Here is a 72089-nt window from a genome sequence, read left to right on the forward strand (position 1 = left end):
AGGAGGGAGCTTGACAACAGAATTCACAACACACCAGACTATCAGAGTACGAAGTGGACACTGGGAAGGCTGGACTGGATGAGGAGCCATGGAAGCCTGGGAAAGGCAGAGAAGCTGAACTGGCTGGACAGAGTGGAGACTCAGAACAGGCAGAGCAAAGACAAAGGTGGACTTGAGTCACAGAAGCACAAATGACAGACAGGCAAGGAGCAGAGGAAGGAATCGCCTTAAATACATGGAGTGCTGAAGGACTTCCAGGTAACGATCCTCCAGGATCACAGAGAGGAGATACAGAGCGCCTGTAAATCAGAAAGAGGAAGTGCTGGAGTGGGCGGTGCGCACGCGCACCCGACGAGAACCAGGGAGCAGAGAAAAATGAAGGAGAGGATGCGTGCCTGCAGGAGGAGCGCACCGCAACGGGTAAGTATGAGCGGAGGGAGCGGCGGTGGTCCCGGCACGGCAGCAGGCACGGCTGCAGAAGGAGTGGCTGTGACAGTACCTCTCCCCTTACTCCACTGCTTTCTAAGACCAGACAGAAACATGGATAAAATCTGAGGAGCTTGTATGTTCTCATGGGGCTCCCAAGACCTCGCTTCTGGACCAAAACCCTTACAACCGTCGGCGGCAGCAGGCGAGCATTGCTCCCGGTGGGTGCGGCCCCCAGAGCGACTTTCCCCCGATGTGCCTCTGCCTCAGCGGCGGCGATGGAGCCCCTCCAGGGACCCTCCGGACCGAGCGCCCACCAGCAAGCGTCCAAACAGGGCCCGGTCCGGGAGGAATCCACTTGCCGCGCTGGGGCATGCGGCAGTGAATAGGCCTTCTCCTCCCTCGCTCCGGGGGGTGGGGCCTTCACGTGCCGAATCCTCCGTCACTTCCTCTGATGTCACAGCAGGGCGCCGCAGTAATGGCGCCACCCGGCGGCCTGCTTCACCTGCTCATCCCAGACAATGTGGGAGAGCTTCTGCGGCCGCAGCAGCAGGCAGCGCCGCCGGACTTGCGGAGCTGCCGTGCCCGACCAGGAACGCCGGGCCTTCCCCCACATTGTCGGCTGGATCCAGAAGGAGTCTCAGCAGAGGACCGGTCGGCGACGTCTCCAGCGGTGGGCCCGGGGTGCCTCCATGCAGGGCCGCATCAGTATCATCGGCAGCAGGCCGGGACAGGGCCGGAACGGACGGGTCCACATCGCATGGCGAGCCTCTGATCCAGGTGGTGCCACAGAGCGGATCGGGAGCAGATGTCGACTGGACGAGCGGGACGACTGCGGCTGGGGGGACTTCAGCTCCCCTGCAGCTTGGTGAGTACAATTCTATGTCTGTTTTGTCTGTTTTCCCTGGTAGTTGGGGTTAGTCAGGGGGGTGGGGCCGTGGCTATGGGCGAGCTTCCGTGGGTTAGGTCGGAGTTGGGGAACGCAGGGGTAGGGGAGTTGTTGTTTAGTGTCCGCGAGTTGCTTTCACGGTTGGGAGGCGTTAGGTCGGTGCCACCACCGTGGGCGGCGTGGGTGGGTGCCACGGAGTTAGGTCTAGGAGGGTCTGGAGGGGGTTCGGCGGCACCAAGTAGGCCGTCAGAGCCCGTTTCGGTGTCAGTGCAGACTGAGAAGGAGAAGGAAGGCGGAATTCGTTTAGACGATAAAGCGCGGGGCGAGGTTTACATTTGTTTTGAGGGGCCGCTGGGGGCTCATTTAAAAAAAGAAGTCAGGAAGAAGATTTGGAAGAACGAGTACGTGGAGATCTTCTCGCTCCTTCCGTTGGAGAAATTTAATTTAGATAAGAGCAAGAAAGAGGACAGTAAGAAGGAGGACGAGGAGAAGCGGAGATGGCGTCTCATTCCTCAGACGTTCGTGAATTAGTTGCAAACATTTGCGATTTTTGGCAAGCGTGGTCGGCGAGAAGGCTCCTGAAAACTGTTCAGCATTATTTTGTTATATGGATTCGATAGGGGAGGCACACAGGGCATACGGGGGCCAGGCTTGGCTCCGGTATGACGAGCAGTTTAGACAGAGGAAGGCGGTTCGTCCGTCGATTAGATGGGATCAGAAGGACATCGGTTTATGGTTGTGGGTTATGGCGCCGACGAAATTCGGCCATTCCTTTCAAGGCGGGGCCGGAACTGTCGCAAGGAAGTTCCTCAGGTTCAGGGGGTCAGTCCGGACAATCGGGAGGTCAGAAGCACGGGTTGTGCTGGCAGTTTAATGGCGGCCAGTGCAAATTCGGAGCTACCTGTAAGTTTAAACATGCGTGCTCGCACTGCAGCGGTTCTTCCCATGGCGCCGCCAAGTGCTTCAAGAAAAAAGGAAAACCAGAGGGCAATTCAAAAGGGGGTGACGCCAGTGAAGCTGGACGCAATGGTCCCCTATCTAAATAGGTTCCTGGATAGGGAAAAGGTGGAGTTGTTGTTGTTGGGTTTTAGGGATGGTATTCGTATACCTGCTCCGCCTTTTGGTATCCCTCAGGTTTTGAAGAATTTGAGATCAGCTGAGTTACACGCGGCGGTGGTCTCGGATAAATTGCATAAGGAGGTTTCGTTGGGGAGAATGTCTGGGCCTTTTCCCGTTCCACCACTAGAGGATTTGGTAGTTTCGCCATTGGGTGTGGTTCCGAAGAAGGAACCAAACAAATTCAGGCTGATTCAGCATTTGTCTTACCCTAAGGGGAGGTCCAGAAATGACGGGATAGAACCAGAGCTTTGCTCTGTGGTTTATACGTCTTTTGACGAGGCTGCACTCTGGATGCGTAGTTGTGGGAGGGGCGCGCTGTTGGCTAATACCGATATTGAGTCGGCCTTTTGTTTATTGCCCGTTGATCCGGACACCGTGAGGCTGTTGGACTGTTATTGGAACGGCGGTTTTACGTGGATAGATGTTTGCTGATGGGTTGCTCGCTGTCTTGCGCATACTTTGAGGCTTTTATTTCCTTTCTTGAGTGGGTTGTTCGGGAGGTGTCGGGTTTGAATTCGGTCATTCACTATTTGGATTACTTTTTGTGCATCGGGCCGGGTCAGTCCGGATGTTGTGACATGGTCTTGAGGACAGTGATATGGGTAGCGGAACGCTTTGGTGTTCCGTTGGCGTCGGAGAAAACCGAGGGGCCATGCACAAGTCTTTCGTTCCTGGGCATTGTTATTGACTCGGTTAACTGGGAGTTTCGGTTACCTGAAGAAAAAGTGGTCGGATTGAGAAGCGAAGTGGCTCGGGCGCGTCGCTTGAAAAAGTTACCGTTGCGGGAGGTTCAGTCCCTCCTCGGTAAATTGAATTTTGCCTGCAGGATCATCCCGATGGGGAGGTTTTTTCGAGGAGGCTAGCCGGCGCCACGCCAGGGGTTAAAGCCCCACATCATTTTGTTCGCCTGTCTAGCGAGCATAAGGCTGATTTGGAGGTGTGGGACAGTTTTTTGGCACAATATAATGGCCGTTCGTTGTTGATGGAGGACGTGGTGGGCAACGCTGATCTGGATTTGTTTACCGATGCTTTGGGCGGTGTTGGTTTTGGTGCCTTTTTTGGTGGCCGGTGGTGTGCCACTAGGTGGCCTGACGAGTGGTTTGCGTCAGGCTTGGTGAAGAATGTCACTTTGTTGGAAATCTTTCCTATCCTGGTTGCAGTTTACTTGTGGAAGGAGGATTTGCGCAATCGGAGGGTTCGTTTTAATTGTGACAATATGGCAGTTGTGTGTGTCATAAACAGTTTGATGGCTTCTTCTCCTCCGGTTATCAGGGTTCTCCGTCAGTTGGTGTTGTTTTGCATGTCTATCAATGTGTACATTACGGCGGCTCATATCCCCGGAGTGGAGAATTCTGTGGCTGACTCTTTGTCTCGGTTTCAGTGGGAACGGTTTCGGTCTCTGGCCCGGGATGCGGAGGAGACGGGTCTGGACTGCCCGCCGGAGCTTTGGGGCAGGCATGTACTACGGAGGACAGAGAATGAACTTCAATCCAATATTGCAGCCAGCATGCAGCCAGCGGGTAAGGAAAGGGTGAATCAAACACCCAAACCCCCCCCCCCAATGGCTGAAGATTGTTCCCTCCAAATTCAGGTGACAGTGTCCCTTTAATGTCTGAAGACAATGGAAACTGTAATGCCCGGATTACAGTTGCTGTGATTATCAGAGTTTGTATCATGCCAGAGCAGAGCTATGCGGACGGAGGGAAGTGACTGTACTTGCTCCATCAGTGGCGTATCGTCCGCCATATAGAAAAACAGAAAGGAGCACAGGCAGTATACACATTGTTACATTGCAGCTGTACTTCGCTGCTGACAAAATAAAAAAAAATACTATAATGTAATTTGTAGAAAAAAACATTCTCTGTACAAGCTCCCCAGAATATATTAGCGCTCCATAATCCATAAGGAAAAGATTTTTAAAAAAGTAGAAACACGTGACCCCCAAATATTTAGCTGGAGTGGTGAAAAGGGCATTACTACGGGGCACTGAATATTTCTGGGGGGCTTTGAAACATTCCAATGATTTTGTTCTAGTATTTACTTGGATGCAAAAGCCTTTGTAAGAGATACAGGACTGAACATATATGAGGCTCTTGTATCCCTATTCTTTAACCCTTTCTAGGCTTCTCTGAGCATTTCTGGGCTGAGCAAGGCCTTTTCAATCCATAACACAGCATATTTTATTTATATTTTTCATTTATTTTCCATTATTTCTTTTACACTTTTATGTCTTTTTAGTCCTATTTTACTCTTTATTATTTATTTTTATTTTCTGTTTTATGCATATTATTATTTCTTCTTTTTTCTGTTTTACCATTATCTATTATTTCAATTTTCTAGTTTATTATTACTGTATGTTTTAGGATTTCTATTGTTTCCTCCATGGTTTTCTATTTATTTTCTTTTTCACATTTCTATTTTATTATTTCTACCTAATTATTATTTGTATTTTATGATGTTTTAGGATTTTTTTTCTGTTCTCTTTCCTTTTTTTTAATATTCTACGTTTATTTCCAGTTATTTCTCCAGTATTTTCACCTTCTGCTGTTGTATATGGTGTTTTAGCATTTTGCTAGCTATTGATTACATTTTTTTTAGAATTTCAAGGAAAATTTGCTAAGCATTTGTGTCTTCTTTTGTCTTAAGGCCAGTCTCACATGTCCAGATAATTCCGGTACCGGAGAAAACGGTACCAGAGTTATCCGTGTCCGTGTGTCCGTGTGCTCACATAGGCCATCCGTGTGATGTCCGTGAGTACGTTTTTAGGGTCCATGTGCTGTCCGTATGCTGTACGTGTGCTGTACATGTGTCCGTGTATTGCAACAATTTTTACAATTTTAACCCTATGACAGGAAAAACGCACACGGACAGCTCACGGATGGCACACGGACAGCATCCGTCTGCGGTACGTGTTTACACTGACCCATTGACCCAATGGGTCCGTGTGATCCGTGCGCTCCCACGAACACTGACATGTCTCTGTGTTTTGCAAACGGACACACGGTCCGTGAAAACATGCTGACATGTGCAGAGACACATTTATTTTAATGTGTCTACGTGCGTCAGTGTCTCCGGTACGTGAGGAAACTGTCACCACACGTACCGGAGCCACTGATGTGTGAAACCGGCCTAAGGCTGCGCCGAATCTCTCTGTTCGGAGATGAAGCTCTCTCTCCACATTGCTGGCATGCTCTCCCATCCAATTTTTTACATTTTTTTGCCGTTATTTTTGCAATTTTTCCCAAATGTAACTGTTCATTTCAGAGAAAGACCCCTAGCAGGTGAGCGGAGGAAACAAGGCAGCAAGACACAGCCACTGCCAGTAGTCAAGCCCCCCTATTGCCATCCAGCCCCCTCTATCTGTGAGCCAATAACCGCAGGTTCGTCCCAGCTCGCTGTGAAGTCAGAGCACAGCCCCATGTGTGTCCTGATTAGGAGATCTCCATGGACACAGTGTGAATGGGACTTACTGTCAGAGTTCACTGCAGCAGAGGGACATGCACACTCACAGGAGGCTCTAGAGGAGGGAAGGGGCTGTCTCTTACCCAAAGGCGAAATCTGTGTCACTTTTCAAACTTCTTCCAAGCTATTCACTCGCCTTGGTGTGCAAGTTGCGGTAGCATTGTCCTCTATAGGAGAAAGTCAGCATTTCTATAGAAGTGACTAAACCCGATCGATCACACAGGAGGCAGATTGTGCGTAAGTAGCCACCTATATATTCTCATCTATCGTCTAATACTGTTTCATGCACAAAAAAGCTATTTTATTGTATTTGCAAATGTGAAAAATTTCAAAAATGCCTTTATAATGTTCAGTTCGAAATTTTTTGAATTTTTTTATCATCGCGCTGCAGAATATATCTTTCATTTTTTATTTAAAAAATGTCTGCCTTTCCTTTTTTGTGTGTAATGTTTTTGTTGTTTTTTTGTCATGTTAATTTTTCTCTTTTTTTTTTGTTCTTGTAGGCAAAGCCAATTTTTCTTTTCTCCCCTCGCATATAAAGGTTTGTTGTAGAAGACACACATGGACATTAGTGCTGTGAGTGCATGACTAATCTCTCTCCCTCCCTGGAAGGAGGATCTGAAGGCACGCTTGGTCTTCCTGTTTTCTTGGAGGGATATCTGGACTCTGGACACAGCGTGGGGCAGCGTGCAATCTGGATCAGAGGAGATATATACAGATATATATTTTCCTAAAGCAGAGAGGCGGCCTCTCCGCACCCATTTTCTCTTCCATTTGCTATTGCGCTGGGTAAACTTTGCCCACTTTTCCTGGCCACCCTCCTAGCTTGGGCTGTTGCTGCTGATTGTGGAGCTGTGGATCTCAGCTTTTGATACAGTATTATGGCCATGGTGGTTAATCCTTGGCAGGAAGACATCCCAGGGGTGGTAGCCTCTCAGGTGAGCAATCCACCTGGGTTGTGCAATCAAGACCCTGGGGGCACACCTCAAACGCCAAGCACACCTAAAGGAGTGGTCCCAGGTCAGGACCCCGTCCATTCAGGGGACAAAGGAGTTCCCAACGTGGACTGTATGGTGTGTGGGGACAAATCAAGTGGCAAGCACTATGGTCAGTTCACCTGCGAAGGGTGCAAGAGCTTCTTTAAGAGATCAGTCCGAAGGAACCTCACCTACACTTGTAGGGGCAACAGAGACTGTCCGATAGACCAACATCATAGGAACCAGTGCCAATACTGCCGACTAAAGAAGTGCCTAAAAGTTGGCATGAGGAGAGAAGGTGAGTCCTGGCATGGTCTGGGTAGGGTCATACTGGTCACGATTTAGAACCCTGTGGTGGGTTCTGATGTTCTCCTTTTTCCAGACAACCTAAATTGTCTCCAATTTTTTTTCAATTTTTATTGTCTTTTTTGTACTTTACTAGTTGTTCATAGAAAACTAAAAACAAAAAAAGATACAATTCCCTAGAATTTTTTTTTAAAATGTAAAAATAAATACATAAAATAGAAATAAATCAAATGTCAAAGTATTTGAAACATAGCAAAAGATAAAAATCTACGACTTTCACGACAATTTACTGTATCTATTAATTAATAGCATTAAAAAGGGCAATCAGAGCGGCATAAATGAGTGCGCCGACCTCCTTAACAAGTAAAAAATAAATGACTTCACAGTCACTTGGAAAATTAGATGACAGAGAAAAAATATATTAGTTTTTGGTAAATAATACAGACTTAATAACTGAACATTTTAACAAACTTGTAGAATTTGGATATTGAAATTGGATGTAAGGTGAGACTGCAAAGAATGGAAATATAATGCAATGTTACTATAAGACTTAAATAAATAATAATAAAAATATATATTTTTTATTTATTTAATATATACGGCATGTACAAATAAATATTTAATATTTTTTATTTATTTATGGGTGTATGAATATATGTGTGTGTAGTTATATATCAATATATACATATATATATACACACTAATTTCTATGTAGGCATGTATATATATATGTATTAGGTTGTTACTGCGATTAAAAAAATGTCTACATCCTATTAATATGTTCTGGCTAAGATGTCTTTCCCATCTGTCCAGATTCATTCCCAGTGTTGTGGTTCCACTAATTGAGGAAAGCTACAAATCTAGCTGTTCCTAAGTGATGCATAAAGAATGGGGATAATCTTAGTTATGATGACGCCTTTTAATGGCTAACAAAAATAAATTATGTTACTTAATGTTAATCGTGAGAAGGGGCAAGTGAATATTAGCATTAGTCCCACACATTCTTAAAAATAAAATAAACTTTATTAAGTTATGTCATAAGACCTAGTCTGTTGTGAATGTGAACTGTTAGGATTTAAAATGATAGTTTATGTAAAAAAAAAAAAAGTTCCATAAGTGGAATAATCTGGTCTAGCAGCATTCCTGTTCAGTTTATCAGAATTGTTATGTGTATACAGAGATAAGAATGAACACACACACACATGCACACACACTACATGTACACACAGACATATATATAAATATATATACACACGCATACACACTACATATACACACACATACATACATACACACACTACATGTACACACAGACATATATATATATATATATATATATATATATATATATATATACAAAAACATACACACTACATATACACACACAAACATACATACACACACTGCATGTACACACAGACATATATATATCTATATATACACACACATGCACACTACATATACACACACATACACACTACATATACACACACATACATACATACACACACTACATGTACACACAGACATATATAGATATCTATATATACACACGCATACACACTACATATACACACACATACATACATACATACACACACTACATGTACACACAGACATATATATATCTATATATACACACGCATACACACTACATATACACACACATACATTCACACACTGCATGTACACACAGACATATATATATCTATATATACACACACATACACACTACATATACACACACATACATACATACATACACACACACACTACATGTACACACAGACATATATATGTATCTATATATACACACACATACACACTACATATACACACACATACATACATACACACACTGCATGTACACACAGACATATATATATCTACATATACACACACATACATACATACACACACAGTGCATGTACACAGACATATAGATCTATATCTACACACACATACACACTACATATACACACATACATACACACACACTACATGTACACAGACATATATATATATATATATATATATACACACATACACACTACATATACACACACATACATACATACACACACTACATGTACACAGACATATATATATATATATATATATACACACATACACACTACATATACACACACATACATACATACACACACTACATGTACATACAGACATATATGTATATCTATATATATATACACACACATACACACTACATATACACACACATACATACACACTAGATGTACACACAGACATATATCTATATATACACACACATACACACTACATATACACGCACATACATACACACACACTGCATGTACACACAGACATATATATATCTATATATACACACACATACACACTACATATACACACACAAACATACATACACACACACACTACATGTACACACAGACATATATATCTAAATATTCACACATACAAAATATACACACATACACAAACTTATACGTACACTAAACATACAAATAGACTTTACACATTCATGGTTACACACACACATATATACACACACACACATATATCTATATATACACACACTTACTACATATACACACATATGCAAACATACTTACACTAAACAGATACCATGCACACTACACACAGAGACACATATATGTACACACACTACATATACACACTGTACAAACACATGTATACAAACATAAACACATGCTACATATACACATCAGCACACTGAACACACATATACACATACAGTGCACATAGTAGACACTACACAACATGCATACACTGTGCACACTCTGTGCTACATGCACACAGAACAGTAGCACACTACACACTGTCTTGTGTTGCAGATGTTTAGTGTCATCTCTGTAGCTGCACCACAACCTTGAGAAATAAATTGTGATTGTTATGTCATAGAAAGCGTGTACCTGCCCCATGGGAAATCTCAGCTCCCTCTGCCCATCTATTCCCTTCATTATATCTCAGCAAAGATATTTATCTTGCTATTGTCCCTAAGTAAATCTTATCATAGATGTAACGTTGTAATAGGATTCTGTATTGTGAATATTTGTACTCTTTGTTGCTGTGGTTATTTGTAATTTGGCTTTTGAGTACATGCTTAATTAATAGATAAATGAATATATGTGGATAGAAAATAGGAATGGAGAGGACCAAGGGAAATAAATATATGATAGATATATAGATAATATATAGATAATAGATAGATGATAGATAAATAGATAATAGCTAGATAGATAATAGATCGATATATAGATACTAGGTATATAATAAATGAATAGATATATAATAGATAGAAACAGAGATAGATAATAGATAGATATAGATAGATAGATAATAGATAGATAATAGATGATAGCTAATAGATAGAGAGATAATAAATGATAGATACATAGAGATAGATAGATAGATAGATAGATAGATAATAGATGGATAATATATAGATCATACATAAATAGATAATAAAAAGATAATATTTAGAAGATAGATAAATAGATGATAGATAAATAATAGATAGATAATTTATAGATAGTAGATAGATAATAGCTAGTAGATAGGTAGATAATAGATAGAAAATAGATAGATGATAGATAGATAGATAGATAGATAATAGATAGATGGATAATAGATATATGATAGATAGATAGATGATAGATAATAGATGGATGATAGATAGAGTATAGATAATAGATAGATAACAGACATATGAGAGATAGATGCTAGATAACAGAGCGATAATAGATGATTAATAGATAATAGATGATAGATAGATAGATAGATTTATGATAGATAATAGATAATAGATATATGAGAGATAGATGATAGATAATAGATAGATAGATAGATAATAGATATATAGATAGATCATTGATAGATAATAAATAGATAGATAAAAGATAGATAGATAGATGATTGATAGATAAAAGATAGATAGATGATAGATAGATAGATAGATAGATAGATAGATAGATGATTAATACATTGAAAGATAGATAGATATATAGATAGATAATAGATGGATAATATATAGATAATAGATAAATAGATAATAGATAGATAATAGAAGATAGATAGATAGATAGATAAATAGATGATAGATAGATAATATATAGAAGATAGATAAATAGATGATAGATAGATAGATAATAGATAAATAGATAGATAATTTATAGATAGTAGATAGATAGATAATAGCTAGTAGATAGGTAGATTCTAGATAGAAAATAGATAGATGATAGATAGATAGATAGATGGATAATAGATATATGACAGATAGGTGATAGATAATAGATGATAAATAGATAATAGATAGATGATAGACATATGAGAGATAGATGATAGATAATAGATCGATAATAGATGATTAATAGATAATAGATGATAAATAGATAGATAATAGATAATAGAAATATAGATAGATAATAGATAGATAATTCATAGATGATAGATAGATAGATAGATAGATAGATAGATAGATAGGTAGATAGATAGATAGATTCAAAAAAAGGAAAGCAGCACAGCAAAATTGAAAAAATGCTTGAGAAAGGATATCACATCCGAAACGTTGCCACGCCGTTCAGGCATTAAAGTCCACTTTTTTCAATTTAGCTGTGCTGCTTTCCTTTTTTTTGAATCTACCATTGGTGACCATTGGATTGCTGGTGAGGAGAGCTTTGCATGCTTTGTAAGGTAGTATCTGATGCTGTTCCAATTTTTTTCATATAGATAGATAGATAGATATGGGATCAATAGATGACAGATAGATAATAAATAGATAGACAAGTAATATTAGGTAGTCAGTAATTGTGGAGCATCTGTGCTCTCATAGTACCTAGACCCGACATCTTCAGCCAAGATTTCCTCACTTGTTCTACAAATAGTCCTGAATATATATATATATATATATATATATATATATATATATATCCGTGTTCACACTGACAGCTGTTGCAGCTACTGAGTTTCCATCCACGTGAAGTATTCCAGCATTGTGCTCACGTTATGAATAAGTCATGGACACACTAATGTAACATGTGTCCCATGTGATTGTACATGAGACTCCTGATTGTTATCTAGGAACCTCTCTCCGTGCTGCTGCTCCTCTCCGGATCTTACATCTCCTCTTATCCTTCCTTGAAATTTAGTCAAAAATCATTTCTACATTTTGTCACAAAAACAACTCAATTCATCCCATTTTGCAAATAACGTCTGTCATACAGTAGTAACGAGACACTAAAATAATATCAATTTTTGGAAAGTCAAATCTAATCCAATTATGGTTTTATTATTATTAAAATTCTCTTTAAAAATGATTGCAACAGTGGGAAGAACAATACAAATTCCACAATATTCAGAGTTCTGATTTATGACTATTTTGGTATTATGTTCTTATAAGACACCTTTTTTCTTTTTCAATTACTTTTTTATTATTTTAATTTTTTTATTTCTTTAGAATTATTTTTTATTTTGGTCAGCAATCTTTTAAACAAATTGACATGGATGTCATGTAGAGTTAAAATATTCAGAGGAGTAAAGATTTTGCCTTTTTTATATTAAAGTTGTAACAGGCAAATTTCATTTGCCTATATATATGCTTTTTTTTAATCAATTTTGTTTTATAATCTTTTTCATGTTTTTACCATTCTGCATGATGTCATAACGATTTCCAAATAGTTGTGACTGATTTCTAGGGGGAATTAGCTAGTATTTTTTTTTAACAACTAAAACTTTTTTCGAACTGTGAATATTTCATGATTATATCTTTAATTGGAAAAAAAAAGAAATCATAGATAATCTAAGCTGTTTTTTTTTGTTGTTATTTTTGACTCTTGCTAAAATAACCACCTACATCATATCCAGTAGGCAAGTTATTGATGTAAGGAAAAATTCCCTGGGAAATTTGTCTTTTTTGTAAGATCCCCCATTGCTCCTGCCAAGTATCAGTATCTTAAAATCTGCCCAAAATAACAGCCATTCAAAGGCAAGGACAAAAGTAGGGGTGAGTTACGATTGAGAACTCTCTCCTGTGATCCAACACTACGCATTGGTGATCTGTTTACAAAATTGGGATTAGGCATCTGGTAGCATCTCCAAACATCCACTAAAATTTCAAGTAATTGACTTATCTTGTGTCACGTTTGGTCTTTTTGATACAGGAACAAAAATGTCTTACCAAACCAAAGCAAAAATAGTAGCTAAAACACAGTAAAAACAGAAACAACAACTAATAACTAAACAATAATAATAAAAAAGTAATAATTAAAAGAAAGAAATGAAAAAGTAACATTTTCTGATTTTGTTTTAATTAACTGATGGGCTACAACTTCCAGTAAAATAACATAAAAGTAGAAGTAAATTAAAATTTAGACTCTAAACCAGTGGAAATACAATAAAAAAAAAAAGTAAATAGTTTGAGCATTGGCTTAAATTTTCTAAAAGATAGAGTTAGCAATCTCTGTAATCTGATCCTCGGTGGGAAAAAAAAAAGAAAGAAACTGCCTCCAGTCCACAAAGGGTTAATGAGCCATGTCACCCGATCCTTACTCTAAACACCTTGCACAATGTTAGAAAGGTCAGCCCTTCACAGGACACTGGCATGTTGAGAAAGTATGTTGATTGACATGAAAAATAGTTTGACAGTTTTGAAACTTTTTGCAATCAATTTTTGTCGGTCCTGAAAGCCCGTGGTGAATTCTTTTCATCTTACCATGTCATAAAAAAAAGCAAATGTGACCAGAGGAGATAAACTCTACTAGCTGAAAGTCTTGATTTTCTGGAGATGAACAATGTTTAATTTCGAAACAAAGACAATGACTGAACGGTGAAAGATCAGTCAACGTGAATATACTCTACATGACCGATTAAAATGACTCATCTTGAGCTGTCAAGGAGCAAAAAAATGAGTTCTCTAAAACTTTTTAGATTTAGATTTATTTTGTTTTACAATTTTTTTTTATTTATTTTCATTTTTTTTTTGTTTTATAATGTTTCACAAATTTAAGAATGTAATACAAATTAATTGATTAGAAATTATAACTAGGGGTTGAGATTAGAGATATTTTAAAGTTTTTAGTGCACTTTTTTGAAGCCAAAGCCAGATTCCTTTTGAATTCATTTCTGGCTTTGGTTATAAAAAATTGCATAAAAAAAAAATTGTTTCTGCAAAAAATGCTGTGTGTGAAGCTGTCCATAGAGGGATAAAAGAGAGTCTTTGCAAATAAATATGTATGTTGTAGTATGCAAAGAAAGTAAAGTAGATAATTCTCCGAAACGTTACTAGTAAGTTCAACCGGAGTAGAGACCAATGGAAAAGGCATACTTAAAACGCCAGATACTATAGATCGTTTTGAGTGATTAAAAGTCAACTGAAAAATACTAAAATAAAGGATAGAACAGAAGATAGCGTTATACTGATATATCTCATTTAAAGCCCCCTCCGGCCCACCCACTCATAGCGAGCAGAAGCTTTCCGAATATGTCAGCAGAAGAATGTAGCAGTAGATTTTCAGTGTAGAATCCAACAATTGTACCAAGCTTAGCCCGGCTTCTTTCTAAAGAGCTTGTCAAAGTGGCACAATAGAATCTACAGTACGTATCAAAATTCCTGAGCAGCGAGAGATGAGGAAATTGCTCTGGTACGAAAACAACAGCCAGGGTATGACTTTTTTTTTTTCTTTCGAAGATGATGTCTCAATTTAGTAGATAACGGGCTTAATGGTGACAATAATAATGTCATTATTCGTTATCTAGGGGCTAGATTTAGAATCTGACAGCTCAAAACGATTTAACATCATGGCCAATTTCTATTTTGACCATAGAAAAAAATAAAAAAAAATTGACGAAAGTTGTAAATGTATATGGAAGATCAAGATGAGAGTGTCTGATTGGACATAAGAGGTCCCTGACTTGTTAGGTTGGATTCAAACCTATTATGCTAGACAACACAGTTATAGAAGATATTGGAAAATTGAACCAGTATTGCAGCAAAAAAACCAAAACTGAATGGAACAATTTTTGTACATCTCAAGTTGACTATCCAAGGTGACATGATCCACCAATATCTCCATGGTTGGTAATTCTCATTGTGGCATATTAAGATCTCCTATTGGTTAGAAGCGTTCCTTAGTTCTCCAGTACCCCAAAACAATACCATCCAAGAGTACATGGTAAGAAGATGACTTTAGGAGGCTCAAGCTAGACAAAGCTTTGTTTTGAGATTTGATTTAAGGTAGTCAAAAATTATAAAATTTACTGAAAACTTTTCAAAACATTTTTATGGTTCTTTCCAGACAAGTGTCTCAATATCCAACAATATCAAACATTCATTGAAATTGGTGAAAACCTTTATGAGTACCTATTCTCGGTATAGCCAGTCAATTTCTCCCCTCTCAAAATGTGTCAGTAAGATGCATGGATATATCAGGCAAAGTGCTGCCCACTACATTTTTTATGTTAGCATGCAATACATGATCGTCGTTTGGTCACTGGTTATTCAAGATGAACGAAACTACCGGCATCCCCAACTCCTCTTTTTATTAACCAGCCTGGCGCAGCATCATCTTGCGATGTGACACACACACAATGTTGTAACTGGTCAGCTAAATTAACAGAGGATCTGAGAATACCGGCAAGTATGGCTCCCGTCCGGAAATACTCAATTGGCCAGTCAATCAAAGTCCTGCTAATCGATTGCTCCGGGCAGTGATCAGGAACGATTGTTGACATGAATGATCATATGGGCAATTATATCTATGGCCAGCTCTATCTTTTGGCTCAAATGCTCTACTAACACTTGCCTCAAATGACCATCTGTTAAAATAATTTTGCAACACGTTGGAAAGTCGTTTCCACAGACATCTGCCAATTTCATCTGTCAAAAACGTCTGTTTTCATTCTTAAACCATGACAATTATTTTTACTCTTCCTAGACTTGCTAGTTTTGTGAAAGAACATTTATTTTTTATTATGCGACTATATACCCACAACATAGTAGCCTGGTCCTGCAGGCAGGTCCATATAACTTTGTATAACTTTGTAATAATGTGTAAATCCATTCAATGAAATACCGATAAGGGCCTTTGTAGAAATACAGATAAGCTGCCCGTACTCAGAAATGATCCCAAAAGTTGATCGGTGCTCGTTAATGACCAATTTTATATAGCAATAATTGGGTTGGGCGTTCCTACGTTCCTCATTTCATTATTTTTGGCTGCACTTCCCTAATGACCCAGTGATAACAGATGTGATAAGCTGACAAATTAGCATTTGATCATTTGTCGGCTGATCTCTGAATATCCTTACATGTGGCAGAGATCGAACATGGTACAATTTTGCAACTTACATCCATATAAGCTTAGAACATTAAAAAAAACACCAACACTCTTTTGGTTCTTGTCGCACAAGAAACATGTCTTTTTTTAATTGTTCTATGCCGATATGGATGTAATTTGGAATTTTTAACATGTATCAATAAAGGAGATCTTCTCCTCATGCACCAGACAAGACTTGAATTAGGCATTACCGGCTAACTGGATTTTGTTTCTTAAGAGATCGGACCACTGTAGCATGAATAGTAAATATCTATAAGGGAATATTTGACATGTAAATATATGACCCTTAAAAACAATTTATGCATTGAGGTGTCAGGAGAGAGCTATCAGACGAAACGATCGGCCGAACGATCGGCTGACATCTTATCTATTGTGTTTGGGGCCACTTAGGCCAGGTTTCAGGTTTAGGTGACTATATTTAACAGTACATATATAAACCATTATGTCTAAACTTACAGCATCATAAGCGTATATGAGGCTATGAGTTTAGGTCTGTCGACCCAAGGTTGGCATGGGTATTGTTGTCTGTAAATGGACCATAAAATATGGCCATTTGAACCCAGCTTTAAAGCTTTTTTTAACCTAGTCAATGACCAACCAAACCTATGGTGTTCCGATCTCTTAAGACCCTTAAAAACTATTTTTATTTATATCAAGTTTAAAATACACCAAAACAGAAAAGCTCCTTTTTACAGTGAGTGGATATACTATGTCACCCTTGGGTGTCAACCTACTCTGCTAGGCAGGGATTAGTGGATAGCCTAGGGTTGCATAGGCCTTATTGTGATATGACCTAGAATATTTTATCTTTCTTGATCCAGAATCATATTTTTCTTGTTTACATTGCTGCTTATATGTGTATTATCCAATGGTCATGCAAAAATAGGAGACATTGATATTATTTTCTGCTTCTGAACCAATTTAATGTATGTTCTATGTCGGGATAGCTGATATTGCAGGTTATCCGCTTAACAGCTTTGGCTACCTAGATACAGTATATTCACTCACTGGTATATAGTATATCCTATCATTTTGCTATTTTGGAGTATTTTTAATTTGATATACTGTACAGACCAAATGTTTGGACACATCTTCTTATTTAAAGATTTTTCTGTATTTTCATGGCTATAAAATTGTACATTCACACTGAAGGCATCAAAACTATGAATTAACACATGTGGAATTATATACTTAACAAAAAAGTGTGAAACAACTGAAAATATGTCTTATATTCTAGGCCCCCTTTTGCTTTGATGACTGCTTTGCACACTCTTGGCATTCTCTTGATGAGCTTCAAGAGGTAGTCACCGGGAGCTCTCTCCTCTATACATAGGAGGGCTCGCTCTGCGGAACACTCCTTTGTCCTCTATGAGAGGCTTATTTCACCGAGAATTAAAGCATCAACAGTCCAAAATCAGACATGTGGGATCCTTATCTCCTTAGTCAGGAGGCCCCCATAAACTTTTGACTGTCGTTTATACAAAGAGAAACCTTCAGGTATTACATCTAATTAGCTGTTCAGAGGAGAAAGGACCTGATATGACCTTACCTCTATAAAAATCAGGATAATCTTGTGAGAATCTGAGTTTCCCATATCAGCTCGTGGTTTACAAAATAACAATAGAACTCTTTAAAATGTCATTAATTATGAGCCGGTTTTGGTCCAGCCATACATCTTCTGGGTGTGGTAGGTTTATCCCATGGGAAAATAACACTGCTAATGCAACAATGCCCTCATAAAAATGAGCTTACATGTAACCATTTGACCGAACAAAAAAAATCATTTTGCATTAACTTAGTTTTCTCAAAATCTGTAAACAGATTTAAAAACATTTGAGATTGGATCATCTTCTATTAACGCTTCTGTCAGTAGCTAATTCTCTTCCACCGAAGCATAGCAGGTAATAGGTTAAACCATTAGACCATTTGCCAACATCTCATCAGCTCAGTGAGTGTCTAATATATTCAGGTCAGCTGACCTTTGTGGAAAATTACCATTTTATATCAGAGGAAGGGCCTAATTTGCACTGAAAATAAGCTTCTAGAGAGGAAAAACCTGGCTTTTATATACTGTGGGTGACACGAGTGATTATTACTACCATTATCCATATAATACTGGCATATTATGCTGTGTTACATGGATCATTCACTTATTCCTGCCACACAGGAGCTGGCAGTCTAATTTTCTTGTCGCAGAAACAAGATTCTATGCAATACTAAAAAGCCACTCTGTACTTGGCTATCAAAAGGATTTGTTCACTGCCAGATTACAAAATATTCTGGTTTGGTGAAAGAGTTATGGCTAGAATTAATGTTAGATAAATTATTCAGGTTGGAATTAAGGTAAGAGAAAGAGTTAGGCTTAGAGTTAAGATTAGAATTAAGGGTAGAGAAAGAGCTGGGTTATAGTTAGGGGTAGAATAAAGGGTAGAGAAAAAGTTGGGGTTAGAATTAAGGGTAGAAAAGGAGCTAGGGTTAAAATTAAGGCTAGCGAAAGAGTTACGGTTAGAATTAATATTAGAGAAATTGTTTGGGTTATAACTAAGGTAAGAAAAAGAGTTAGGGTTAGAATTAAGTGTAGACAAAGAGTTAGGGTTAGGGTTAAAATTAAGAGTGGAGAAAGAGTTAGGCTTAGAATTAGGTAACAGAAAGCGTTAGGGTTAGAGTCAGGGTTAGAATTAAGGGTAGAGAAAGAGGACTATACTTAGTGTTTGAAGTAATGCCAGTGAGAGAGTTGGGGTTAGAGTTAAAATTAAGGTTAGAGAAAGAGTTAGGGTTAGAGTTAGGGATAGAATTAATGCCAGAGAAAGAGTTAATGTTAAGGTTAGAGTTAAGAGTAGAGAGTTAGTGTTAGAGTTAGAGTTAAGAGTAGAGCAAGAGTTAGTGTTAGGGTTATGTTATGGCTGGCAATCCGGCAACACAGCGTGCAGTAATCAGCGCACATACAGAGATCTGGCAATAACCAAAAACAATAGGACGAGCTCTGAGACGTGGAATCTCTGTAGACTGCAGTACCTGATCTATCCTCACACAACTGTAAGCAGCAGTGGATTGCGCCTATCAACTACCTATGCAACTCGGCACTGCCTGAGGAGCTGACTAGCCTGAAGATAGAAATACAAGCCTGACTTACCTCAGAGAAATACCCCAAAGGAATAGGCAGCCCCCCACATATAATGACTGTTAGCAAGATGAAAAGACAAACGTAGGAATGAAATAGATTCAGCAAAGTGAGGCCCGATATTCTAGACAGAGCGAGGATAGCAAAGAGAACTATGCAGTCTACAAAAAACCCTAAAACGAAAACCACGCAAAGGGGCAAAAAGACCCACCGTGCCGAACTAACAGCACGGCGGTGCACCCCTTTGCTTCTCAGAGCTTCCAGCAAAAGATAATAGCAAGCTGGACAGAAAAAACAGAAAACAAACTAGAAGCACTTATCTAGCAGAGCAGCAGGCCCAAGGAAAGATGCAGTAGCTCAGATCCAACACTGGAACATTGACAAGGAGCAAGGAAGACAGACTCAGGTGGAGCTAAATAGCAAGGCAGCCAACGAGCTCACCAAAACACCTGAGGGAGGAAGCCCAGAGACTGCAATACCACTTGTGACCACAGAAGTGAACTCAGCCACAGAATTCACAACAGTACCCCCCCCTTGAGGAGGGGTCACCGAACCCTCACCAGAACCCCCAGGCCGACCAGGATGAGCCACATGAAAGGCACGAACAAGATCTGGGGCATGGACATCAGAGGCAAAAACCCAGGAATTATCTTCCTGAGCATAACCCTTCCATTTGACCAGATACTGGAGTTTCCGTCTAGAGACACGAGAATCCAAAATCTTCTCCACAATATACTCCAATTCCCCCTCCACCAAAACAGGGGCAGGAGGCTCCACAGATGGAACCATAGGTGCCACGTATCTCCTCAACAACGACCTATGGAATACATTATGTATGGAAAAGGAGTCTGGGAGGGTCAGACGAAAAGACACCGGATTGAGAATCTCAGAAATCCTATACGGACCAATAAAACGAGGTTTAAATTTAGGAGAGGAAACCTTCATAGGTATATGACGAGAAGATAACCAAACCAGATCCCCAACACGAAGTCGGGGTCCCACACGGCGTCTGCGATTAGCGAAAAGCTGAGCCTTCTCCTGGGACAAGGTCAAATTGTCCACTACCTGAGTCCAGATCTGCTGCAACCTGTCCACCACATAATCCACACCAGGACAGTCCGAAGACTCAACCTGTCCTGAAGAGAAACGAGGATGGAACCCAGAATTGCAGAAAAATGGAGAGACCAAGGTAGCCGAGCTGGCCCGATTATTAAGGGCGAACTCAGCCAACGGCAAAAATGACACCCAATCATCCTGGTCAGCGGAAACAAAACATCTCAGATATGTTTCCAAGGTCTGATTGGTTCGTTCGGTCTGGCCATTAGTCTGAGGATGGAAGGCCGAGGAAAAAGATAGGTCAATGCCCATCCTACCACAAAAGGCTCGCCAGAACCTCGAGACAAACTGGGAACCTCTGTCAGAAACAATATTCTCAGGAATGCCATGTAAACGAACCACATGCTGGAAGAACAAAGGCACCAAATCAGAGGAGGAAGGCAATTTAACCAAGGGCACCAGATGGACCATTTTAGAAAAGCGATCACAGACCACCCAAATGACCGACATTTTTTGAGAAACGGGAAGGTCAGAAATGAAATCCATCGAAATATGTGTCCAAGGCCTCTTCGGGACCGGCAAGGGCAAAAGCAACCCACTGGCACGTGAAAAGCAGGGCTTAGCCCTAGCACAAATTCCACAGGACTGCACAAAAGCACGCACATCCCGTGACAGAGATGGCCACCAGAAGGATCTAGCAACCAACTCCCTGGTACCAAAGATTCCTGGATGACCGGCCAGCACCGAACAATGAAGTTCAGAGATAACTTTACTAGTCCACCTATCAGGGACGAACAGTTTCTCGGCCGGACAACGATCAGGTTTATTAGCCTGAAATTTCTGCAACACTCTCCGCAAATCAGGGGAGATGGCAGACACAATGACTCCTTCCTTGAGGATACTCGCCGGCTCAGATAACCCCGGAGAGTCGGGCACAAAACTCCTAGACAGAGCATCCGCCTTCACATTTTTAGAGCCCGGAAGGTATGAAATCACAAAATCAAAACGAGCAAAAAATAACGACCAACGGGCCTGTCTAGGATTCAAGCGCTTGGCAGACTCAAGATAAGTAAGGTTCTTATGATCAGTCAAAACCACCACGCGATGCTTAGCACCCTCAAGCCAATGACGCCACTCCTCGAATGCCCACTTCATGGCCAGCAACTCTCGGTTGCCCACATCATAATTACGCTCAGCAGCAGAAAATTTCCTGGAAAAGAAAGCACATGGTTTGAACACTGAGCAACCAGAACCTCTCTGTGACAAAACCGCCCCTGCACCAATCTCAGAAGCATCAACCTCGACCTGGAACGGAAGAGAAACATCAGGTTGACACAACACAGGGGCACAGCAAAAACGACGCTTCAACTCCTGAAAAGCTTCCACGGCAGCAGAAGACCAATTAACCAAATCAGCACCCTTCTTGGTCAAATCGGTCAATGGTCTGGCAATGCTAGAAATATTACAGATGAAGCGACGATAAAAATTAGCAAAGCCCAGGAATTTCTGCAAACTTTTTAGAGATGTCGGCTGAGTCCAATCCTGGATGGCCTGAACCTTAACCGGATCCATCTCGATAGTAGAAGGGGAAAAGATGAACCCCAAAAATGAAACTTTCTGCACACCGAAGAGACACTTTGATCCCTTCACGAACAAGGAATTAGCACGCAGTACCTGGAAAACCATTCTGACTTGCTTCACATGAGACTCCCAATCATCTGAGAAGATCAAAATGTCATCCAAGTAAACAATCAAGAATTTATCCAGATACTCACGGAAAATGTCATGCATAAAAGACTGAAAAACAGATGGAGCATTGGCAAGTCCGAACGGCATCACCAGATACTCAAAATGACCCTCGGGCGTATTAAATGCCGTTTTCCATTCATCTCCCTGCCTGATTCTCACCAGATTATACGCACCACGAAGATCAATCTTAGTAAACCAACTAGCCCCCTTAATCCGAGCAAACAAGTCAGAAATCAATGGCAAGGGATACTGAAACTTAACAGTGATCTTATTAAGAAGGCGGTAATCAATACACGGTCATAGCGAACCATCCTTCTTGGCTACAAAAAAGAACCCTGCTCCCAATGGTGACGACGATGGGCGAATATGTCCCTTCTCCAGGGACTCCTTCACATAACTGCGCATAGCGGTGTGTTCAGGTACGGACAAATTAAATAAACGACCCTTAGGGAATTTACTACCAGGAATTAAATCGATAGCACAATCACAATTCCTATGCGGAGGTAGGGCATCAGACTTGGACTCTTCAAATACATCCTGAAAGTCCGACAAGAACTCTGGGATGTCAGAAGGAATGGATGACGAAATAGACAAAAATGGAACATCACCATGTACTCCCTGACAACCCCAGCTGGTTACCGACATAGAGTTCCAATCCAATACTGGATTATGGGTTTGTAGCCATGGCAACCCCAACACGACCACATCATGCAAATTATGCAGTACCAAAAAGCGAATAACTTCCTGATGTGCAGGAGCCATGCACATGGTCAGCTGGGCCCAGTACTGAGGCTTATTCTTGGCCAAAGGTGTAGCATCAATTCCTCTCAACGGAATAGGACACCGCAAAGGCTCCAAGAAAAATCCACAACGTTTAGCATAATCCAAATCCATCAGATTCAGGGCAGCGCCTGAATCCACAAACGCCATGACAGAATATGATGACAAAGAGCACATTAAGGTAATAGACAAAAGGAATTTGGACTGTACAGTACCAATAACGGCAGAGCTATCGAACCGCCTAGTGCGTTTAGGACAATTAGAAATAGCATGAGTAGAATCACCACAATAGAAACACAGTCTGTTCAGACGTCTGTGTTCGTGCCGTTCTACTTTAGTCATAGTCCTGTCGCACTGCATAGGCTCAGGCTTACTCTCAGACAATACCGCCAGATGGTGCACAGATTTACGCTCGCGCAAGCGACGACCGATCTGAATGGCCAAGGACATAGACTCATTCAAACCAGCAGGCATAGGAAATCCCACCATTACATCCTTAAGAGCTTCAGAGAGACCCTTTCTGAACAAAGCCGCTAGTGCAGATTCATTCCACAGAGTGAGTACTGACCATTTCCTAAATTTCTGACAATATACTTCTACATCATCCTGACCCTGGCATAAAGCCAGCAGATTTTTCTCAGCTTGATCCACTGAATTAGGCTCATCGTAAAGCAATCCCAGCGCCTGGAAAAATGCATCAACATTACTCAATGCAGAATCTCCTGGTGCAAGAGAAAACGCCCAGTCCTGTGGGTCGCCGCGCAAAAAAGAAATAATAATCAAAACCTGTTGAATAGGATTACCAGAAGAATGAGGTTTCAAGGCCAAAAATAGCTTACAATTATTTCTGAAGCTCAGGAACTTAGTTCTGTCACCAAAAAACAAATCAGGAATCGGAATTCTTGGTTCTAGCATCGATTTCTGATCAATAGTATCTTGAATCTTTTGTACATTTACAACGAGATTATCCATTGAGGAGCACAGAGCCTGAATATCCATGTCCACAGCTGTGTCCTGAAGCACTCTAATGTCTAGGGGAAAAAAAAGACTGAAGACAGAGCTAAGAAAAAAAAATGATGTCAGGATTTCTTTTTTCCCTCTATTGGAAATCATTGAAGGGCTCCTTGTACTGTTATGGCTGGCAATCAGGCAACACAGCGTGCAGTAATCAGCGCACATACAGAGATCTGGCAATAACCAAAAACAATAGGACGAGCTCTGAGACGTGGAATCTCTGTAGACTGCAGTACCTGATCTATCCTCACACAACTATAAGCAGCAGTGGATTGCGCCTATCAACTACCTATGCAACTCGGCACTGCCTGAGGAGCTGACTAGCCTGAAGATAGAAATACAAGCCTGACTTACCTCAGAGAAATACCCCAAAGGAATAGGCAGCCCCCCACATATAATGACTGTTAGCAAGATGAAAAGACAAACGTAGGAATGAAATAGATTCAGCAAAGTGAGGCCCGATATTCTAGACAGAGCGAGGATAGCAAAGAGAACTATGCAGTCTACAAAAAACCCTAAAACGAAAACCACGCAAAGGGGCAAAAAGACCCACCGTGCCGAACTAACAGCACGGCGGTGCACCCCTTTGCTTCTCAGAGCTTCCAGCAAAAGATAATAGCAAGCTGGACAGAAAAAACAGAAAACAAACTAGAAGCACTTATCTAGCAGAGCAGCAGGCCCAAGGAAAGATGCAGTAGCTCAGATCCAACACTGGAACATTGACAAGGAGCAAGGAAGACAGACTCAGGTGGAGCTAAATAGCAAGGCAGCCAACGAGCTCACCAAAACACCTGAGGGAGGAAGCCCAGAGACTGCAATACCACTTGTGACCACAGAAGTGAACTCAGCCACAGAATTCACAACAGGGTTAGAGTTAGTGGTAAGGTTAGGGTTAGAGTTAGGAAGGGGAATCATGCTAATGACCTAGTTATTTTTTCTTCAGCAGGGCAAAGGTCCAGTTTTCTATGCATATTTATTCATTAAAACAAAGTGATTAATTGGCGGCCATCTAGTTCTAGACCTCATCCTAAATCTTATAGATTTAGATATGTGTCTTCCAAAAAAGGAAGGTTTTTTTTGTTTTCTTGATTCCTGGTATCCAATAGATTGACTAAGTTTTCCTGACCATAATTGTCTATGATTGCTATTGCCAGTGATGTGAATTGTGTTACCAGTCATAGCGCACACACAAGAGTGGAGCTATGTTTGGTAAAAATTGTCACTTTCTTATGGATCCATTTGTCATACCTCATGGGCAGCGATTTACTCTCCTCTTTACCGTGTAGGCAGCTTTGTATGTGGGGCTCTTTAGCATTGCAACTTATTCATGCCACAACCCATAAATATACCTTTACATCATTGGGTAAAATAAATAAATACAAAAATTCTGGAGACATTTTTCTAGGAGTCTTCTTTGATTTGTGAACCTCATGACTCCACTAATATTCCTCATACACAGAGACAGGCCATAGTGGTGGATTCAGGACATATATTTTCTGCATAACATGAGAGGAGAGGTGGAGGGGGTGTTATAATATTAAGACAAACTCCCCCACCAGGAAAAAAACTGCACATAAAAAAACGGGCGTTTGAACTGAACAGTGAGCTGTAAACTGAATGAGTTAATTACCAATAATTTTATGGTGACTCTGGTGATTTTTCTTCGAGTCACCTCTCCTGTTATGACACGTTGTATAATTATGATCAATTCTCCTCTGTAATTAAATGGTTGAGCAGATGTGGCTACTGCACTTAAAGCCAAGCGGCCATTATAGTAATGGTTTAGCCCAGCACTAAAAAAAAGTATTTTTTTTTAGGGGGGGGTATACAAAGCTCAAAATAAGACCCTATTCACCCCAGATAGAGTAGTATGTCTTGATAATATTGGATGATGAACTTCTCCTGCTAGAGAGACACAAGTCACTGCCAAATGAAAGAGCATTTCGAGACTCAACTTGGCCGTTGAGAGGGTTACTGATGACCCAGACATGACCATGAAGAGAGTAATATGGCAAACACCTACCTGGGCTCTCAAGACCAAACTGACTTGAGGCTAAGGAAAAAAAGGGGCAAGGAAGTTTAGATGTCCTTGCCATCATATTAACCTAATTATTTTCCAAAAGGGAATTTCACGTAGTATGTGTAGGGTTTTAGTTGTCTCTGTCTTTTGTTATTTCTGTAATTTTTTTCACTTTCTGTGTTTCTTTTTCTCATGTACATTTTTTTTGCCCATATAGAATGTAAAGCCAAAATCACGAAAGCAAAAGGTAGCATTATCGCCTTGCGTGGACTTGGCTTTTGACAAGAAAAGGCAATTGTGCCGGATTTCAAACACTAAAGATCTAAAGAAATGGAAACCTACATATTTCTACATCAAACATTTTTTTTTACCTGTAGTGATTTTTATCTTTATGTTTAAATGACTGTAAGTACGGTAATCTTTATAGGCCAGTATTATCACAGGTCAGCTTCTTATCTTATGGCCTACAGCTTACAAACACTTACAAACCAGTTTTTTTTACAACCATAAAATATTACATTACCAAAATAATAATGAAAAATAATTTAGGAATTTAGGAAAAGGGCCTAAAATGTATATATAGTTGAAAAATATATTAAATATTTAATAAGTATTAGAATATGTATTATAATTTTTAAAAAGATTTTTAAAGGGTAACAATGATTTTTTTGTTTGTTGGTATTATATATTTCTTTTCATTATTTCTGTCTATTTGTCAGAATATGTTAGTGTTATTTCAACGCTTATTGTTATTTTTTTTATCTTTTGTGTTTTTGCATTTTTGTGACATCACTATGACCCTTCTTGGCATTATATATATTTATTTCTAATATTTTTGTATAATTTTGAGAAATTTAATGCAGGTGAAACATTATTAGATCTTTTATTTAATTAATTCTACGATGTTATAATTATTTTTGTGTTTTTTATATATTTTATACATATTAATTTGTTTCGCATATGATGTGACTCCCTCTAGTGGTTTTAAAGAGCAATCCCCTCTGGATATATGACCAGTAAACATTAAAATACTTCTTATGTCTTCTTCTTTCAAGTCCAATTTGGCCATTATCAAAGTAGAAATATCAATTTGTTTTTACTATTTTTAAGTTCTTTAATTTTTTCAGCTGTTACACCATGATTTCCCTTTTTTAGATAACTTGAGGAAGGTAGATTTGGTTTCCCATTACACGTTTTGATGGCCTTTGTGGTTCACGTAAATATTTTTTAGTTTGTATTTCAAGTACTTAGTAAAGATCTTTTATAAAAATGTTGAGTTCACAGGGCAGTTATGAAATGTGCCCTTTCTGTTCCATAGTGAAATTTAGCTAGGGTTAAACTTTCACCGGTGAATGAAATGCAACATCAAAGAGGGTTGTGGATTACGATCAGAACTTAGAAATTAAGATTTACATTCTTAAGATGTATAACTTTTTTGCTCTGTTGCTCACAAATTCACTGATGGGTCTCTCAGAACTTGAATAGTGATCCGCAACTTATTTTTTCTTTGTAGCAGTCCAGCGTGGACGAATGTCGCACCCCCAGACCAGCCCTGGCCAATATGCTCTGAACAACGTGGATCCCTACAATGGTCACTCTTACTTAACAGGATTCATCTCCTTGCTTCTCCGAGCAGAACCATACCCAACTTCTCGATATGGTGCCCAGTGCCTCCAGCCCAACAATATCATGGGAATTGAGAACATCTGTGAATTGGCCGCCCGTTTGCTCTTCAGTGCCATTGAGTGGGCCAAGAACATTCCTTTCTTCCCTGACTTCCAGCTCTCAGACCAAGTTGCTCTCCTTCGCATGACATGGAGTGAGCTCTTCGTCCTCAATGCTGCTCAGTGCTCCATGCCTCTTCATGTGGCACCGTTACTGGCAGCAGCCGGCCTCCACGCATCTCCCATGTCTGCTGACAGAGTCGTGGCTTTCATGGACCATATCCGAGTCTTTCAAGAACAGGTGGAAAAGTTGAAGGCACTTCATGTTGACTCCGCGGAGTACTCCTGCTTGAAAGCCGTTGCCTTGTTTACACCTGGTGAGTACGATTTTTTAACAAATTGTGTAATTTTTTTCTCCAAATCATGCATGTTGATCTTTGAGAAGCTGAGATCTATGTTGCTCTTTGCAAACTCCTCAAAAGATGGTTGTACATAGACAGAACTGCTCGTTTATCCAAGTTCTCCTCCGTTTGAGAAAGCTGTTGTCAGACTTGTCTGGCAGCACCTCATCTCTGGAAGAGGAATACGTTTGGCAGTGCAAAATTAGACATACACGATGGACATCTTCGATCAGACGATCAGTTGTCCTGGCCTCCATACACATTAGACTGTTGGTGAAAACCGTCTTCATTGGTGGGTTCAGTCGACATTAGTCTAATGGGCTTTAGTTGTCTACAGTATGTGCTTAGACTACTGGCACATCCAGTAGCCCATCGTTATATCTTTATTCTAACAGCAGTTCTACAGAGTCAAAGACATTTTTTTAATAACATTTTTTAACCCTGCCAGGTAAAAGTATTATTCGACACAAAATATATTATAGGCATCTATTTTATCAACCTGTAGGTTGTTAACCCCTTCATGACCCAGCCTATTTTGACCTTAAAGACCTTGCCGTTTTTTGCAATTCTGACCAGTGTCCCTTTATGAGGTAATAACTCAGGAACGCTTCAACGGATCCTAGCGGTTCTGAGATTGTTTTTTCATGACATATTGGGCTTCATGTTAGTGGTAAATTTAGGTAAATAAATTCTGCGTTTATTTGTGATAAAAACGGAAATTTGGCGAAAATTTTGAAAATTTCGCAATTTTCACATTTTGAATTTTTATTCTGTTAAACCAGAGAGATATGTGACACAAAATAGTTAATAAATAACATTTCCCACATGTTTACTTTACATCAGCACAATTTTGGAAACAAAATTTTTTTTTGTTAGGAAGTTATAAGGGTTAAAATTTGACCAGCGATTTGTCATTTTTACAACGAAATTTACAAAACCATTTTTTTTAGGGACCACCTCACATTTGAAGTCAGTTTGAGGGGTCTATATGGCTGAAAATACCCAAAAGTGACACCATTCTAAAAACTGCACCCCTCAAGGTACTCAAAACCACATTCAAGAAGTTTATTAACCCTTCAGGTGCTTCACAGCAGCAGAAGCAACATGGAAAGAAAAAATGAACATTTAACTTTTTAGTCACAAAAATTATCTTTTAGCAACAATTTTTTTATTTTCCCAATGGTAAAAGGAGAAACTGAACCACGAAAGTTGTTGTCCAATTTGTCCTGAGTACGCTGATACCTCATATGTGGGGGTAAACCACTGTTTGGGCGCACGGCAGGGCTTGGAAGGGAAGGAGCGCCATTTGACTTTTTGAATCAAAAATTGGCTCCACTCTTTAGCGGACACCATGTCACGTTTGGAGAGCCCCCGTGTGCCTAAAAATTGGAGCTCCCCCACACGTGACCCCATTTTGGAAACTAGACGCCCCAAGGAACTTATCTAGATGCATAGTGAGCACTTTGAACCCCCAGGTGCTTCACAAATTAATCCGTAAAAATGAAAAAGTACTTTTTTTTCACAAAAAAATTCTTTTAGCCTCAATTTTTTCATTTTCACATGGGCAACAGGATAAAATGGATCCTAAAATGTGTTGGGCCATTTCTCCTGAGTACACCAATACCTCACATGTGGGGGTAAACCACTGTTTGGGCACATGGTAAGGCTCGGAAGGGAAGGAGCGCCATTTGACTTTTTGAATGAAAAATTATTTCCATCGTTAGCGGACACCATGTCGCGTTTGAAGAGCTCCTGTGTGCCTAAACATTGGCGCTCCCCCACAAGTGACCCCATTTTGGAAACTAGACCCCCCAAGGAACTTATTTAGATGCCTAGTGAGCACTTTAAACCCTCAGGTGCTTCACAAATTGATCTGTAAAAATGAAAAAGTACTTTTTTTTCACAAAAAAATTCTTTTCGCCTCAATTTTTTCATTTTCACATGGGCAGTAGGGTAAAATGGATCATAAAATTTGTTGGGCAATTTCTCCCGAGTACGTCGATACCTCATATGTGGGGGTAAACCACTGTTTGGGCACTCGGCAGGGCTCGGAAGGGAAGGCGCGCCATTTGACTTTTTGAATGGAAAATTAGCTCCAATTGTTAGCGGACACCATGTCGCGTTTGGAGAGCCCCTGTGTGCCTAAACATTGGAGCTCCCCCACAAGTGACCCCATTTTGGAAACTAGACCCCCCAAGTAACTTATCTAGATGCATATTGAGCACTTTAAACCCCCAGGTGCTTCACAGAAGTTTATAACGCAGAGCCATGAAAATAAAAAATAATTTTTCTTTCCTCAAAAATGATTTTTTAGCCTGGAATTTCCTATTTTGCCAAGGATAATAGGAGAAATTGGACCCCAAATATTGTTGTCCTGTTTGTCCTGAGTACGCAGATACCCAATATGTGGGGGTAAACCACTGTTTGGGTGCACGGCAGGGCTCGGAGGGGATGGCACGCCATTTGGCTTTTTAAATGGAAAATTAGCTCCAATCATTAGCGGACACCATGTCACGTTTGGAGAGCCCCTGTGTGCCTAAACATTGGAGATCCCCCAGAAATGACACCATTTTGGAAACTAGACCCCCAAAGGAACTAATCTAGATGTGTGGTGAGGACTTTGAACCCCCAAGTGCTTCACAGAAGTTTATAACGCAGAGCCATGAAAAAAAAAAAAAAATTATTTTCTCAAAAATGATCTTTTAGCCTGCAATTTTTTATTTTCCCAAGGGTTACAGAAGAAACTGGACCCCAAAAGTTGTTGTCCAGTTTCTCTTGAGTACGCTGATACCCCATATGTGGGGGTAAACCACTGTTTGGGCACATGCCGAGGCTCGGAAGTGAAGTAGTGACGTTTTGAAATGCAGACTTTGATGGAATGCTCTGTGGGCATCACGTTGCGTTTGCAGAGCCCCTGATGTGGCTTACCAGTAGAAACCCCCCACAAGTGACCACATTTTGGAAACTAGACCCCGAAAGGAACTTATCTAGATGTGTGGTGAGCACTTTGAACCCCCAAGCGCTTCATAGAAGTTTATAATGCAGAGCCGTGAAAATAATAAATACGTTTTCTTTCCTCAAAAATAATTATTTAGCCCAGAATTTTTTAATTTTCCCAAGGGTAACAGGAGAAGTTTGACCCCAATATTTGTTGTCCAGTTTCTCCTGAGTATGGTGATACCCCATATGTGGGGGTAAACTACTGTTTGGGCACATGCCGGGGCTTGGAATTGAAGTAGTGACGTTTTGAAATGCAGACTTTGATGGAATGCTCTGCGGGCGTCACGTTGCGTTTGCAGAGCCCCTGATGTGCCTAAACAGTAGAAACCCCCCACAAGTGACCCCATTTTGGAAACTAGACCCCGAAAGGAACTTATCTAGATGTGTGGTGAGCACTTTGAACCCCCAAGTGCTTCATAGAAGTTTATAATGCAGAGCCGTGAAAATAATAAATACGTTTTCTTTCCTCAAAAATAATTATTTAGCCCAGAATTTTTTATTTTCCCAAGGGTTACAGGAGAAATTGGACCCCAAAAGTTGTTGTCCAGTTTCTCCTGAGTACGCTGATACCCCATGAGTGGGGGTAAACCACTGTTTGGGCACACGTCGGGGCTCAGAAGGGAAGTAGTGACTTTTGAAATGCAGACTTTGATGGAATGGTCTGCGGGTGTCACGTTGCGTTTGCAGAGCCCCTGGTGTGCCTAAACAGTAGAAACCCCCACAAGTGACCCCATTTTAGAAATTAGACCCCCCAAGGAACTTATCTAGATATGTGGTGAGCACTTTGAACCCCCAAGTGCTTCACAGACGTTTACAACGCAGAGCCGTGAAAATAAAAAATCATTTTTCTTTCCTCAAAAATTATGTTTTAGCAAGCATTTTTTTTGATTCACAAGGGTAACAGGAGAAATTGGACCCCAGTAATTGTTGCGCAGTTTGTCCTGAGTATGCTGGTACCCCATATGTGGGGGTAAACCACTGTTTGGGCACACGTCAGGGCTCGGAAGTGAGGGAGCACCATTTGACTTTTTGAATACGAGATTGGCTGGAATCAATGGTGGCGCCATGTTGCGTTTGGAGACCCCTGATGTGCCTAAACAGTGGTAACCCCTCAATTCTACCTCCAACACTAACCCCAACACACCCCTAACCCTAATCCCAACTGTAGCCATAACCCTAAACACAACCCTAACCGCAACACACCCCTAACCACAACCCTAACCCCAACACACCCCTAACCATAACCACAACCCTAATTCCAACCCTAACCCTAAGGCTATGTGCCCACGTTGCGGATTCGTGTGAGATATTTTCGCACCATTTTTGAAAAATCCGCGGGTAAAAGGCACTGCGTTTTACCTGCGGATTTTCCGCGGATTTCCAGTGTTTTTTGTGCGGATTTCACCTGCGGATTCCTATTGAGGAACAGGTGTAAAACGCTGCGGAATCCGCACAAAGAATTGACATGCTGCGGAAAATACAACGCAGCGTTTCCGCGTGGTATTTTCTGCACCATGGGCACAGCGGATTTGGTTTCCATATGTTTACATGGTACTGTAAACCTGATGGAACACTGCTGCGAATCCGCAGCCAAATCCGCACCGTGTGCACATAGCCTAATTCTAAAGGTATGTGCACACGCTGCGGAAAACGCTGCGGATCCGCAGCAGTTTCCCATGAGTTTACAGTTCACTGTAAACCTACGGGAAACAAAAATCGCTGTGCCCATGCTGCGGAAAAACTGCACGGAAACGCAGCGGTTTACATTCCGCAGCATGTCACTTCTTTGTGCGGATTCCACAGCGGTTTTACAACTGCTCAAATAGAAAATCGCAGTTGTAAAACCGCAGTGAAATGCGCAGAAAAACCGCGGTAAATCCGCCATAAATCCGCAGCGGTTTAGCACTGCGGATTTATCAAATCCGCAGCGGAAAAATCCGCAGAGGACCAGAATACGTGTGCACATACCGAAACCCTAACCCTAGCCCTAACCCTACCCCTACCCCTAGCCCTAACCCTAACCCTACCCCTACCCCTACCCCTAGCCCTAACCCTACCCCTAGCCCTACCCCTAACCCTACCCCTAACCCTACCCCTAACCCTAACCCTAACCCTATTCTAACATTAGTGGAAAAAAAAAATTTCTTTATTTTTTTATTGTCCCTACCTATGGGGGTGACAAAGGGGGGGGGTCATTTATTATTTTTTTTATTTTGATCACTGAGATAGATTATATCTCAGTGATCAAAATGCACTTTGGAACGAATCTGCCGGCCGGCAGATTCGGCGGGCGCACTGCGCATGCGCCCGCCATTTTGGAAGATGGCGGCGCCCAGGGAGAAGACGGACGGGACCCCGGCTGGATCGGTAAGTATGATGGGGTGGGGGGGGACCACGGGGGGGGGGATCGGAGCACGGGGGGGGGAATCGGAGTGCGGGAGGGGTGGAACGGAGCACGGGGGGCGTGGAACGGAGCACGGGGGGGCTGGAATGGAGCACGGGGGGGTGGAACGGAGCACGGGGGGGCTGGAATGGAGCACGGGGGGGTGGAACGGAGCACCGGGGGGGGTGGATCGGAGTGCAGGGGGGGTGATTGGAGCATGGGGGGGTGATTGGAGCACGGGGGGAGCGGACAAGAGCACGGGGGGGAGCGGAGCACTGGACGGAGGGGAGCCGGAGCAGTGTACCGGCCAGATCGGAGGGCTGGGGGGGCGATCGGAGGGGTGGGGTGGGGGCACACTAGTATTTCCAGCCATGGCCGATGATATTTCAGCATCGGCCATGGCTGGATTGTAATATTTCACCCGTTATAATGGGTGAAATATTACAAATCGCTCTGATTGGCAGTTTCACTTTCAACAGCCAATCAGAGCGATCGTAGCCACGAAGGGGTGAAGCCACCCCCCCTGGGCTAAACTACCACTCCCCCTGTCCCTGCAGATCGGGTGAAATGGGAGTTAACCCTTTCACCCGATCTGCAGGGACGCGATCTTTCCATGACGCCGCATAGGCGTCATGGGTCGGAATGGCACCGACTTTCATGACGCCTACGTGGCGTCAAAGGTCGGGAAGGGGTTAATTTATTGTTAGGGGTTACATTTTGGGTTTGGGGACTAATGCAAGTCCCAGGGGGCTCGATCCCCATCCAACTGATATTCTATTATGTTTATTTTTTCTTTTGTTTTTTCTTTTTTTAGGCACAAAACTGCGCATGTGAATGAAACCACTGACTGTGGAACTATAAATAAAAATTCAGAGTGAATACCTAAATTTACATTATTTATTAAACAATATATCTACCCATCATGGATATAATCAATTAGCAGTCAAAAAGTTACCGTAGGACCCCATAGCAAACTTGAAATAGGGATCTACATCGCATGACGTCCATCAACAAGTTCAGAACAATAAGTTTATGATTATTTTGCTTTGCCTTATGCACAGTAATCTCACAAAACCTGGGATAATGCACAAAGGTACTGGCAAAAACAGTGTTGTCACGGTACAGGCACAACAAGCACAGTGATGTTAGAGAACACAGAGAAAATGTACAAGTGATGTCACAGTACAGGGATGATGTACACAGTCATGTTACAGTACAGAAATAATGCGCACAGTGATGTAACAGTGCAGCTAGTAGGTATACGGCCATGTCTCAGAACATGGATAATGCACACAGTGATTTAACAATACAGGGATAGTGTAGACAGTGGTGTCACCGTACAGAGAACATGTACACAGTGATGTCACAGTACAGGGTTAATAAGTATAATAATGTCATAGTAGAGGGATAATGGACATAGCATTCATATCAGTGATGTCATGATAGCGGGATGATGTACCCAGTGATGTCATAGTACAGGGATGATGTACCCAATGATGTCACATTGCAGGGATGGTGTAAACAGTGATGTCACAGTACAAGGGTAATAAGCACAATCATGTCATAGTAGAGGGATAATGGACATAGTGATGTCACAGCATTAAAATAATAAACAGTGATGTCATGATAGAGGGATGATATATCCAGTGATGTCACAGTACAGTGATGATGTACAGAGGGTTGTCACAGTAAGGAGATAATGTACACAGTGATGTCACAGTGAAGGGATAATGCACAAAATGATGTCACAATACGGGGATAATAAACACAGTGATGTCACAGTACAGGGATAAAATATACAGTGATGTCACAGTAATAATAATCTTTATTTATATAGCGCCAACATTTACAATTCAACAATTCATATACAAGTCATAAGTAACAACGTTAAAGATAATACAATAATTAATGCATAATAATTACGACCGTGCTCATAAAAGCTTACAATCTACTACACAGTACAGGGATGATGTACACACTGATGTCACAGTACAGGGATGATGTACCCAATTATGTTACAGTACAGATGTACCGTAATGCACACAGTGATGTCAAAATATTGGGATACTGTACAAAGTGATGTCTCAATACAATAATAATGTGCACAATGATGTCATAGTAAAGTGATAGTACACAGAGTGAGAAGGCAGTACAAGGATAATGCACACCAGATGTGTATCTAGCTTTTCCTGCACCAGGGGCAAAGGATCAATTTGGCGCCTCCCCCTCCCCCCCTTCCATTTGAATCTTCACTCTATTGAAACTCTATTTGACCAAGCCAAGGTACAGTCCTCAGATTTCTGCCCCCTATAATGTCCTCAGATTTCTGCCTCCATAATGTCCTGATTTCTGCCCCCATAATGTGCTCAGATTTCTGCCCCCATAATGTCCTGATTTCTGCCCCCATAATGTGCTCAGATTTCTGCCCCCATAATGTCCTGATTTCTGCCCCCAGCCCCCTCCCCCCTTCCCCGCTGCAGTTGCATGTGGTGGAGAAATCTGAGGAACATATGGGGGGGGGGGGGATGGGGGCAGAAATCAGGACATTAGGGGGGGCAGAAGAAATCTGAGCACATTATGGGGGCAGAAATCAGGACATTGCACCCATCCAGCCCCCTGGCCTTGCTTCAGTCCTCACACAGTCAATTTACTCTCCCTGCCCTGCTCTCTCCCTATCCTTGTGTGATGTCTGCTGCCAAATAGCGTCCCCGCTGAGCACAACCATCCCTTCCTAGCCGGGTACTTACTAGGCCCCTTAAATTTCCAACATTAAGCCTTCAGTGTCTTTAGCTCCAGCCTCCATTACCAGCCATCTGGAGCTGGAGCACTTACCACAAACCGCAAGGCTGACTGTGAAGAGCTGGCGAGTGACGTCAGCAGCGTGATCATGTGACCTGATCACGCTGCTGGTGCTTCACTGATGCGGAAGTGCCAGCGGCGGTCAGGGCATAGATCAAGGGTACTAGCGCCTGAAGACGCTAGTACATCTTTGACAGCCGGCTCAGAGAATGGAAGAATCTCAGTGTGGGGGCGGCAGAATTCCGTTGACGGGGAGCCTCCTCCTTGAACCGCCACATCAGGTGGCCCGCTGGCGCCTCCTTGTCGGCTGCGCTTGGGGCAAATGCCCCGGCTGCCTCCCCCTGGATACGCCACTGATGCACACAGTGATGTTACAGTACAGGAATAATGCACACAGTGATATAACAGTAGTCCCACAGTTCAGGCGTGATCTTATCAGTGTCATTACAGCTTTCAGAACAGAAAGTATACAAAAAGCGATGTCACCATAAAAGAATAATGCACACAGTGATGTCATGCCACAGAAATGTGACAACTAATGCCTGGTTGCAATAGCCATATTAATGAAGCCCTCCTCCTCCTCTCCTCCTTCTCCTTTTCCCATCAAAATTTTTATCCTCTTAGTATATTCCAATCATCATATTATATAGCACTGTGTACTTACAATTGCTCTTTTTGCCTTTCTACCCAGTTAAAGGGGTTTTTCAGTACTAGGACAACCTCTTCTTCATTTACATGCTTGGTAGTGATAAAGTAATAAAGCTTATAGTCACTTCTCGTGCCGGCAGCATCTCAGTGGTGTCAGCACTCGCGGTCCCAGGGCTTTCCTGCGGTGTTGTGACACGTGGTGCCCGGCGCCCAATCAGCGCTGGTGTCACTGTCCTCGCCTTCAGACGTATTGAACATCAAGAGGATCTGTGACTTCCTCTTAATGTTCAACACATCCGAATGCAGGGACTGTGACGCCAGCGCTGATTGGGCGCCGGGCACCACGTGTCATAACAACTGCACGAGATCCCTAGGGACGCGAGAGCCGACACCGCTGGAATGGTGCCAGCACTGGAAGTGAATATAAGCTTTATTACTTTATCAGTGCCAAGCATCTAAATGAAGAAGGGGTTTTCCTAATAGTGGAAAACCACTTTAATTATTCTCTTTTCTCTGATCTATGTAGAAACAGGAAGTCTCTTTTCCCTGCTGAAATCATATCCCACTTCAACTAACTGGCTAGAAAGGAATAAAACTTTTGATGGGAGGAGTGCTTCTTTAATTGCTTACAAGTCCCCTCTAAAATGTAAAGTGCTGCGGAATATGTTGGCGCTATATAAATAAAATTATTATTATTACTGCACCTTGTGTCTGAGTGCACATGGGCCCCCTTTGTTGTTGGACCATACTGTTGGGATTTTTGTCATTGCTCAACCAATCAGCTGCCACCTTTCATCATTGACAGTTTCAAGTATCTGATTGGCTGTTTAAGGTCATGTGTGATTCTTTGACTATATGGGTTAAAAGGTTCTTAAAGCTGAACTGACCCTGGTATTTCTTGGAGGCCGCACTCAATGCATTGTAGGAGGCAAGAGAACAGTTGGTGACAACTGTGATGGTGAAGAAGGCTCGTAAGATGTTTGTCCTGTTTGTAACCTTTCAAAGCCTAGAGCAAATATTGTTCTCAACACTTATGGGTTGCAGTAAATTACCCAGCACTGTATATAAAGGCTGCCTCTATGGAATGTGGGGCCTGTAATACATACGGGAGATCTCGGGAACAGACATTTTCAAAGCCATGAAGGTTGATGTCAGTGTGAGCGCAAGTCTCCTGTGTTATGTTGTCACCAATCTCGGTTACTGATGCTGTACCGCATGGGTAACAATCAGTGTGAATGATTTATTGTATGCAGGAGGGGTGCCTGCCAGGTCAGATGGATAATGTCAGGCAGCCATACAGAGGCCATCCAGTGACATTTCAAGTTGACCTTCAGAGATCCCAATGATCTTAACTGAGACACTTGATGGGTGTCCCTGCTAAATCAGCCGTGCCCACCTGCTACCCTGACACAAGTGCCAGAGACTGGTCTAAATGCTGCCCATTGCAGGCATAACTCAGCCGTACACCATTTTTGTTAACCCTTCCTCAACCAAATAAACCTCACAATTCTTTGCAAAAAATTATTTTTTTATGTTTTTGAAGCTTCCATTTACATAAGTAGTCAAATTGATATTTCTTCTGACCCCGCACTTCGGTTTCTACAGGAATTCTTATCTTAAGGGAAAGATTAGTCCATAGTTACACCCATAGATGAATTAGGTTGAACTTCCCTATGGGACCTTACGTATGCTAGGTTTCCAAAAAAATAAGGGGTGCATTTACTTCACCTGATTATGACTTTTAGATAAATTCCTGTAGATACTAGCTCAGGACTTTACAGAAGAGCCAATAAATGAAATCAAAATTTAAATTTGTGTGAAATTTTAAGAAATTCACAGAATTTGCAATTCGATTCAATTCTTGTGCGTCGCCTAAAAAATTACCATTTTACAAAAAGTAGTAGATAGCGTCAGTCAGAAAAGATGCAGGGTCGAGAGCTTTCTATGCTTCTTCTATCAGAAGAGTGGCCACATTCATATGCTTGCTTGGTTGAATGTCCTTCAATCCTCCAAACACTTCTACTCTGTCATACACGTGAGAAGTAGAGTAAATCCTTGGCTCATCTCCCATGGAACATAAAAATTGGATATGTTGCAATCCCGAGACTTCACAATTTTTGGGACAATTCAGCCAGCCAAACTGAACCAACAATAAAAAAAAGTGGTTGACCTATTTAAAATTTTTTAGATGAGACCTATCTAAAAGATATTTTTGAAAAGTGACCTTGCAGTCTGTAGGAGGTTAATGCATTTTTATTTTACAAGAGGAAACATCTAAACAACTACATGTAAAAGTATATATTTTTGGTTGGCTGAATTGAAGATAACCCTGAATCTTCACCCTTGTGTTGCATGATCCCATTGACTGGTTATAGGCTGGCCATAGACAAAAGGTAACTGTTGGCCAAATGCTTATCACTTTTTGATCTTGGCCTGTCTACCCGAAAACCAAAAGTTAGGGCAGTTGAAATCCAATAGTCTGATTCTTCTTTCCCTGACATTTGCTCTTAGGAAAAGATGTCCGGACCCTTCGAAATTGATATATTTTTACATTTTCTGTAATCTATATCCCCAGCTTCAGTACAAAAACCTGCTGTCCTCTTAGCTATAATCAAAAGATGGACAAGTGTAGTAGGTGTTCCTAGACACTTCCAGAATTGGATCTATTTGGGGGGAATGGGTTGACCCTAAAAAACCTGTTTTGAGATTGTGAAACTCTCCATCAACCGACCAACTGCGTATCTACATAAACTTTCACGGATATATAAAAATGTGAATTAGCTTTCATTATCTGTATTGAATCAGTGGCTCTTTTAGACTTAACTATCTGTTTGTTTGTTTTTTTTTAAATTCACATGTTCATTAGCAACAATGAACAGACTCCGCTCCCATCTTATATATGGAAGCATCTAATGAGCATGTGCAAAAGTCATTGTGAAGGTAGGGGGAGCAGGAGAGCTGTGACATCACATATTGTGAATGATGGATCCTTTGTTATCTACTGTATGTAGAGGTGTGACTTGTCATTGTACAGGAGGAGAAGATGAGCTGTGACATCATGTATCATGTATCACATGATTGGTGGCTCTTGTGTTATCAGCTGGATAGAGGTGTTATCAGTCATTGTACAGAAGGAGGATGTGAGCTGTGACATCACCTATTGTGAATGACGGATCCTTTGTTATCTCCTGTATATAGAGATGTTATCAGTCATTGTACAGTATACGAAGGCGGTGAGCTGTGATATTACCTATTACCTAATGGTGCATACTGTGCTATCAGCTGTATATAGAGGTGTTATCAGACATTGTAGAGGAGGAGGAAGTGAGCTGTGACATCACGTATTATGGATCCAGCGTTATCTACTGTATGGTATCTACTAGAGCTGTTATCAGTCATTGTTATCCTGCCTTTGATGATAAGGAGGCTGCTGAAAACTCTTCCTTAAAGGACAGAATGTATGAGTCCTCTAGTGACCAATATGAAAATTACAAAACTTTTAATTGAGTTTATTTATATAGATCGTGAAAATAAAAAAAAATGCCAAGAACTTTAAAAAAAAACCAATAAACACAAAAAACTATTTTAAAAATAGGTCATCTTTATATGCTACATTCACTCTAAGAAGAGTTAATTTACATATTGACTTTTCTTAAAGGTTGTAACATCATGTAAAGGAATGTAACATCGATATACCAGCTGGGTCGATTCAATGGAAACCATTAGGTCCGAAAGGGAAATCATAAAAGTTTTCTTCTCCTGGCTTTAGATGAAGGTCGTCTGGTAGGCCCAATCATCTGTGGTGAGTTAAGGTGTTAGTCCTGAGGCGCTCTCCACGATATATAAGGCACCCTGTCATCTTATAGACAGGGAGCGCTTGAACCCCTGGTAATTTCTATCTCTCAATCAACACCAATAATGGGGAAGCTCTTATTTGCGAGCGACGGCCCCGACATCTGTCAACGCAGCCAGTTCCGTGTGCAGTTTCTGAAGCCATTAATGGGGTCAGCAGTCAGTTAATGGACACGTGATGCACGGTATCACCCGAGTGTGTTAATAATTATGCCTGCTATACCATAGGCCATTTTTAACACATGCAAGGGTGTAATGCATTCCTTCCCACGAAAGCTGACTAATGCAGTAATCTTTATCCCAAGGACATTGCTCCCTCTGTGCGGACTGTGTGAACTGAGCAGTGCCAAGCTGTAAAATACCACATAGGACATTGACTTTGGAGTGAAGCTGTTACTAACATGGATGAAAATGAGGCAGTTTAACACTCGTAGATTAGTCTGTGATCCCACCACCAGCAAATCATTAACCACATTGTATGCTGTTCACCGAAGGCAAAGCTCAGACGTCCACATCAATCAATAGCTAAATTTCGAATGTTGATTTCTAGGATCCTCGTTCTTTTACCATTGTAGAAGATGGTAACAAAGGGTGGCTCGAGCACCAGTAGACCTGTCCTGTCCTACATTACACAGAATTTCCATTTGTTTGAATGAACGCAGTGTAATAATTCATTTATCCAGTGGCGGTGCTATCGGGAAATTTAACACTGTCAAAGATTACAGCTGATCACTGGTGATCAAGGGGGTACTTTATGTCTAGCAAGTACAAATTGATGAGTTATCGAAACTAGACCAGGCTAAGGTCAAGGAAGCTTTTTAGGAGGCTTATACTGCACTGAGCTGAATGTATTATATAATTTGGTGCCAATTAGTATATGCCTTGCAGAATGAAAGGGGGTGTCTCATGACAACACCTCATATACAAAAGCCAGGGGATAAAAATGTTATCGATGTAGGTCCCAAGACTTGACCATCATTCCATTACATGGATGACCAATCATCTGATTGGTCATCATATAATACAGTTACCCCCACTAAAGTCGGTTTTCCTGGCAAATTCAGCTGTTAATCAGAAGTGTCAAGAATGGGTCCTGGTGACAGAGATCATATTTTGAGAGGAGTGGTGAATAGAGATGAGCAAAGCTTTTGACATACGTTGAATTTTCATAGGAAATTTGATTTGCAGCAAAATGATTTGCTGGGAATTGATAATACTCCAAACCTTCCAATTGCCCTCAAAACTGTGTATATGACAATATTCTCTTTGCTCACGCACTAATCTTCACTGCTTCCAAACACTATCTATACTGTTTCTTCAGTGTTTTATGCCTCTCCTCCCTATCTATGGTTAAGCTGTGAACTGTGACATCCTCACACTATCCAGGTAGACCACAAATTGGCTGCTGTATTCCCTGCCTCAGCTTTTATGCAGGCTCTGATATTCTCTCAAGATTTACTGTGCTATACCATGTAATATGATATCTGGATAGCATTATGGTAAAGCCTCATATAGTGTGATCCTTCTCTGTTTGATGCAACTTTCTACACCAGTTTAGGCAATTCATGCAAAGCGATCCGCAAATTTAGTGGTGGGACATTGAAATAAAATTGTTACATTATCATTGAACCTTATTACTGGTGCTCCCAGTTGCCAAACTGGTACACTTAGTGATTGAATGCTTTTTAGCTTTTATCTTGAAAGACTGTTGTGTTCTTAGATATCTATGTTGGAAGTCTTCGTGATATCTAATTCATGTCCTATTGTTTTGTAGATGCGGTGGGATTGTCCGATATTGGACACGTGGAAAACATTCAGGAGAAGTCCCAGTGTGCCCTAGAAGAGTATGTCCGAAACCAGTACCCTACTCAGCCAACCCGGTTTGGTCGTCTTCTACTGCGCCTACCATCATTGCGCATTGTATCGGCACCAGTGATAGAACAACTCTTCTTTGTGCGTCTTGTTGGAAAGACGCCCATTGAGACTTTAATCCGAGACATGCTCTTGTCTGGGTCCAGCTTTAATTGGCCTTACATGCCTATGCAGTAACAAGGTTCTTCTGAAATCCTTGGACTTCAAATGTCTAATAAACCAGTTTGCTTTCCACCATCCACTTTGGCCAAGAATTCCAGAAGACCTCGGAGCCAAAAACTGGATGATCAAAATTGGTAGAAAAGTTGGACAAACACTGCTATTTCTGAAGAATTATGGTTTCTGCAACAAATCGCAAATCAAACATTGATCAAAATTTTAAGACCCAATTGATGGGTTTCATTATATTAACAAAAAACAAGAAACAAGTCATGTTCCTGAAGATTATCAAATCTTGGTCCGAGTGATCCTTGAGACTTGTTGGAAACACAATTATTCCATTCAGACCATGTCATCCGTGGTAAATATTTGCATCCATAACTCGAGCTGGTCCAGCAAGAGTTCTGCCAAGAGGATGTGCACTTTTTTTTTACAAAAGCTTGACGAATTTTTGAAAACATTCAATGTTCGACAAGACGAGAATGAATCTGTGTATAGACTTTATTGAAAGAAAAAAGACAATAATGAGTCGACACGTGTAGGTTGGCTACATGAAGTCAAAGACCGGCTAGCACTGCAATCCACAACGTAAAGCACTGAAGAAGCCTTGCCCACTTCACCCCCTCTAGGATGGGTCTTACAAGAGACTATTTATAAGGAAAGTTGGGGACTGCCTGCTTTTTTTCAATAAATTTATGTGTATATTCAACTCTTCATACTCCTTCCCCTTTTGTTTTTTTCCTTATATGAGTATGTTTCTAAGATATTTTTGGTGTGTGAATTGTGGTATTTTTTGGTAACTTGGCAGCAAAATCTTGTTTATTTTGTTGGTTGATCTGGCTAACTATTCAATACAGTATCAGTTATTAAACTGGAGTATTTGTGTTATTTTTGGAATTTTTCTTATGATACCAACATTGCTGTGGGAATTGTAATGTTTTCATCCCGCCTTGGAATGGCTGCTGAAAAATGCCCATTTTGGGCATATTCTACGTAAAATCTTCTTACATTTGCCTCATATCTGCCAGGACTGTATCTGAAATTTCAAGATGGTTCTGGCAAATTTGGAACAGTTAGAAAAGATAGATATAAAGTCAAAACTGTTCTCTTCTCCTCATTTCTTCCTTAGTGTCTTCTCATTGAACTTTCTTCACTAAGAAATGGGGTGCTGTTATGACATTGGACATTTTTGCAGCAGTTTTGACCCCATCTTCCACTGATGAGATTTTTTAAACCATTTCTACTGGAATTTCAAGTAGACAAAGACATGAACTATGGCCTCTAGCAAAATTGTGGCAAAGAAGGACTTGCAAGACCTGAAGGCGTCTCAAAGAGATCCTATACAACTGTAGAATTAACCATGAATTACAGACAATTGTCCAAAAAGTCAATGTAAACAACAAAATAATGTATTAAATCAAGACCAAGGAAAAATTCCCAATCCTTAGAACAATATAGAGCTTCAAGAGTGTTTCACCATTGAAACACTCTCAATAGGAACATCATGAGGGAGCCATGTACTTTGGGTAGAAAAGTGTCTAAACAAGTTCTCAATCTCATATACCGGAGACATTGAATAAAAGTGTAGTATTTCTTAAAGGGTTATTATTCACATATTTATATGTGACTGATGTTGGTTAGAGCTTGCAAAAATAAGCACTTTTACATTTTAATGCTTATTCTAATTTGCAGCTGTTCTTGAGATATCGACACTTTTTTGTTGTTTACAACTCCTTACCTAGGAGACCGACCACCGCTGCTGTCTAACTTAGGCTACTTTCACACTAGTGTCAGTAAGGGGCCGTCGCCATGTGTCGGCCCGACGTACCGACGCAAACAACGAGGGCAGCGGATGCAGTTTTACAACGCATCTGCTGCCCCATTGTAAGGTCCGGGGAGGAGGGGACGGAGTTCCGGCCGCGCATGTGCAGTCGGAAATGGCGGACACGATGCATAAAAAAAGTTACATGCAACTTTTTTTGTGCCGATGGTCCGCCAAAACATGACGCATCTGTCGCACGACGGATGCGATGTGTGGCCATAGGTCGCAATGCGTCGGCTAATGCGGGCAACTTTGCAGGATGCATTTTTTCTCCAAAACGACGCATTGCGACGTACATCACACAACGCTAGTGTGAAAGTAGCCTTATAGGCACTGCATTAAATCTGGCCGGGAATAGAACAAAACTGTGTGCTCCAGCAATGCTAGCCAGCTTCAAAGCCATGCTTACAAGCTTAATAGAAAAGAGTTTTTAAGAACCATGCTCATTTGGCCACCCCTGTTGGACAGCAGTGGTGGTCGGACACTGAGGCAACAAGCTTTAAACAAAAAAGAAAAAGTGTAAATATCCCGACAATAATGCAAATTTTAAGAAACAGTAAATTGCATTTTTAAAGATGACAATAACCCTTTTAAGAGGCCATACACAGTCAATACCTATTACCCAACAGATATTAATTCCAAACCCTCCACAAACATGCATATATTCCAAGTGTAGAGGGGAGAATACGATGCTGCCCAGCAACCCCCTGGAAAACAAAATACTGAATTTGTTGAAAATCCATACACTCCCTGACAGAAGTTATGTATAAATTATTCTTTTGAAAGCTGAAACCCTCCGAAATGTGGTTTAGGTTAAGAAAATAAATTGGCATCAATGCAGAAATATTGATCAGTTAATGGACACAGAATGGTCAGATTTTGGCAAGACAAAAGTTTTGTTGCCCACAGAAAGTAATGTGATATTCAAACAAATAATTGACTTAAAATACAAATATATGTTGCATAACATTGGTGAATGAAGTTGTGGTGCTATTAGAGTCATATTTAATATTTTGTGTGACATCCATGAGCTTGAAGGACTGCATCCATGCGGTTCAACAATGATTTATACAATTTATTAATGAAGTCATCGGGAATAGCAAAGAGTGCAGTCTCATATGCCTCCCAGAGTTCATCTAGATTCTTTGGTTTTGTCTTCCAAGCTTCCTCTTTCATCCTACCCCAAACATGCTCAATGATGTTCATGTCTGGTGGCTGGGCTGGCCAGTCCTTGAGCACCTTGATCTTTCTTGCCTGGAGGAACTTTGTTGTAGAGCTGGATGTATGAGATGGAGCACCATCCTGCTGCAGAATTTGACCCCTTTATGATTTGGAATATAAGAGGTAGCTAATACTTCTTGATATTTTAGGCTATTGATATTGCCTTCCACCATGCAAATGTTTCGCACACCCCATACTGAATGTAACCCCAGACCATGATCTTTCCACCACCAAATGTAACTGTTTTCTAGGTGGATTTTGGATCCATACGGGCTCCAGTAGGTCTCCTGCAGTATTTGCGGGGGCTGTTGTGTAATTCTACTGAAGATTCACCAGAGAAATCCACCTTCTGCCACTTTTCCAGCGTCCATCTGTTTAGCAGGCTGTGGGACTTTACAAATGCCACACGTTTTTTTCTTTGCCTTTTGTTTAGTGCTGCTTTGTGGGCACTGATTTGACCATGGAGGCCATTTCAAGACAGAATCCTACAAACTGTTCTAGTTGACACAGGGACTTGAAGTGACCAGGTCTGTTGGAGCTCTGCTGCAGTGAAAGAGGGGCTTGCTTTGGATTTTCTAACCAACAAACGTTCCCCCTGAGCAGTTGTCTTGCGGGGTCTGCCGGACCTGGGCTTGTCAAACACATCTCCAGTCTCTTCAAATTTTTTTTTAATTCTTTGTACTTGACGCTGAGACACATTAAAGGTGCCAGCCACCTCTGCAGTCGATCTGGTCTTCAGCCTCTTGATAATCCAGGCTATGGTCACAGAGGGGATTTTTGGCATGTTGTCAGAGCTCAAGTTGTAGTTCAAATGAAGGTCTGGGGTGCTGGGTTTCTTTTTATACACACACACTAATTAACCGATCATTTACTGAGCACAGGTGAGGATGTAAACTAGGATTGGGTGCATTATATGACTAGGCGACAAAATCTGACCATTCTGTGTCCATTAACTGATCAATATTTCTGCATTGATGCCAATTTATTTTCTTAACCTAAACCACATTTCGGAGGGTTTCAGCTTTCAAAAGAATAATCTGTACAACCAATGGATGAATTTAATATCAGGTTATAAGCTTTTATTTACATAACATGGATAAGCGACATAACTTCTGTCAGGGAGTGTATAGCAATGGTGAAGACTATCAATGAGTTTATGCAGATATTGTTATAAAGACATAGTTAGTAGTTGATTATGCTTTATGTGTCTGCCTGAGAATGGATGACAGCCACATAGTAAAAAATTAGAGTCCTTATCGAAATTCTTTGAAAGGTAAGAATTAATTATCTATTAGCATCTATGAGTATACAGTACTTGCCAATTCTACTGGACAGCCCAAGAGGCCGCGTCGGTAAGGTGAAACCTTCCTGAAGAGTTTAAAATTCTCCTGGTTGCTACAGAAGCCTCCTGTACCCTCCTATTAAGCAAAGTTTCCTGTGCATGTCACCCAGATTCTTTGCTATCAGACTCAGTCCCGGAGTTTAGGTTCTAGATGAACATTTTTGGGTGGTGAAAAATAGGGGGCGTGGACTGTGTTTGTAAAAAGGCAGTGTATTCGCCCCACATTTTGGAATCTCTGCAAGACCATTTTAAAAAATGGCATGACTATGGTGGAGCACCCACTAGGACTGTGGGGTACTCGGGCCGGGTCCGGTGGCAATAAAAGGGGAAGTCACGGCAACGGTGACCCGGTCCATGGCCCTGGGCGTCAAATTAAAGGGGATGAAGTGTAGTGGCAAATAAAGTCTATGGAGAAATGTTCGTGATGCCACCTGTGGTACTCGGCCAGAGATGGCTGACGCTGCTTAAAGGGGACCACTGAGGCGGATGGTGTTGCAGCAGAGTTGGTATAGCTCCCCACAGGTAGAGCTTAGTCCCCAGGTTTACTGGTGCAGTTGGTAAGGGATGATAGATGGTGGGGTGCAGGACTGAGGGTGCAGAAAATAATTGGAGGACACAGGTAATAATAATAATAATTTTTATTTATATAGCGCCAACATGTTCCACAGCACTTTACAATTAAGCGGGGATATGTGCAGACAATAAATTCAATACAAGTTAAGACAATTTAAACAGTGACATTAGGAGTAAGGTCCCTGCTCGCAAGTGTACAATCTACAATCACAGGTACTGCAGTTACCTTTACCTTTTACTGATGAAATTGAAGGTGCAGTCCAGGGCACAGGTTACAGGTGTTGATGGGGTCCGGGCAGCCTGGAAGCATCTTGGGATCCACCTAGCCAGGTGGGTTCAGAAGCCTTCCTTTTGCACTGTGCTCTCTGTCCCTTGCTGCCTGAAGCTTTACACAAGTTCCTCTTAGTGTCTGTTTCTCCTAATCTGTATGGTTGACAGCATGAACCTTGCATGGGCACTGTCTTCTCACTGGCAGCCCCAGGCTCCTGACTTGCTGTGGAGCCTCCAGGTGTTAGATGGGCCAGGAGACCTGCAATCTCCTGCCCTCCGTTTCTACTTGCTGGGCCTTTAGTACCCGTGCAACCACGGACTTCGGTGTCTAGTTTCTTTTTTGCTAAATCCCGGGAAGAGCTCAGTCACAGCTCTACTCCCATTCTCTCTCCTCACACGCTTCCTCTCCTTTCACCGTCTCACACTGAACTCACTAACCACGCCTCCAGACGATAACTTATAGGGAAGCTATCCTGAAACCGGGTTTAGAGCTCCCCCTTCGGGTCTGGAGTTAGGAAGGTGTTGTATGTTTGTGTTACCTGCTAAGTGGATTCCTTCTTACCTCCAGGCGTAACATCACCCCCCCCATGAGGAAGGCAATGCCATTGTGGCAACCAGACTCCTGGGGTGCCACAATGGCTCTACCGATCTTTATGTCTTAGTAAGGATGATCTTTAAGCATATTTTTTAACTCTTCCGAAAGTCGGGAGGATCCTGAAGAAAAGGAAGACCTTCTTGACTCAAAAAGTTGGCCAATCTGCTGGGAGAAGCAGAAGCTTCCTGGTAAACAGTCTTTCTTAAATGCCATTACGTGGGCCCAGGATGTTTGTAAGCCTGGTACTTACTGGAGACAGAACTCTGATGTCCAGATGCCCGTTTAGTTGAATAGAGGGATTTGGAAGCTCATTCACCTCAAATTTTTAGAATATCCTATTAGACCATTAAAAAAACCCATACAAGCATGTCTACAATATAGATAGTCCTAATAACATAACCATTACCTCACAACCATACTTGCCAATTGTTTTGAAACATCAAGTTGTGCTTCTTACCAGGAGGCTCCTGCAGCACCAACTTTTTCAGGAGTCGAAGAGATCTCTCCTTTCTCCATTGGCTTCTAAGAAGACATAGACCCAGGTCTAGCCTAATATTTCCATGAATTTCTTTAAGGGGGATCTGTAAACAGGTCAAAACAGGCCATGTTGTTTCATTCCCGCTGCTCCTCTGTGCAATCCATGTCTTTGGGGGGGAGGTGGAAGTTGGGAAAGGGCAAATTAAACATATGGTTCTAGAGATATGGGCCTTTTTATTTGGTCCAAATTTGTATGGTCTTTACTAGGACATGGCTCACAGGATCCTCAGGGGCGTGTCTTTAGTCTGCTCTGTAAAGACCATAAAATCAGCACTAAATAAATCGGTCCATATTTCAAGAAGTATATGACTAATTTAACCCCTTCACGACATCCGCCGTACATGTATGGCGCATGTTGGATGCGGGTGTATGGAGCGGGCTCACTGACCTGCTACTAACAATCACGTGTGGAGCAGTCCATTTAACACGTACCAAAGTGTGTGTATCATTTTCTTTGCCCATTAGCGTGCCCGTGAGATGATTGCGGATCGCCAGGGGTCAGCTGATGACATCAGTGCCTGTCATTACAGAACTCCTTTGCTCGGGGCTGGTCTCCCCCTGATGTCCTCTCCTGTGCTTTTGCTCTCCTGCACGTTCACTGCAATCTATTCAGCTTTCTGAATGTCTCTTTCCAGGAGCTGGAGCACTGCGACTACGCAGCTGTCACGGGGGTATTGGGTAGACTAAAGGTGATTACCCGGGCCCCTGCGATATCCCTCAGACTAGGCAAAAACCCTGTCTGTCCCTCTCCCAGAATTTACACTGATGGTGTGCTTGTCTGGGCCACCAGGCCTGACCCTAACTCCTGTTTCAGCCCTATGCTGAAACCTCCACCCGCCACACAGTGATAAGACCACACACCAACCTACACAGAAAGTACAGACAGGGAAAACTAAAAACGCACCACGCCGCAGACACACAGGAAAACACTATAATGTGCACAGGGCAAAAATAAACACAAATATAGGAAGGAGAAATATGACAAAGGATAATACACCACCAGATACGATACTTCAACTCCTAGACCACCACTCCAGACCGAGATCACCAGGCACAAGACACAAGCTATAATTGGCGACGCCCAAAGTCCAGAATGACTATTTAAAGGCCACGGGCGTGACCAGCCTCCAACCAGATTACCAGCCAGATTAACCCTGGATAACCTGGATGAAATCTAGCCGGCGCCACTGAGCGTATAGTGGACAAATGTGGAATTACCGCTGTCTGTCAGATGCCCTAGTGTTAATAGCGTCCGACAAGACAGTACCCCGCCTTCTACAAGGGACCCCTGGGCCCTCACGACTTATAGGACCCGGCTTGTCCGGATGGCAGCGGTGAAACATACTGACCAGCCAGTTCGCATGTATGTCCGAAGCTGGTACCCAAGACCTCTCCTCTGGCCCATAACCACGCCAGTGTACAAGGTACTGTAATGTGCGGCACACTATACGAGAGTCAACCACCTTGGAGACTTCAAACTCCAAATTGCCTTCCACCAAGACAGGAGGTGGCATCGGTGCCGCGTCCATGGAACCACCACCTTCTTTAACAGAGATCTGTGAAACACGTTGTGTATTTTATATACAGTAGGAAGCTCCAATCGGTAGGCTACTGGGTTAATGATGGCGGCGACCCTAAATGGACCAATAAACCTTGGACCCAATTTCAGGGATGGTACTTTGAGCTTTATGTTTTTTGTGGACAACCACACCCAATCACCCACACTCAGGTCCGGACCTGGCACATGTCTACTGTCAGCCACTCGTTTGTACCTAGCACCCACGCTCAGCAAGCACTGTTTCACTCTCCTCCAAACAGATGACAGTTGTGCTCCTAGCTGGTCCTCCTCAGGAACGCCAGCAGAGCCACCCTGACGCAGAGTACAAAATTGAGGATGGTACCCGTAAACACAAAAGAACGGGGACTCCCCAGACAATTCCTGGCGGTGATTGTTAATGGCAAACTCAGCCAAAGGAAGGAACGTCGACCATTCCTTCTGGTTGTCAGAAACAAAGCAGCGTAAGTACTGCTCCAAATTTTGGTTCATACGCTCGGTCTGACCATTTGACTGAGGATGAAACGCCGAAGAATGTGACAACTTGATCCCCAGCCGTGAGCAAAAAGCTTTCCAAAACTTCGCCACAAACTGAGTACCCCTATCAGACACTATGTCAGACAGGACCCCGTGAAGTCTGACCACCTCCTGCACAAAAGCCTGAGCCAGAGTCTTTGCATTAGGCAACGATGGCAAGGACACAAAGTGCGACATCTTTGAGAACCGATCAACAACCACCAAGATGACCGTGTTCCCAGCAGAGGAAGGTAGGTCTGTAATAAAATCCATGGAGATCTCCATCCATGGCCTACTGGGTACCCCTAGAGGATGTAATGAGCCAGCAGGACGGGAGCGAGGCGTCTTAGCCCTAGCACACGTGGTACATGTTGATACATACGAGACCACGTCCTGTTGGATTTTGGGCCACCAAAACCGACGCGACACCAACTCCAAGGTACCCCTAACTCCTGGATGGTCAGCCAGAACAGCATCATGATGCTCACCCAACACCTTTAGGCGAAAATGGATCGGTACAAATGATTTGTTAACAGGAAACTCTGGTGGTACTTCCTCCTGAGCCTCAGCAATCTCCTCCTCAACCTCTGTCGTGAGAGCCGAGACCACTACACCCTTTTGGAGGATGGGTACCGGATCTTCCCGAGGTTCTCCCCCCGGAAAACACCTGGATAAAGCATCTGCCTTAGTGTTCTTAGACCCCGGACGGTACGTGACAAAAAAGTTGAAACGCGTAAAAAACAATGCAAGGCGAGCCTGCCTGGGGGACAGACGCTTGGCTGACTCTAAATAGAGCAGATTTTTATGGTCGGTGATAACTGTAACCTGGTGGACCACCCCCTCCAAGAAGTGTCTCCATTCCTCAAAAGCCAACTTGATAGCCAACAACTCCCTGTTGACGATATCGAAGTTACGTTCGGCGGACGACAGCTTCTTGGAAAAGTAGGCGCATGGATGCAACTCGCCTTGTGAAAGCACCGCCCCCACTCCAACCTCAGACGCATCGACCTCCACGGTAAATGGTTTTGATACGTCTGGTTGCACCAGAATGGGGGCCGAAGCAAAACTGTTCTTCAGAAATTCGAATGCGCACACAGCAGCCTCCGGCCAGGCGGAGAAATTGGTACCCTTTTTTGTCATGTCAGTAAGCGGTTTAGCAATGGTAAAAAAAATCTTTGATAAATTTTCTATAATAATTAGAAAAACCAAGGAACCGCTGGAGTGCTTTTAGGTTATCAGGCCATTCCCAATGCAGCACCGCTTGCACCTTAGCGGCGTCCATTTTAAACCCTGAAGCAGACACAATATAACCCAAGAAAGGCAACTGCTGAACCGAAAAAACACATTTCTCAAGTTTTGCATAGAGCTTATTTTCTCTGAGTAGCTGTAACACCTGCCTCACATGCTCTAAATGAGTATCACGGTTGTTATGATCTGGTGATTAAGGAGCGACATGCGTCTAGCTCTGAGCAGGTGGCAACTATACTGACCGCAGTCCCTAAGCTCAACATAACACTAGAAGTAGCCGTGGAATGCTCCTAACTCTGCCTAGGAATCTCGTCACAGCCTAAGAGCTAACTACCCCTAAAGATAGAAGCAGGAAAACTATCTTGCCTCAGAGAAAATCCCCAAAGGATAGATTAGCCCCCCACAAATAATGACTATGAGAGGAGAAGGAAATGACATACGTAGTATGAAACCAGATTTAGCACAAGCAGGGCAATGACTCCAGGCAGGAACAATTGACAACTGTCATTGAATGAGGGATAAGGCCAGACTAATATAGCCGAGCCAGAAAGACGATCAGTGAAAACAGCTGCTGAAGCTAAATCCAAGAAGCAGCCATACCACTAAAAACCACAGGAGGGAGCCCAAGAGCAGAACTCACAAAAATGCTACTTACAACCACCGGAGGGAGCCCAAAAGCGGAATTCACAACACTACCCCCCCTTAAGGAGGGGTCACCGAACCCTCACCAGAGCCCCCAGGTCGATCAGGACGAGCCAAATGAAAAGCACAAACCAAATCGGCGGCATGAACATCGGAGGCAACAACCCAAGAATTATCCTCCTGGCCATAACCCTTCCACTTGACAAGATACTGAAGCTTCCACCTCGAAAAACGAGAATCCAAAATTTTCTCAACCACATATTCCAACTGTCACGATTCCCCTGACCGCTGTCACCAATTGGTCAGGATTCCCACCGTGACCGTCACCCCTACGTCACAGATTGAGGTGACTTGAGGCCAACAGACGGCTATCACATGTGCAGGGGGCTTATCTTAGTTATCCCTCCACTGCTACAATGTGATGAAAAAACACACACAAGGCTATTGACCTCTTAGTTTACAGCAGGGGCTTATTCTAGGTATCCCACTGCTTTCAATATACCACAAACTGCAGGGATTTATGTATATCCCACTTACAGTTCCACTTAACACTTGCAGCTCTCTAGCGCCCCCCTTACTCTCAGGTCAGATTAGGTACTGCACCCTGGGTAATTAGTCGCCGGAAAGGCTGCCTGCTATGTACTGGCTATTGGGCACGCTGCAGCGACGCGATAACTACTCCCACTTAGGCAGGATCAATAATTATCAATGCCGCAGTCGCTATAACGCCACCCAACTACCCGGTACAAAACGTATGCTGCCACCAGCTTCGATTAAACGGGTCCGAAGCTAACCCAACACAGTAGCGTAATTCTCTTCAAGAGACTTAGGGTACGGTTTAGAACAGGAGAATGAACTAACATATAATAGTATATCCCATTGAAAAATTAGGCAGTGCTTTATCAAAAATATTTTATAAAGATGTTACAAATGAGACAATTGCAAATATGTACAAGGGTAATTATGAAATAAACAGGGTTTAAATGAGAAAAGTAACACTCACATGTTCAACGCATTGCAGGCAACCAGGCTAGTGGAGTTTTTCCCATACGTCCCAGCTCATTTGGACGTGAGCAGGGCTCTTCCGGGAGAAGACAAGAAATCAAGCAGAAAGTGACTCCTCGGTGCCTGCCAGACACTTAAAACATTAAGGCTGTGACATCACAGAAAGGCTGGCTTATCCAGACCCTCCTCTCTCTACATTCTGCCTAAACTTTAAACTATTCTCTCTAATTTCTATAACTTCACTACAAAACATGTCAGAGTCCTAAAAAACTCATCATTCATCTCAGATTAACGTGGGCATTCTAATGAGATCAAATATGTCCTATCTGGGATACATATTTACAGAGAAATCCCTACTTCTTTACCAGATGGAGTTAGAAGCCCGAGTTTCAAGGGATGGGTAGGTACACCGAGTGGGAATACGAATATATATTTTCGTGTTCTTAACGTAAACATGGTGCATAATATCGTACAAAAACCAAACAAAGGATCTTTCATGAATTTTTGGAGCCACTTTTAAGTTCTAGCTAGTGGAAGATTCTAACCTGGTCGTAAATACCGTTCGGCCATAAAACTCCCCCACACTCTCTGAGAAGGAAAGCCAGGAATTGGCAGCTACAAACTGTTACTCCAAGAAGGGGGGCTTAGCCCACGCAGGCTAGCAAGAGAACTACTTATGATATTTCATACCATATCGTGACACTAACTCCCCCTCAACCAACACCGGGGCAGGAGGATCAACAGATTGAACAACGGGCACCACATATCTCCGCAACAAAGATCTATGGAAAACATTGTGGATGGCAAAAGAGGCTGGAAGGGCCAAACGAAAAGACACAGGATTGATAATCTCAGAAATCTTATAAGGACCAATAAACCAAGGCTTGAACTTAGGGGAAGAAACCTTCATAGGAACATGACGAGAGGACAACAAAACCAAATCCCCCACACGAAGCCGAGGACCAACACACCGACGGCGGTTAGCAAAACGCTGAGCCTTTTCCTGGGACAACGTCAAATTGTCTACCACATGAGTCCAAATCTGCTGTAACCTGTCCATCACAGAATCTACACCAGGACAATCAGAAGGCTCAACCTGCCCAGAAGAAAAACGAGGAGGGAAACCAAAATTACAAAAGAAAGGCGAAACCAAAGTAGCCGAACTGGCCCGATTATTAAGGGCAAACTCGGCCAACGGCAAGAAAGTCACCCAATCATCCTGATCAGCAGACACAAAGCATCTCAAATAGGTTTCCAAGGTCTGATTAGTTCGCTCAGTTTGGCCATTTGCCTGAGGATGGAATGCCGAAGAAAAAGACAAATCAATACCCATCCTAGCACAAAAGGCCCGGCAAAACCTGGAAACAAACTGGGAACCTCTGTCAGACACAATATTCTCCGGAATGCCATGCAAACGAACCACATGCTGAAAAAACAATGGAACCAAATCAGAGGAGGAAGGCAATTTAGGCAAAGGTACCAAATGGACCATTTTAGAGAACCGGTCACAAACCACCCAGATAACAGACATCCTCTGGGACACAGGAAGATCCAAAATAAAATCCATGGAAATATGCGTCCAAGGCCTCTCCGGGACGGGCAAAGGCAAAAGCAACCCACTAGCGCGGGAACAGCAAGGCTTAGCCCGGGCACAAGTCCCACAGGACTGCACAAAAGAACGCACATCCCGCGACAAGGAAGGCCACCAAAAGGACCTAGCAACCAAATCTCTGGTACCAAAAATCCCAGGATGACCGGCCAACACAGAACAATGGACCTCAGAAATTACCTTACTTGTCCATCTATCAGGAACAAACAGCTTCCCCACAGGACAGCGGTCAGGCTTATCAGCCTGAAATTCCTGAAGCGCCTGCCACAAATCAGGGGAGATGGCAGACAGAATCACCCCTTCCCTAAGATTGCCAACCGGCTCAAGGACTCCAGGAGAATCCGGCAAAAAACTCCTAGAGAGGGCATCCGCCTTAACATTCTTAGATCCTGGAAGATATGAGACCACAAAATCAAAACGGGAGAAAAACAGGGACCACCGAGCCTGTCTAGGGTTCAGCTGCTTGGCCGACTCAAGGTAAATCAAATTCTTATGATCGGTCAAGACCACAATGCGGTGCTTGGCTCCCTCAAGCCAATGTCGCCACTCCTCAAATGCCCACTTCATAGCCAACAACTCCCGATTGCCGACATCATAATTGCGTTCCGCAGGCGAAAACTTTCGGGAAAAGAAGGCACATGGCTTCATCAAGGAACCATCAGAATTCCTCTGTGACAAAACGGCCCCTGCCCCAATCTCAGAAGCGTCAACCTCAACCTGAAAAGGAAGAGAAACATCCGGCTGACGCAAGACAGGGGCAGAAGTAAATCGGCGTTTAAGCTCCTGAAAGGTCTCAACAGCCTCAGAGGACCAATTAGTCATATCAGCGCCGAAAAAAATTAGCAAAGCCCAAAAATTTCTGAAGGCTCTTCACAGATGTGGGTTGAATCCAGTCATGAATGGCTTGGACCTTAACAGGATCCATTTCTATAGACGAAGGAGAAAAAATAAACCCCAAAAAAGAGAACTTCTGAACTCCAAATAGGCACTTAGACCCCTTCACAAATAGAGCATTATCACGAAGGACCTGGAATACCATCCTGACCTGCTTCACATGAGACTCCCAATCATCGGAAAAAAACAAAATATCATCCAAATACACAATCAAGAATTTGTCAAGATAATTGCGGAAAATATCATGCATAAAGGACTGAAATACAGAAGGAGCATTAGAAAGCCCGAAAGGCATCACCAGGTATTCAAAATGGCCTTCGGGCGTATTAAATGCAGTCTTCCATTCGTCACCCTGTTTAATAAGAACAAGATTATATGCCCCTCGAAGGTCAATCTTGGTAAACCAACTAGCCCCCTTAATCCTAGCAAACAAATCAGAGAGCAAAGGTAAAGGGTATTGGAATTTGACCGTGATCTTATTAAGAAGGCGATAATCAATACAGGGTCTTAAGGAGCCATCCTTCTTGGCAACAAAAAAGAATCCCGCTCCCAATGGTGACGAAGACGGCTGAATATGCCCCTTCTCTAAAGACTCCTTAACATAGCTCCGCATGGCGGCATGCTCTGGCACAGACAGGTTGCAAAGTCGACCCTTAGGGAACTTACAGCCAGGAATCAAGTCAATAGCACAATCACAGTCCCTATGTGGAGGAAGGGAACTGGACTTGGGCTCATCGAATACATCCTGGAAATCTAACAAAAATTCAGGATCATCAGAAGAGGGGGAAGAGGAAATTGACATCAAAGGAACGTCACTATGTACCCCTTGACAACCCCAACTAGTCACAGACATTGATTTCCAATCCAGCACTGGATTGTGTACTTGTAACCATGGAAAACCCAGTACAACAACATCATGTAAATTATGCAACACCAGAAAACGGCAATCTTCCTGATGTGCAGGAGCCATGCACATAGTCAGCTGAGTCCAATACTGAGGTTTATTCTTGGCCAATGGTGTAGCATCAATACCCCTCAAGGGTATGGGACTCTGCAAAGGCTGCAAAGAAAAACCACAGCGCTTAGCGAATTCTAAGTCCATTAAGTTCAGAGCAGCGCCTGAATCCACAAATGCCATGACAGAATAAGATGACAATGAGCAAATCAGGGTCACAGACAGGAGAAACTTAGGCTGCACAGTACTAATGGTAACAGATCTAGCGATCCTCTTAATACGCTAAGGGCAATCAGAAATAGCATGAGCAGAATCACTACAGTAAAAACACAGCCCATTCTGACGTCTGTATCCCCTCTGTTCCGCTCTAGTCAAAATCCTATCACATTGCATGGGCTCAGGACTTTGCTCAGAGGACACTGCCATATGGTGCACCACTTTGCGTTCGCGCAGGCGCCGATCAATCTGAATGGCCAGAGACATAGATTTGCTCAAACCAACAGGCGTGGGAAACCCCACCATAACATCTTTAAGGGCTTCAGAAAGACCCTTTCTGAAAATTGCTGCCAGAGCGTCCTCATTCCATTTAGTGAGCACAGACCATTTTCTAAATTTCTGGCAGTATAATTCTGCCCCTTCCTGACCCTGACACAGGGCCAACAGTGTTTTCTCAGCATGCTCTACAGAGTTAGGTTCGTCATACAATAATCCGAGCGATTGAAAAAATGCATCTACATTAAGCAATGCCGGATTCCCTGACTCAAGTGAGAATGCCCAGTCCTGAGGGTCGCCACGCAGCAGAGAAATAACTATCTTTACTTCCTGAATGGGGTCACCAGAGGAACAGGGTTTCAGAGCAAAAAACAATTTGCAGTTATTTTTAAAGTTCAAAAACTTAGATCTATCCCCGTAAAACAAATCCGGAGTAGGAATTCTAGGCTCTAAGGCCGGAGTCTGAACCACAAAATCTTGAATACTCTGTACTCTTGCAGCAAGCTGATCCACACGAGAAAACAAACCCTGAACATCCATGCCTGCATCCAAATCCCGAATCACCCAGAGATCAAGAGGAAGGAAAAAGACAAAACAAACTAAAGAAAAAAAAAATGGCTCAGAACTCTTTTTCTCTTCCTTCTTTTGAAATGCATTCAGCTCATTTTTGGCCAGTTGTACAGTTATGATCTGGTGATTAAGGAGCGACATGCGTCTAGCTCTGAGCAGGTGGCAACTATACTGACCGCAGTCCCTAAGCTCAACACAACACTAGAAGTAGCCGTGGAATCCTCCTAACTCTGCCTAGGCATCTCATCACAGCCTAAGAGCTAACTACCCCTAAAGATAGAAGCAGGAAAACTATCTTGCCTCAGAGAAAATCCCCAAAGGATAGATTAGCCCCCCACAAATAATGACTGTGAGAGGAGAAGGAAATGACATACGTAGTATGAAACCAGATTTAGCACAGGAGGCCACTTCTAGCTAGATAGAAATAGTACAGGACAGAACGCTGTGCGGTCAGTAATAAAAACTAGAAAAAGTCCACCGCAGAGAAATGCAAAAATCTCCACACCTGACTAAAGGTGTGGAGGGCAAACTCTGCTGCCCAGAGCTTTCAGCTTAGCTGAATAGATCCATACTGAAAAGCTGGACAAAAGAACAAAAACAAAGAAAGTGCTGAACAACAAAGTCCACAACAAGTGAACCGCAAAAGGACAAGCAAGGACTTAGCTTAGATGAACTGGTCAGAGTGTCAGGAAAGTCCTAAGAGCAATGACTCCAGGCAGGAACAATTGACAACTGGCATTGAATGAGGGATAAGGCCAGACTAATATAGCCGAGCCAGAAAGACGATCAGTGAAAACAGCTGCTGAAGCTAAATCCAAGAAGCAGCCATACCACTAAAAACCACAGGAGGGAGCCCAAGAGCAGAACTCACAAAAATGCTACTTACAACCACCGGAGGGAGCCCAAGAGCGGAATTCATAACACACGGTCGCATGAATAAATGAGAATGTCATCTAGGTACACAATAACGAATTTCCCCAGTACATGTGAGAACACATCATTTATGAAATGTTGGAATACAGCAGGCGCGTTTGTCAACCCAAATGGCATCACCAAATTTTCAAAATGACCCTCAGGAGTATTAAAAGCCGTCTTCTACTCATCACCTTGACGGACTCTTATGAGGTTGTACGCCCCCCTGAGGTCAAGCTTGGAAAACCACTTAGCACCAGCCACCTGGTTGAACAAATCAGGTATCAGTGGCATAGGGTATGGATCACGAACCGTAATCTGGTTTAACTCCCTAAAATCCAGACACGGGCGTAGTCCGCCATCTTTCTTCTTAACGAAGAAAAACCCCGCTGCCACCGGCGAGGGCGAAAGCCTGATGTGCCCTTTGCTCAGACTCTCAGCAATGTAGTCCTTTAGGGCTTGCCTCTCAGGACCAGCGATGTTAAACATCTTAGCTTTCAGCAACTTGGCCCCTGGTTTAAACCTAACAGTACAGTCATAGGGTCGATGTGGTGGCAATTCAGAGCAACCCTTCTCAGAGAACACATCAGCTAAATCCAGCAGTGACTCAGGAATGCTGGAAGTCACAGCAGACACACATGTGGCCAGGCAATTCTCCTGGCAAAATCCGCTCCACTGAATAATATCCTGAGTTTTCCAGTCAATCACCGGGCTGTGCATAGACAACCATGGAAAACCCAGAACCATTTGTGCAGGAAGATTACTGAGCACCCTACATGTAACTTGCTCAGAATGTAGGACCCCAATGTGGAGTTTAACCTCAGCCACAAACTCAGTAATCTCCCCCTGTGGGAGTGGAGTAGCATTGATGGTGACCACCCGGATAGGATGAGGCAGTTTATCGACCATGAACCCGGCCGTGCGCGCAAACTCCGCACCAATGAGATTAGTGGCCGACCAACTATCCACAAAGACAGTGATTGGCAGCTCTCTGCCAGCGACAATAACTCTGGCAGGGAGCATACATTGAGAGACCCCCATGGAGGATATGCATAAGCTCAGATTGGCCTCCTTCACACCCTCTGAGCTTAGAAGTTTTCCGCCGTTGCGCTTTTCTTAGAAAACAGAGGACAAGCATTTACATAATGCCCTTTTTTACCACAGCAAAAACAGGCTCCCTGCTTCCTGAGTGAGGAGGTAAGATGATGTGACACCCCGGCGATTTGCATAGGCTCCGTGGGCTCACCTGCAGCAACCACACGTGCACCTATGCCCTCCCCCATAGGCGGCGTCTCTTGCGCCCCCTGACACAAACGGCGATCAATGCGGACAACAAGACTCATGGCAGACTCTAGAGAAGCTGGAGTCTCATACATAAGGAGGGCTTGTTTAACCCTTCTCGAAACCCCATGTACAAATTGACTCCGCAGCGCAGGATCATTCCATTGTGTGTCCACTGCCCAGCGGCGAAATTCAGAACAGTAATCCTCCGCCATTCGCTCCCCCTGGCGGAGAGCGCGTATTTTAGACTCTGCTAGAGCCAGTCTGTCAGGATCATCATATATGAGTCCAAGAGCAGAAAAAAAAATCTCCACTGAGTTAAATGCAGCTGAATCAGATGGTAATGAAAACGACCGTGCTTTGGGGTCTCCGTTCAGTAATGACAATACCAGGCCCACACGCTGAGCCTCATTACCTGAGGAAACCGGGCACATACGAAAATATAATTTGCAAGCTTCACGAAAAACAACAAATTTACTGCGTTCCCCAGCAAATCTCTCAGGTAAAGGGATCTTTGGCTCTGCGACTCTACCTGCAGTTTCTGCTTGCACATTAGATACTACAAGACTTTGTTGCTGAACTGCCCCCTTCAACTCAGTGACCTGTAAGGACAGCGCCTCCAACTGGCGGGTTATGGAAGTCATGGGATCCATGGCATCCAAAAGTTATTTAGGCCGATTATAATGTCACGGGGGTATTGGGTAGACTAAAGGTGATTACCCGGGCCCCTGCGATATCCCTCAGACTAGGGAAAACCCTGTCTGTCCCTCTCCCAGAATTTACACTGATGGTGTGCTTGTCTGGGCCGTCAGGCCTGACCCTAACTCCTGTTTCAGCCCTATGCTGAAACCTCCACCCGCCACCCAGTGATAAGACCACACACCAACCAACACAGAAAGTACAGACAGGGAAAACTAAAAACGCACCACGCCGCAGACACACAGGAAAACACTATAATGTGCACAGGGCAAAAATAAACACAAATATAGGAAGGAGAAATATGACAAAGGATAATACACCACCAGATACGATACTTCAACTCCTAGACCACCACTCCAGACCGAGATCACCCAGGCACAATACACAAGCTATAATCGGCGACGCCCAAAGTCCAGAATGACTATTTAAAGGCCACGGGCGTGACCCAGCCTCCAACCAGATTACCAGCCAGATTAACCCTGGATAACCTGGATGAAATCTAGCCGACGCCACTGAGCGTATAGTGGACAAATGTGGAATTACTGCTGTCTGTCGGACGCCCTAGTGTTAATAGCGTCCGACATGACAGAAGCTCCGTAAACCCTTCTGCTGCCTCTGACTGATCCAGTCCTTTTCCTGACTGGTCCTGCCTGGAACTTCCTCCTTTCCCTACAGACTACCAGTTTATATATATATATATATATATATATATATATATATATATATATATATATATGGGGAGTCACCTAGCAAGTAGGACCAAAGCTCCCCCTGGTGGCCTGGAGTGTGAATGTGTTGCATGTTTTGGGTCCCTTGTTGCAGTTATCCCTTCTTGCCTTCAAGCGTAACATCACTCTCCCCGTGAGGAAAGCAATGCTACTGTGATGACCAGGACCTTGGGGCACCACAGATGTCAGTGACAAATACAATTAGTACAGTGTGTGTGCAAATTACTGGACATGTTTTTAATTAATAAACTATTATTAATTGGAAACAAGTGGTGTGGGCTCCCGTGCAATTTTCAAAACCATGTGACTTTTTTACAACAGAGTATTTTTTTACCTCTCTGTGTGCTTTTGTGTTTTCAAGTTCTTTGGTGGTGTGAACAGGTTCCTACAGACTAGTTCGCTATGCAGGTGGCCCATGTGTTTTTGGTTTTATAATTGTTCTCTTGTTTCTACAAGACTGGGGAGTTCACCACTCCTTTGTGGGTCATTTGCATTGTAGCTGTTCCATCTCGCATGTTCAACGTGGATATTTTCTCTCTGAGCCCTGTTCATACAGGTACTATACAGATGATCAGGTTTTTAAATACATCAGATAGGGATTATATACATTAGACAGGACTGCTCTATTATGGGTATACCTTGGCGATTGGTGGAGCAGCTTAACATACTTTTTTTTGCAAAAAACGTATTAACTAAATACCCTGTATTTTTTCATTTTTTGACTAGCACTTGCTTATTTACTGTGACTTTTTTACAACAGAGTATTTTTTTACCTCTCTGTGTGCTTTTGTGTTTTCAAGTTCTTTGGTGGTGTGAACAGGTTCCTACAGACTTGTTCGCTATGCAGGTGGCCCATGTGTTTTTGGTTTTATAATTGTTCTCTTGTTTCTACAAGACTGAGGAGTTCACCACTCCTTTGTGGGTCATTTGCATTGTAGCTGTTCCATCTCGCATGTTCAACGTGGATATTTTCTCTCTGAGCCCTGTTCATACAGGTACTATACAGATGATCAGGTTTTTAAATACATCAGATAGGGATTATATACATTAGATAGGACTGCTCTATTACGGGTATACCTTGGCGATTGGTGGAGCAGCTTAACATACTTTTTTTTGCAAAAAAACATATTAACTAAATACCCTGTATTTTTTCATTTTTGACTAGCACTTGCTTATTTACTGTGACTTTTTTACAACAGAGTATTTTTTGACCTCTCTGTGCTCTTTTGTGTTTTCAATTTTCAAAACCAGCAGAGGGAAAGGCAGTGACTGGGGCAAATGTTTATAACTAGGGAAGGGGGGAATGCCCATGGAGCTTCCCAGGCCATTAATATCAGCTCATAGCTGTATACTTTACTGGCTATTAAAATGGGGGACCCCTCCCCAAAAAATGACATAGGGTCCCCTCATAATTAACAACCAGCAAAGGCTATGCAGACAGCTGTGGGCTGATATTAACAGCCTAGGAAGGTGCCATTGATATTGGCCCCCCTGGCTAAAAACATCAGCAGTCAGCCACCCCAGAAAAAGTGCATCTCTAAGATGCGCCAGTTCTGGCACTTAGCCTCACTCTTACCACTTGCCTTGTAGTGGTGGCAAGTGGGGTAATAGTTGTGGGGTTGGTGTCACCTTTGTAATGTAAAGTGACATCAAGCCCATGACATAGTAATGAAGAGGTGTCAATAAGAAGCATTGGAAAATGCCAGTTCATTTTCCCACACTCCAGAGTTCAGCGCAGGTCAGGCTGTGACTGGCAGCATCTCCTCATTCACTAGTGGATTTCAGCCGGGGCTGTAACATTTTGGCACCGTCCTGGTTGAAAATTGTATATACCCCACATATAGATTACGGCATGGGACACAACTACGGACAGGTATGGGTATATTGTTGGTTTATTATTTTACTTATATTACAGGAGATCGAGGGCATGGATTAGGAGTAAGAATAAAATGGGAAAACTGTGTTGTGTTTTATTTCATTAAAGGACTTTTTCTGGCTGTGTTTTAATTTAATTTAACATGAGTGCTTACAAAAGTATTCGGCCCCCTGGAAGTTTTCAACCTATCCCCACATATCATGCTTCAGACATAAAGATACGAAATGTTAATTTTTGGTGAAGAATCAGCAACAAGTGGAACACAATTGTGAAGTTGAACGAAATTTATTGGTTATTTTAAATTTTTGTGGAAATTCAAAAACTGAAAAGTGGGGTGTGCAATATTATTCGGCCCCTCTACTTTCAGTGCAGCAAACTCACTCCAGAAGTTCATTTTGGATCTCTGAATGATCCAATGTTGTCCTAAATGCCTAATGATGATAAATATAATCCCACCTGTGTGTAATCAAGTCTCCGTATAAAAGCACCTGCTCTGTGATAGTCTCAGGGTTCTGTTTGAAGCACAAAGAACACAACAGGCAGGTCCATGATACTGTTGTGGAGAAGATTAAAGCCGGGTTTAGATACAAAATGATTTCCAAAACTTTAAACATCCCAAGGAGCACTGTGCAAGCGATCATATTGAAATGGAAGGAATAACATACCACTGCAAATCTACCAAGACCCGGCCGTCCCTCTAAACTTTCATCTCAAACAAGGAGAAGACTGATCAGAGATGCAGCCAAGAGGCTCATGATCACTCTGGATGAACTGCAGAGATCTACAGCTGAGGTGGGACAGTCTGTCCATAGGACAACAATCAGTCGTACACTGCACAAATCTGGTCTTTATGGAAGAGTGGCAAGAAGAAAGCCATTTCTCAAAGATATCCATAAAAAGTGTCATTAAAAGTTTGCAACAAGCCACCTGGGAGACACACCAAACATGTGGAAGAAGGTGATCTGGTCAGATGAACTCAAAATTGAACTTTTTTGCAACAGTGTCAAACGATATGTTTGGCATAAAGGCAACACAGCTCATCACCCTAAACACACCATCCCCACTGTCAAACATGGTTTGGGCCTGCTTTAGTTCAGCAGGGACAGGGAAGATGGTCAGCTTGATGTCACCTTACAATACAAGAGTGAAATCAACCCCACAGGGCAAGTGGGAAGAGCGAGGCTACAGTAAGTGCCAGAATTGGCGCATCTTAGAGATGCACCTTTTCTGGGGTGGCTGAGTGCTGATGTTTTTAGCCAGGGGGGGCCAAAATCCATGCCCCCTTCCTAGGCTATTAATATCAGCCGCAGCTGTCTGCATAGCCTTAGCTGGTTATTAATTATGGGGGAACCACACGTCATTTTTTTGGCGGGTTCCCCCATTTTAATAGCCAGTAAAGGCTAAGTATACAGCTGTGAGCTGATATTAATAGCCTGGGATGCTCCATGGGTATTAACCCCTTCCCAGACTATAAACATCTGCCCCCAGTCGCTGGCTTTCCCTCTGCTGGTTTTGAAAATTGCGCTGCAACCCACGCCATTTTTTTCCAATATATACTCTTTTATTAATTAAATACATGTCCAGTAATTTACACACACACACACTATTAATTGGATTGGTCACTGACATCTATATATCTAGCTATTTTGCATCTATTTACTGTATGTAAACCATGTCTTCTATCCTGTCGGCTCCTGCAGAGATTTTACAGAAGCTGACAAATTAATTACCGGCTATTCTTCTATCTCTCTATGAAATATAGAGACATATATAATATGTGTGTCACTGACACATATATACATATACAGTGGGGCAAAAAAGTATTTAGTCAGTCAGCAATAGTGCAAGTTCCACCACTTAAAAAGATGAGAGGCATCTGTAATTTACATCATAGGTAGACCTCAACTATGGGAGACAAACTGAGAAAAAAAATCCAGAAAATCACATTGTCTGTTTTTTTAACATTTTATTTGCATATTATGGTGGAAAATAAGTATTTGGTCAGAAACAAACAAACAAGATTTCTGGCTCTCACAGACCTGTAACTTCTTCTTTAAGAGTCTCCTCTTTCCTCCACTCATTACCTGTAGTAATGGCACCTGTTTAAACTTGTTATCAGTATAAAAAGACACCTGTGCACACCTTCAAACAGTCTGACTCCAAACTCCACTATGGTGAAGACCAAAGAGCTGTCAAAGGACACCAGAAACAAAATTGTAGCCCTGCACCAGGCTGGGAAGACTGAATCTGCAATAGCCAACCAGCTTGGAGTGAAGAAATCAACAGTGGGAGCAATAATTAGAAAATGGAAGACATACAAGACCACTGATAATCTCCCTCGATCTGGGGCTCCACGCAAAATCCCACCCCGTGGGGTCAGAATGATCACAAGAACGGTGAGCAAAAATCCCAGAACCACGCGGGGGGACCTAGTGAATGAACTGCAGAGAGCTGGGACCAATGTAACAAGGCCTACCATAAGTAACACACTACGCCACCATGGACTCAGATCCTGCAGTGCCAGACGTGTCCCACTGCTTAAGCCAGTACATGTCCGGGCCCGTCTGAAGTTTGCTAGAGAGCATTTGGATGATCCAGAGGAGTTTTGGGAGAATGTCCTATGGTCTGATGAAACCAAACTGGAACTGTTTTGTAGAAACACAACTTGTCGTGTTTGGAGGAAAAAGAATACTGAGTTGCATCCATCAAACACCATACCTATTGTAAAGCATGGTGGTGGAAACATCATGCTTTGGGGCTGTTTCTCTGCAAAGAGGCCAGGACGACTGATCCGGGTACATGAAAGAATGAATGGGGCCATGTATCGTGAGATTTTGAGTGCAAACCTCCTTCCATCAGCAAGGGCATTGAAGATGAAACGTGGCTGGGTCTTTCAACATAACAATGATCCAAAGCACACCGCCAGGGCAACGAAGGAGTGGCTTCGTAAGAAGCATTTCAAGGTCCTGGAGTGGCCTAGCCAGTCTCCAGATCTAAACCCTATAGAAAACCTTTGGAGGGAGTTGAAAGTCCGTGTTGCCAAGCGAAAAGCCAAAAGCATCACTGGTCTAGAGGAGATCTGCATGGAGGAATGGGCCAACATACCAACAACAGTGTGTGGCAACCTTGTGAAGACTTACAGAAAACGTTTGACCTCTGTCATTGCCAACAAAGGATATATTACAAAGTATTGAGATGAAATTTTGTTTCTGACCAAATACTTATTTTCCACCATAATATGCAAATAAAAAGTTAAAAAAACAGACAATGTGATTTTCAGAATTTTTTTTTGTCAGTTTGCCTCCCATAGTTGAGGTCTACCTATGATGTAAATTACAGGCGCCTCTCATCTTTTTAAGTGGTGGAACTTGCACTATTGCTGACTGACTAAATACTTTTTTGCCCCACTGTATATATATATATACAGTGGGGCACAAAAGTATTTAGTCAGTCACTAGGTCCCCCCGAGTGGTTCTGGGATTTTTGCTCACCGTTCTTGTGATCATTCTGACCCCACGGGGTGGGATTTTGCGTGGAGCCCCAGATCGAGGGAGATTATCAGTGGTCTTGTATGTCTTCCATTTTCTAATTATTGCTCCCACTGTTGATTTCTTCACTCCAAGCTGGTTGGCTATTGCAGATTCAGTCTTCCCAGCCTGGTGCAGGGCTACAATTTTGTTTCTGGTGTCCTTTGACAGCTCTTTGGTCTTCACCATAGTGGAGTTTGGAGTCAGACTGTTTGAGGGTGTGCACAGGTGTCTTTTTATACTGATAACAAGTTTAAACAGGTGCCATTACTACAGGTAATGAGTGGAGGAAAGAGGAGACTCTTAAAGAAGAAGTTACAGGTCTGTGAGAGCCAGAAATCTTGATTGTTTGTTTCTGACCAAATACTTATTTTCCACCATAATATGCAAATAAAATGTTAAAAAAACAGACAATGTGATTTTCTGGATTTTTTTTTCTCAGTTTGTCTCCCATAGTTGAGGTCTACCTATGATGTAAATTACAGACGCCTCTCATCTTTTTAAGTGGTGGAACTTGCACTATTGCTGACTGACTAAATACTTTTTTGCCCCACTGTATATACATCTATTCTCTGTGTACATATCTATTCTATCTATTCTATTCTAACCTGTCAGTGTGATTTTACTGTAGGCGCACAGGAATTGCCTGCTTTTGTTCTATCTATCTATCTATCTGTCTATCTATCTATCTATCTCAATTATATATTATATATATATTGTAAGGATTTCACTCACTCAGCTGCGACGGCTGACACTCAGGAGACGTGTTCCTTTAAAGTTCACTGGGTTTATTGCTTCATAAACCATGTGGCAAATAACAGAAAGCAAAATGGGCCTTTGGTTCAGGCAAAGAAAAGCAAGTGTCCAGTTCATCCGGCTCAGTCCTGAAGCCGTAACACACTCAGGAGGGTTTCACCTCCACACATATCTGCTGTGTAAAGGATTAGCCAGTCTTATAAAGAGCTAACCCCACCCAGTAACCCATCACATGATTAGCCATGTGGTCTGACATTACCACAGGTCCTGAAGCACATATACAAGATTATGTGCAAGAAAGGAATACTCCGGGCTACATTACAGCAACCAGGCACTTATGTGGCACATACCTCCCATCGACTACAAACCCTTTAGCCATGCTACATACCTCCCCCCTCTGCCTAAAGCCGTGGGGCTTGGCACTTTCCCCCACTAAACTAGGGATTCTCGATAGGGCATCCGCATTACCGTGCAGCTTTCCGGCCCTATGTTCCACATGGAAACTGAAGTCCTGCAGGGCTAAGAACCAACGGGTGACTCTAGCATTTCTTCCTTTCGTTTCTCTCATCCACCTAAGCGGGGCATGGTCAGATACCAGTCTAAATTTACGTCCCAGCAGATAGTACCGCAATGTGTCCACTGCCCATTTTATGGCCAAGCACTCCTTCTCAACGACTGAGTAGTTCTTTTCAGATGAGGACAGCTTCCTACTCAGATAGAGAACAGGATGCTCCTCCCCATGTAGTTCTTGGGAAAGGACTGCTCCCACCCCAACATCTGAGGCATCTGTCTGAAGAATAAACTCTTTCTTGAAGTTTGGGGCCATCAGAACGGGTTGCTTACACAAAGCGTTTTTCATTTCTTGGAAGGCTGACTCTGTTTCTTCGGACCACTTAACCATTACTGATTTTGTCCCTTTTAGCAGGTCAGTCAGAGGCGCAGCCATCGTGGCGAAGTTTGGGATGAACCTCCTGTAATATCCCACGATTCCCAGGAAGGCTTTAACTTGTTTCTTGGAAACTGGTTTTGGCCATGTTTGGATTGCCTCCACTTTATTGATTTGGGGTTTTATTTCTCCATGACCCACTATGTATCCAAGGTACTTAGCTTCTTCTTTACCCAAGGCGCACTTCTTCGGGTTTATAGTAAATCCGGCCTCTCTTATAGCATCCAACACCGCTTGGACTTTCTCCAGATGACTCTCCCAGTCCGGGCTAAAGATGACGATATCATCTAGGTACGCAGCAGCGTAGGCCTTATGGGGTGCAAGGACTCTATCCATAGCCCTCTGGAAGGTCGCCGGAGCTCCCTGTAGGCCAAACGGCATCCGGACATATTGGAAGCATCCATCAGGTGTCGAAAAGGCCGTCTTCTCCTTGGCTTCCTGTGCCATGGGGATCTGCCAATACCCCTTTGTCAAATCCAAGGTGGATATATATCTGGCGTGCCCAAGCCTTTCGATGAGCTCATCAATACGGGGCATGGGATAAGCGTCGAACTTGGAGACTTCATTCAACTTCCGATAGTCGTTGCAAAACCTCCACTCTCCATCAGGTTTTGGGACCAGGACAATTGGGCTCGACCAACCGCTCTTGGATTCCTCAATGACCCCAAGCCTCAACATACGCTCCACTTCCTTGGAGATAACTTCTCGACGAGCCTCAGGAATGCGATAAGGTTTCACATTCACCCGCACATGTGGCTCTGTTAGGACCTCGTGCTCTATGACCTTCGTGTATCCTGGCAATTCTGAAAACAGGTCCCTGTTTTTCTGGAGTAACTCCCGGCACTGCTGTTTCTGGGTCTTTGATAGCGTCTCTGCTATAGTAACCGCTCCAACCTCACCTTCTGGGTTGCTTAACAATGATGGAGTTGTTGTCGGCTCTCTATCTTGCCATGGCTTGATGAGGTTGACATGGTAAACTTGGAATGGTTTCCGTCTTCCTGGTTGGTGAATTTTATAATTTACCTCACCAAGTTTCTCGACAACCTCATATGGCCCTTGCCATTTGGCCAAGAACTTGCTTTCCACCGTTGGAACTAACACAAGAACTCGGTCTCCCGGATTGAACTGCCTCACTCTTGCAGACCGGTTGTAGACCCTGGCTTGAGCTTCTTGTGCTTGGAGAAGGTGTTCTTTCACGATAGGCATCACCTTTGCAATCCTCTGCTGCATCAGGGCCACATGCTCAATGACGCTTCTGTGGGGTGTGACTTCGGCCTCCCAGGTTTCGTTGGCTATATCCAGGAGTCCTCGTGGATGTCGGCCATATAGAAGCTCAAACGGTGAGAACCCTGTGGAGGCCTGTGGAACTTCACGAATGGAAAACATCAGATAGGGTAAGAGACAATCCCAGTCTCTACCGTCTTTCTCTATAGCTTTTCTCAGCATGCTCTTTAGTGTCTTGTTAAACCTCTCAACAAGGTCATCTGACTGGGGATGGTACACCGAGGTCCTCAACTGGGAGATCTTCAGGGCTTTGCATAACTCCCTCATCACCTTGCTCATGAAAGGTGTACCCTGGTCAGTCAGGATCTCCTTTGGCAGTCCTGTCCGGGAAAAGACATGGACCAACTCACGGGCTATGCTTTTTGAGGAAGAATTTCTCAAGGGAATTGCCTCAGGATAGCGTGTGGCATAGTCCAGGATGACTAATATATACTGATGGCCCCGAGCTGATTTAACTAAGGGACCGACCAAGTCCATGGCAATTCTCTCGAACGGTACCTCAATAATGGGCAGTGGCACAAGGGGGTTCCGGAAATGAGGAGTAGGAGCAGTTAGCTGACATGTAGGGCAGGACCTGCAATAGTTCACTATTTCCCGGTGACACCCAGGCCAATAGAACCTCTGCACAACCCGTTCCTGCGTTTTTTCCACCCCCAGGTGTCCACCCAAGATGTGTGAATGGGCCATGTCCAACACTTTCCGTCTATACGGACCCGGCACTATCAACTGCTCTACCAACTCCTCCCGTATTTTCGTGACACGGTACAACAACTCCCCCCTCAACAGAAAATGGGGAAATCTTGTGTCTGCCCCCGGCTCCTGTACCACCCCGTCAATAACTGTGACATTATTAAAGGCTTCCCTCAGAATGGGGTCCCTATGTTGGGCAGTCCCAAAATTTTCACCGGTAACTTCTAACTCCAGAATGTCAGATGTAGGGGATACTTCCTCCTCATCCCCAACCAGAACACAAAAAGGAAAACTGTCTGCCTCTGGGTGTGGCGATACCCTTCCAGGGTTCACTGGTTCCCTGCCAGGGAGCTCAGAACCATTTCCCCACAAATCCCAAAACAAACAGAAATCCCGGCCAATAATTATAGGGTGCAACAAGTCCTGAACCACGCCGACTATGTGGGACTCAGTGCCACATGCCGTTTCAATGTCCACCCTGGCCATAGGGT

At 42.7% G+C, this 72089-nt stretch overlaps 1 protein-coding gene across 2 annotated transcripts; it reads left to right on the forward strand.

Annotated features, from left to right (window-relative positions):
- The first annotated feature begins 5483 nt into the window (after positions 1–5483).
- Positions 5484–43924, forward strand: LOC138638954 (nuclear receptor subfamily 2 group F member 5-like). 2 transcript variants are annotated; one of them, XM_069728723.1, is made up of 4 exons: positions 5484–6133; positions 6400–7171; positions 27792–28316; positions 42797–43924. In XM_069728723.1, the coding sequence occupies exons 2-4, from the start codon at positions 6778–6780 to the stop codon at positions 43069–43071; spliced, it is 1194 nt and encodes a 397-aa protein (XP_069584824.1). In that variant the 5' UTR covers positions 5484–6133; positions 6400–6777; the 3' UTR covers positions 43072–43924. The 2 variants fall into 2 exon arrangements, with proteins under 2 accessions (XP_069584824.1, XP_069584822.1); XM_069728721.1 differs by having other exon boundaries at positions 5864–6133; positions 27789–28316.
- The last annotated feature ends 28165 nt before the right edge of the window (positions 43925–72089 follow it).

The sequence above is a fragment of the Ranitomeya imitator genome, chromosome 1, assembly GCF_032444005.1.
Source record: "Ranitomeya imitator isolate aRanImi1 chromosome 1, aRanImi1.pri, whole genome shotgun sequence".
In the NCBI taxonomy this organism is placed as follows: domain Eukaryota; kingdom Metazoa; phylum Chordata; class Amphibia; order Anura; family Dendrobatidae; genus Ranitomeya; species Ranitomeya imitator.

Bases quoted from the DNA above. Each gene is read 5' to 3' on its own strand.
- LOC138638954 (XM_069728721.1), top strand. From the start codon at position 6,778: ATGGCCATGGTGGTTAATCCTTGGCAGGAAGACATCCCAGGGGTGGTA. The intron at 7,172-27,788 runs GTGAGTCCTGGC...TTTTCTTTGTAG, and splicing joins AGTTGGCATGAGGAGAGAAG to CAGTCCAGCGTGGACGAATG. The intron at 28,317-42,796 runs GTGAGTACGATT...ATTGTTTTGTAG, and splicing joins CGTTGCCTTGTTTACACCTG to ATGCGGTGGGATTGTCCGAT.